Source organism: Mauremys mutica, chromosome 1, assembly GCF_020497125.1.
Source record: "Mauremys mutica isolate MM-2020 ecotype Southern chromosome 1, ASM2049712v1, whole genome shotgun sequence".
Taxonomy (NCBI): Eukaryota; Metazoa; Chordata; order Testudines; family Geoemydidae; genus Mauremys; species Mauremys mutica.
The window spans coordinates 48,297,183-48,369,271 of record NC_059072.1 but is presented as its reverse complement, the minus strand read 5'-3'; the positions used below and the strand labels follow the sequence as shown (position 1 = coordinate 48,369,271).

General features: G+C 42.0%; 1 protein-coding gene across 3 annotated transcripts; it reads left to right on the top strand.

Moving 5' to 3' along the window:
• Nucleotides 1-21,281: 21,281 nt before the first annotated feature.
• On the top strand, nucleotides 21,282-69,483 carry TES (testin LIM domain protein). Of its 3 annotated transcripts, none has more exons than XM_044996914.1 (7): nucleotides 21,282-21,396; nucleotides 45,605-45,690; nucleotides 57,925-58,177; nucleotides 59,497-59,832; nucleotides 62,982-63,197; nucleotides 63,735-63,893; nucleotides 68,016-69,483. In XM_044996914.1, the coding sequence occupies exons 1-7, from the start codon at nucleotides 21,388-21,390 to the stop codon at nucleotides 68,205-68,207; spliced, it is 1,251 nt and encodes a 416-aa protein (XP_044852849.1). In that variant the 5' UTR covers nucleotides 21,282-21,387; the 3' UTR covers nucleotides 68,208-69,483. The 3 variants fall into 3 exon arrangements, with proteins under 3 accessions (XP_044852849.1, XP_044852858.1, XP_044852840.1); XM_044996923.1 differs by lacking the exon at nucleotides 21,282-21,396 and adding an exon at nucleotides 21,900-21,924; XM_044996905.1 differs by lacking the exon at nucleotides 21,282-21,396 and adding an exon at nucleotides 27,627-27,918.
• Nucleotides 69,484-72,089: the final 2,606 nt, after the last annotated feature.

The window sequence follows — 72,089 nt, the reverse complement described above, 5'->3', positions numbered from 1 at the left end:
GTATCAACAACACATTCAAATCACAAGACGCTGGCAACATTTTTAACTTTCCTTTATCACAGATCCCAATTTGGACATAACTATTACAAAAACATGGTGATGCTGCTGGAGAATTGCGGCAAGCTGTTCAGTAGAGTGGAGTTTATGAGTTTAGTGTCCATCACTCAGTTTAAAAAAACATTCTGGAAACTCTTGACACTTTGCAAAAAAATTCAGAACATGCTAGACACCCAAAGCAGATGTAATGAAATAACATACAGAACTCTCTTATGATGACATTCAAGATTTATGTATGGAGGGGTTAGTGTACAAAAGTTAAAATAAATGTGTGACAGGGACAGCACATAATAGGAGAAAAAGAAAAGAATTACTAGAATAGGGACTCTCCACACCCCAAAAATATATTTGCAAGAGAATCCAAAACAGAATTCTGCGCGTTAGACTCTGATGCCTTTGCTCATGCTGAGTAATATCTTTATTCATGAGTGCTCCCTCTGATTTCAGAGAGACTACTCAAGGAGTAAGGTACTATTAAACATGAGTAAGGGTGTCAGACCCTGGCCCTGAGTTCATCTACAGTTTAGATGTCTTGTGTGTACATATCTATCATTTACAGGTCGCCTTTTCAAAAGTACTCAGCATTTCCACTGGCTTCAACAAGAGCCTAGTTACATCAATGCAGAGCACTTCAGTTTTAAAACTGTAAGGTAAAATATATTTCAATCATTTTATAAGTAGGATAAATACAATCACAGAAATAGAGCTAGATAAAGAAGCCCAGTCTTAGAAAAAACAGTTTTAATACTTTTTAAGCATCTAGTACAGAGTGACTAACCAATGAAGCAAATATAAATTCAGGGTACATCTACAGTTCTACCCAGTTCAAGAGGATGTAGTCACGCTAGCTCTCCTGGAGTTAGTGTGCTAAAAACAGAATGCAGCTGCAGCAGTGAGAGTGGAAGAAGGTTAGCCATCCTGAGTACATACCTGTCACAGATCCTAAGTACATACTCAGGACAGTTAGCACCTCCTGCCAGTCGCACTGCTGCGGCTCCACTATTTTTAGCACACTAGCTCAGTCAGAATTAGGATGGATACATCATCTTGAACTGGGAATCACAGCTCCAGCTCAAAGTGTAAACATATCCTCAGAGGTATTTAAGCAATGATCATCAATATTCTGAAACTGCCAACATTTCTTCTGGACATGGACCTCATGATGGTGCTCATTGCCCTTATGACCTGTTAGCTAGATTAATATGTGTTTTATATGGGCATTGTCCCTCAAAAGTATGAGTGTATGCATACAGAACGGCGCAAACAAACACACCTGAGGATGGCTCCTCCCCACCATGGTCTCTTCTGGCTGCCTGATATCCAGTCGCAAAACAGATACTGACCCATATTGGGCTGGGGAGGGATGGATGGGATGGGATACAATGGAGGGGAAGGGCGGGCATCAACAAGCCAGTTGTGGCTCTTCTCTCACGGCAGTTTTGTGCCAGCCTCACTGGAGTTTAGATAAGCCTAAAAGTAGAACTGATCAAATGGCATTCAATCACCTCTATATCCGGTCACACATAAATAAGTAGTGTATTACTTGACAGATACTAGTAAACTATGTCAAATAAACTCAATATTGTTCTTCTGTGTTGAATGACAATATGTTACCAAACAACATAACTAAGGTCCAAATGTTTTATTCTTTTACATTAAGAGGGCACACGAGTTAGGGGATGAGGACTGCAAGATAGTACATGTATTTTTCTACTCTGGCTAGTAAGCTTAGTCTTCAGCCTAGCACATGCTAGGTAAATTTTTCAAGCTCTAAACCATTGGGTGCTATTGTACAATGTATCCATTGCTAAAAAACCCACAAAACCTAATTACAGAACTAGATAAACCACACACCTCAAACTCTGTTTCTTTTTCTGTGTGAGAGGAGTGTGAGGAAAATATTGAGGGAGTGCTGAGCTGAAGTTTGGTTCTGAAAGGAGTTAGAGACCCATGGTCATTTGATCACTTGTGGAGTGCGTTCCATAGGCCAGGACCAGCTGCTGTGAAAGTCTGGCACCTCCACTCCTGAGCCTTGAGAACAGTATTGATCAGTGTCATTGTTTCAGTAGAATGTAGTTATTGTGGGAGGTCAGAGTCATGGAGAAAGAATCTGTAATTAAAGGCCAATCCCCTGGAGGGCTTTGAATAACAGGAGAGCCACCTTGATCGGGACTCTGCATTCAACAGGGATCCAGTGCACATAGGCGGCGAGTTATATGGGCCCGTGAGGCCCAGGCTCCAGCAATATTCCCGAAGGTGGGCTCAGCTCCACCAATGTTTGGGCCCCAGGCCCTGTGCTTTGGGGGTCCCCGCGCCAGGGGTTGGCAATGTGGGGCGCTCTCACCTCAGGGGCAGCTCTCCCGCTCCCCACAAGCAGGTCCCCCCAGCCCCGGAGAGGCTCCAGCGCTGACTCGGCTCACAGCCCATTGGCCGGGAACCCCAGCCAATGGGAGCTGCAGGGGGCGGTGCCAGAGCTGCCTGGCCACATCTCCACAGCAGGGAGTGGGAGGGAGCCACAGGCAGCGGCTCTCAGCCCTGGGCAGAGCGAGCAGCAGGGTCTGTTCCTGTCGGACTGACACAGCCGGTGAGCTGTCCTGTCAGACAGACACACGGACACAGCGGGGGCGGGGGGGGAGACAGACAGACAGACACACGGACACAACCGGGGGGGGGGGTTGTGGGAGACAGACAGACACACGGACACAGCCGGGGGGTTGTGGGGGCAGACAGACGCAGCCGGGGGTTGTGGGGACAGACAGATGGAGCCGGGGGCGGGGGAAAGGAGCAGCAATGGGCACCCCGGGGCTGGCATAAAATACACAGGATGGGGGGTGGGGCTTCCTGAGGGGACTATAGCAACACTCCCCGCAGAGCAGACCCAGGTTGCAGCTGGCTCCATCCATCACAGCCCCCTACCCCACAGAGACCCACACAACCCTCTGCCCCCTCGAGAGACTCCCAATGACCCCTGTGCCCCTGTCACTCCTCTCCAGAGAGCCCTCCCCTTTGTGCCAGACCACTCCCCTCCCCCACTGCCTCCCCTCCTCCAAAGCTCCCTACAATCTCCCGCTTTGCCTTCTGCCCCCCAGCTCAGCCCATTCCATTGGCCGGGAGGCTCCCAGTCTAGTGGCTAGCAGGGCCCATGGGAGCTGCACCTGAGGCAGGGTGCCTGCTTGCAGATGCAGACCTGCCTGGCTGTGCCTCCACAGCACAGGGAGGGGGAGCCACAGGTGAGCAAGCCCTGGTCATCATCATCACAGGCCCAGTAATTCTCTGGATATTTAATTTCACTGAGGTGAGTAATTCAGTCTACTCTTCCTTTCCAGACAGTTTGTGACTTTTCCGGTAAGAAAAAAACTTACAATTTCTTTGCCAAGAAGTCCATTTATATTTTTTTCACTTGAGAAGTACAGTATATTTCTGGTTGTTCATAAGCTCATTTATTTTGTTAACTCAGTTTCATAGGCAATTTTAAAAGTCACATGAATTGTACCTGTTTTTCTCCATTGGTCCAAAAACACATGGAAGATGTGCAGATTTTTATTTCTGTGGGCCAAACCGCCCTGTATAGAAATGTAAGTGTTGGAGCCAGAAAAGCTCTGCAAGGGTAAGGGTCCCTTCAGTAAACTGTCCTCAAATCATTCATTCTTCTGGGCATTCCCCTCTATTGTTTCCTCCTATAGTGATCGGTGTTTCCACCCACTGGGGAGAGGCAGAAGACTGGATCAACCCTGCAGTGACTCTGCCTCTACCCTTGTTCTCTGTCTGCTCCCTCTACCAGCCCCTTTGGTCTCCCTAGGATTGCCCCTCCCATTACTCCCTCTGGGTCTTCTTTCTCTGGAGCTTCTCATGAAGTAAAGTCTGTCATGACAGGTTCTTATCTCTGTAATGTATTTAATTTTGATGTATTTATTAAGTGTTAATTAATGCATTATGGGAGTCTACTTCAGCCCTCTGTATAAGTTGATCCTGTTCTTTCCATATGTTTTGCCCATATGGTTTTCTGCAGCCCTAGGGCAGCCAGCAATAACCCCTGTGCTTTTGCAATGGGTTGAGGGAAGGGGACCATGGGTTCCCTATTTATGTGATTTGCAAGAAATGTTATCATTATTCAAGGTACCAAATGTGTTTAAATGATATAAGTGCCTTGTAAAATCCCAAAGCAAGCTCATTTTCATTTCTCATATAATCTCATATACAGTATACACACATTTTTCATTAATTATATGAGTTGAATTTATTATTATTATTATTTATTAGCTAGGTTACTGTTTTTTTGGGTTTCTTTCACTGTGGCAAAATGTGTGCAATTTTATGGGTTGAATGATTGAATGACATAATACCCACCTGTCCGCATTGTCCGTCACTAAGTCCAGTATTTTTGTCAAGTGTTTGTCGCACAACATGGTGGTGCCTACCCCTACCTTGTGCTTCAGGGAGTGATGGGGTCCAGGGCAGCCTGGGGCATTAGCGGGGGGCCTGGCACTGGCAGCAGCGAGTGACCTGGCCCCAGCCCACTCTGCTCAACCTCGCCAGCTCCCGGCATTGCTCCGGGGCAGGGGCTTCGGGGAAGAGGTGGAGTGGGGGCGGTGTGGGAAGAGGCTGGGCGGAGCAGGGTTGCTCATTGCTGTCGGTGCCAGGCACTCCACTAACCCCTGAGGCCACCCTGGACCCCATGTCCCCCTGAAGCATAAGGTAGGGGTAGGCATCCTATGGATGGGACAGATCCACTTGGGCACCACCAAAAATTATACAAGCCTGCCGCCCATGCCAGTGCATAGAAAGTGGAGGACCAGCACCAGGATGATGTGTTTACAGGCACCAGTACTGCTATGCAGACATTCTGCTTTAGTTTCTACCAGCTGGAGCTTTTTAGAGTTAATGGCTTCACTAGTTATCTCCAAGTTGGAACTAGTCACTAGAGGGAACACTGATCATACATGCACTAGAACTATTAAAGTAGATACAATAATTGTTAACAACTTTGTTTATTTGTCAACTGTTTTCTTCAAATATAGCTGATGCATGATTTTAAGCAGAGTCAGCTATGTGGAAAATTAGAAGGGGTAGCAATGAAGTGTTTTCATCTAGAAAAACAAGGGTTAAATTAAAATGTCATGTTCAGGGTAATAACAATCAGTACGAACAATTTTCTGTGAACTTTTTCTTTAAAGCTATCCATGAATTATGTTGGTCCTCCAAAACAACAGAGTGAGATTTTTTTTGGTGCGGGGGGGGGGGGGGAGGTTGTGTGGTGAATGATACATCTGTACCATTAGACAATGTAAAATATTACTGACACTTGTAATTTAACCAGCCGCTAGTACATTATAAGTTTTTTTGGGTATGAAAATGTACCTAATACTTAAGATGACTATCTTCTAAAATGAAAGGCTTTAAATCCCCTTGAAAAGGGCTTAATTCTAGTTCTCCTGACTGGGTCTTTCCCATGCTTCTCTAATAGAAATAAAGAATAAAAATTAAAAGAAAAGAAAAAGAATCATCATAACCATTAACAATAGCAATGAATTATTACAAGGAACACCAAAAATACTTTACAGACCCATAAGGTGGCAGCAAACTTCTTCTGTAGCAGGAGTTTGGAATTAGTAACATCTTTCTGCTGTCTCTTGCAAAGAGATTCTGCAGTTTGATGTATTTCATTCTACATTCGAGAAAAAACAACAAGAGTTACTGATACACTGAAGTTATTTTTAAGCACATAATTTTCCACAATAAAGAATCACAAAAGTCTTGACTAGAAACATTAGAGGTTTCAGTACACTGAGACTGAATGTGAGTTAGCCTGCTGGAAAAGTTTTGTACGACAAAAATACCATGTTCCAGATTCCAGACAAGTGTTTCAATCCAATGGTCCCATGTCTACAGTAATATCAAAATGCTTTGGCTACTGAAGAGAGAAAAACTAATAGCATTGATTATGCAACAGTTCCTGCTTTAAAAATAAAAAAAGCCAGCCTTGTGATTTTTTGGGGCCTGCATCTTGATTTTTGAACACTGGGGGTTGTTAATACTGAGGCTGTTCTTTGCATATGTTCTTGAAGACTGAATGCAGCTGTCCTGCTGCCTTTCTTCAAGTTCCTGAGGGCACTCCTCTGGGACCTAGCTTACCCCTTTCCAGGCAAATGTTGCTTCCCTTTGTTAGGAAAACCAGGACATGGAAGAGCTGACTAGAAAGGCCACCTTTCAAGCTCTGAAGGGTCTGTACCACCTGTCACATGCAGATATCATGGCCTCTGGCTGGTAAGCTGGAAGTTTTTTCTGTTAGATGCACTTGTGTACTGCTTTCTGGAATCTGGTGCTTCATGTGACATAGCATGAACAGAAATCCCTTAATACCCAGCAGAGGAAATGCGGTTCCACAATAAAGGTGTGATTCTACTCTGAAAAGCTACTCTCTAAGACAAGTGCTGTAGGGTTCCCTGTTTAATATCTCTCAATGTCTCCTCAATCAATTTTCTTCAGCTTACAAATGAAAGATTTTTCCACCTCAGCTGCCAGCCCTGCACACTCAGCCTAGGATTTCAAAGCCAAGTTGTGTTCTTTTTGGCTTGTGCACCATCACCAGGAATAAAGACTGTTAATCTGAGACAGCATTATCTTCCATGAATTCTCCAGCAAGCTAGGTAACTTCAGCTGAATGCTAAAGCCTCTTGTGAGAAGAGGGATGCTTAGCGCTAACAACAGGGATGCTTAGCGCTAGGACTAAGGAAGAGGGAAGAGGCAATGAGCCTTCATCTGAATGTCTCTGCTTTCCATGAGCGTCTCAAGATCCACAGGATTTCCAACAGTAGCTTTAGCCGATCTCACACCTTGCCTATTCTGTGAAGGGACACCTTTATGGTTCCCTGGCCTTTACATAGGTTTTTCCCGTATTTAGACCTTGATTAATTTCTTACTATTACTTGAGGTATGAGTAACACTGCTGTCCTAACTCCTGTGCTGCAATAAAGAATGATTGGATGATGCATGCAACATACTCTTAATAGCTAAGATAAAAATAAATTAACATGGGATGTGTTGATATGGAAACATACGTTGCCCCTGACCTTAGAGAAATGTCATTCTTCCCTGTCTATTTTATGTATTACTGTAAACCATCTGTTTTTATACTACCCTCACTTAATGCAGATATAGTGACCATATTTTACCTTGTCACATACAAAGTACCAACATTAATCATTATACATTTTTTAAATTAAGAAGAGGGAAATGAGTTTTTTTAAGAAAACAAACTTCACATCTGCTCAATGACCTAATGTGATATTAGCTGGCCTAAACTTGTTGAAAAATAGAGCTGAAAATAGAGCAGCATTAGCTGAGAAAATTTATGAGTTGAACTTTTACTTTGAAGAATTGTAACTCTTCACCAGTACTGTACTTTCTTTTTTGGACTTTGTTCAAAAGCTAAGTTAACTTTGACTCTTGGGAAAAAGCAGGATAAGAAATAAAACTTCTCCTCTGTGTAACAAAAAATAAATCTTTCAAGGCCTGGAAGAAGCTCCTGCCTCTAGCAAATATATATTTGAGATGGTTCTAAAGAAACAATAAAAAACACGGTGATTCAATTCTGAAGTGTTGTGTCACTAGTAGACTAAAATAACAGAAGCAAATGACCTTTACAAAGAAACCTTCCTCATCCAACACTTTGTTCAAGATCTTTGATGATTTCCTGTCAAACAGAAAGGGGCAGATTCTCTGATGTGGTGTAACTGTCAGTATAAACTGTTCCTAAAACCAGTATAATCAGCCAGGAAAAATCACTTGAATATGATGCAAAGAATCCTGTGGCACCTTATAGACTAACAGACGTTTTGCAGCATGAGCTTTCGTGGGTGAATACCCACTTCTTCAGATGCAAGAGGGCTATCCCTCTGATACTTGAATATGATGATCATCTCAATTGTGTAGAGCCAATACAGGGGTTCTTACTCCATTCCCCTTCCCTGCTGTCTGTGTAGCAGGAGAAAAGGGTTGTGCCCAAATGAAAGGAGATACTAATCCCCAGCTGTACCTTGGTACTGTTTACAAGTAAGTTAGAGCAGCCTTCAGGTTGCATTAGCTTGGCATTCAGGGGGACTGCCAGGTAGTGCTCTAACGACTGAACTAGAAGTTTAAGGTAGGCAGTAGCGCCACTTCCTCCTGCTCCAGTCATTTTGTGTAAGGCAAGGCAGGCGTCTAACTCATTCCTGCAAGAAACATGTTAGCCAACTTAGCTACCTGACAACACAAGACAAGTTCCTGTGTGTGGATCAGTAAGCAGAGTTAGGCTTACTAGTCCAAACTGTAAACCTGCCCAGAGTACCTATCTCTGGGCAGGGCTTAAGACACACTCCTCTTGTTGGCATGGGCTAGTTTGGCCAGCTCTCCACCCAGCATGCTGACTTTTGTGGATTGCATTCTAAGTGTCTCTCTCTCCCTATTCATTGTACAGGGAGGCTAGGCACCTACCTCGAAATGTGTGGATTGCACTGTTGTTTCTGTGATTTTCTTGGCACCATGACACTCAACATTGCAATGCCTAAATCCCTTTGTAAAATCAAGGCCATAGTTCCTGCTAATTTCTTGAAATAATTCCCCCTTTCTACCAACATTATTTCTTATCTGAATTAAACTTGACCAGCTGCCTTTCATTCATGTACCTATCTCATTCAGGTACTTGATCATCTGAGTGACATCACTGTCTTCAAAGAGAGAAAGATGTTTGTCATCGGATGGGGTGCCCTAGAAGTGGCATCTCATGGCCTCAGGGTAGCCCCTGCCTTAGTCTCCCCCTTCAAGGGACTTCAGTAAATCACAAACCATTTTGTCCATTCCTGCCCCTTCTCAGCTTCTGCTTTATTAAAATAACAAACGTTCAAAAACAAAGTTCTCAATGGAGGCATTTACCTTTTTATTAAGTCATTCCCAGGCCTTTCCTACCTGTAGTTTCACTCCCCAACTCCAAGGTTTCTCTGACGGAGCCTGCTTACTCCTAGCAGCCTCTCTGCTTCATTCTGCTCTGCCTGAGAATCCCCCCCCCCCGCCCCCGCAACTTCCCACTGCTTGTTATAGGGGCATTGGGTAATCCCTGCTCAACCCTCCTTAATAACATGGGTTGGTGGGCCCAGGCAGTGGCCTTAATGGGCAAGCCACCCTGTTACAATGTGGATGTAGACAGTATCTCAGAATCTGCCTTAGTGATCTAACAATTATATTGATTAAAGACAGGATTGAACCTGACACTGTACAGGTAGACTCTCAGGGAGGAGCAGCAGTACATCAAAAATACTACCATCACTAGCATACTTGTTGGAGGTCACTGACATCTCTGGCCTGGGATCCTGAAGAGGCCTGTAGAGGCTGAAGCCAAGATCAAGCCAATATTGTACACAATGCATCTGGAATTGGGGTATACAAGATATGGTCAGTTCAAAGTCTGGACCAAGATTTCAATGAGATTTATGCTCAATCATCTATTTCCAAATGAAAACAAAGTTCAAACATTCAAAATCAGACACTGTGCCTCACACTGCATGTACTTGGCCAAATTCATCCCCAGTATAACTCAGCTGGAGACTGTGGAGTTACATCAGAGATGAATTTGGCCCACTGTACAGTAAAGTATACATTTAACAACCTAACTAGTAACAAATATTGTTATCATAGGGCCAATTCAGCCCTTGCGTAAATGAGAGCATCTCCCATCAAAGTCAATATGAATTAGTTACACTTACATCTCAGCTGAACTTGGCCTGTACATGTAATGTGGACAGAAGTGCAAGTAGGGCGGAACGGTCCGGTATGCCTTACCAGCAAGATATTTATAGCTGGTACGGCGTACCGGAAAGTCACAGGAGGAGCAGAACGTGGGGCCGCTGGGTAGCCTCTCCGGCACAGGCAGCCCCTCCGGCACAGCTGTACTGCCCCCGGACCTTCCACGCAGGGTCTCCTCCATCTATACAGCAGCCCCCATCGGAGGACAGGGCTGGAGCTAGGGCGGGTACAGCCACCGGAGGCTGCCGGCATTCTGTTCCTTTCCCCACTGTGGTTCCCAGGAGAGCCCTGGGACAGTGGAGAAAAGAGCAGAACGCGGGCAGCCTTCAGCATGGCTGTACCCGCCCCAGCCCCTCCCCAGGTAAGGGGGGTGGATCATGGGGAGGGGATGGGGAGCGTGTGGGGGCCCTGGGTGCAGGGTGGAGAGGGGTCACGTGGAGGGTATGTGAGGAAGTCATGTGTCCCCCATGCCCTCCGTACTGGTAAGAAATGGATTCCACTTGCAGTACTGAATGTGGATGAGTTAATCTTATTGTGACATTCTTGTTTTCCCGGTCCCTGTTTTCTAATTTTTGGCATTTTTATTTCTAACTTTAACCTTACATTGACATTTACAATCTGCCCTATGTAAGGGGTGGTGCAGGAGCTGTGCAAGAAAGGAACCCCAAGTTCTGGAGAACCACAGAGGTTGTATGTTTTACTTCCTTAAACAGCTGGGCCACAATCCGATCCATATATATTTTATATTGTAATTAGGACCATCATTTTCCCATGGATATTTTTTATTTTAATTTTATTTTATGGAGAGAATCAGAGGGGTTTTATGAGAAGAAGGGCAGAAGTCAAGGAAATATAGTTTTTAAAATGTCAAAAGTCCTTGGCATTATTTTGCACTCACCCCAACCTTTATTTTTTCCAATTATTTTTATTGCGAATCACAAAATGTGCTAAGTGGACAGTTCTGTGGGTAACAGTGGACAATTCTGAACAGACGTGTTGCCATACTGGAGCTACATGGGGGGGGGGCTTTAAGACTCCATGGAGGATTTAATTTCTTGAAGATAGTTGTTGGTAAGCTCCTTTTCTCCAATAACCCCTTAGGCAGCCCCAGACTTAAATTTGCAGCTTTAAAGGCTCTCATTGAAGTCTCTTCCCCTAGTTATCATTCACCCTCCTCCCGCCCACTCATATACAGGCAGAAAATACAAATTACAAAAACAAACAAACAAAAAACCCCACTAACCATGGGCTGGTTTTTTTGTTAGTTTGTTTAGTTTTTTGTAAAAATTGTTAGTTCCAAAACTCTTATGGCAGCCATGCCAGAAGTCCAGCCTTAATTATAATATGAAAGTAGCAAATATAATCAGCCTAGACTATTACTGGCTTTACAAATTTAAATCAGAATTATACCAGGAGGTTAATACAAAGTCACTAATATATTATGAAGTTCTCCTAAACGATGTGAAAGTCTCTAAAGTAAACAGAATAATCACAGATGTCTCAAGAGCAAGAATGTTTTTAATGTAAATGACATTTAAGACCTTGATATTAATAACGTCTGTCAGATTAACAAGCCACTAATGCAGTATAAAGAGGCTTCTAATTATAGTGACAACACTGATTTGTGAAAAATGTTTAATAATGTACAATGAATGACTGCTAACTTGCATTCAGATTTACTAAGAGCTTTGCTTATATTTCATGTTTGATAATCTTGTTTTGAAAACAGGGTTTGAAATTGCAACTCAAATTCAAAAGGAAAAATATAGGTTTTCCAAATGTACAGCCGCAGCTTTGTATAGAGCCAGGAGCAGACCTCTGTAACTGGGGCAGGGGATAAATCATGTCCCATTTTCACTTGTAGTAATTTGACCTGGCCAAAGATCTGATCCAAAGCTTGTAGATATCAATGGGAATTTTTCTGTTAAGCTGAATAGGTTTTGCATCAAACCTCAAATGATTTCTCCTCGTTAAAATGTTATCCTCTCAAAAGAGGAGAATAGGCTGTCCCAGCAGAATTAAATAAACATCTGATCAGCTGTTTCTAATATTAGGTCATTGTCAAATTCTGGGATTCATTACTGCCATATAACCTATTTGAGATACTTATATTGACCCTGTTTACCACATTATCTGAGCAACTTTTAGTCTAATGTATTTATTCCCATGATACCCTGTGAAGCACTCAAGTTCCTTTTGGAAATTTTTTCCATATGTGACTTTTCCAAGGCCACATAAGAAGCCTGGGATGGACCACAGAACTGAACTTGGGTCTCCTTTGTCTAAAGCTAGTTTCCCAACCACTAGACAATCCTGCCTCTCCATTAACCAGAATGGCTTTATACAACTATAAAACTGGAGTAATGCAGTGGTGAATCAGGAACATTGTGTATCAAGATTTTTACCCTTATTCCCAAGCCACAAGTGTTCGGGAGACATATATTCACTGTATTATTTTAAATTGTAAATTTTCATTTTAGATTCACTAGCAGATCATTTAGACTAACATACTTGACCATTGTCTCACTTCAAAGCAAACATATAACTCACAATGTCATCTCTCTTTAAAGACAAGTAGGATAAGATAGCATGCACTATTACTCAAACTATTTTGAAACTAGGTGAGAGAAGTGACCATTTCAATACTGAAAGAGATGGCTCCTATGCCCTAGGGAAGCAGGAATGCAGATAACTTGAAATTACATGTGATTTCAACTGACCATTGTTTTCCAACATAAATCACTTCAAAAATAAACCTTCATAGGCATGTCATAATTCTCCAGAAAGAGCTGTTTGTTGGAGTTTAATGTACCCACCCTACACACACCCACATCACATATCATTTGAAAGTTTATTTTATGGATGTTTAGAGGAGGTCTTATGTGAAGATCTCAGGTGGTGCTGTAAGCCTGTAGACAAGGTGAAACAATGGTATCCAAAATGAGAAAGTGTAATTGTTCTGCATAGCCCCCAAAACACTGCAACATAACTATGACTATTGTTTTTACTGTTAATTAGTTAATTTCAGCATCTTAATTTGATGTTTATTGGTCAAAGCTACCAAACAACAATGTATTAAAAGATTTGTATTGGTTTTGTATGGGCAAATATTTTTTCAGTCAGCATGGATTTGTCAAATTGTGTCAAACCAACCTAATACAGTAGTTTTCTTTGACGGGGTAACAAGCTTTGTGGATGGGGGGGGGAAGCAGTAGATGTGGTATATCTTGACTTTAGTAAAGCTTTTGATACTGTCTTGCATGACCTTCTCATAAACAAACTAGGGAAATTCAACCTATATAGAACTACTATAAGGTGGTGCATATCTATTTGGAAAACCATTCCCAGACAGCAGTTATCAGTGGTTCACAGTCATGCTGGAAGGGCATATCAAGCGAGGTCCCACAGGGATCAGTTCTGGGTCTGGTTCTGTTCAATATCTCCATCAGTGATTTAGATTATGGCATAGATAGTACACTTAAAGTTTGCGGATGATACCAAGTGGGGAGGGGTTGCAAGTGCTTTAGAGGATAGGATTAAAATTCAAAATGATATGGACAAACTGGAGAAATCGTGTGAAGTAAACAGGATGAAATTCAATAAGGACAAATGCGAAGTACTCCACTTGGGAAGGAACAATCAATTGTGCTCCTACAAAATGGGAATGACTGCCTAGGAAGGAGTATTGCAGAAAGATATCTGGGGGTCATAGTGGATCAAAAGCTAAATATGAGTGAACAGTGTAACACTGTTGCAAAAAAAAGAAAATTCTTGGATGTATTAGCAGGTGTGTTGTAAGCAAGACATGAGAAGTAATTCTTCCACTTTCCTCTGCGCTGATTAGGCCTCAACTGGAATATTGTTCTGGGCACCACATTTCAGGAAAGATGTGGACAAATTGGAGAAAGTCCAGAGAAGAGCAACAAAAATGATTAAAGGTCTAGCAAACATGACCTATGAGGGAAGATTGAAAAATCTGGGTTTGTTTAGTCTGGAGAAGAGAAGACTGAGAGGCGACACGATAACAGTTTTCAAGTACATAAAAGGTTGTTACAAGGAAGAGGGAGAATAACCTCTGAGGCAATGGCATTCAGCCTTTTCAGACTATTGTATCCCTTTCAGGAGTCTCTTGTGTACCCCTCCCCCCCCAAGTTTTACCTCACTTTAAAACTTCTTGCTTACAAAAATCAGACATAAAAATACAAAAGTGTCACAACATACTATTACTGAAAAATTGCTTACTTTCTCATTTTTACCATATAATTATAGAATAAATCAATGAAATATAAATATTTTACTTACATTTCAGTGTATAGTATATAAAGCAGTATAAACAAGTCATTGTCTGTATGAAATTTTAGTTTGTACTGACTTCTCTAGTGCTTTTTATGTAGCCTTTTGTAAAACTAGACAAATATCTAGAAGAGTTGATGTACCCCATGGAAGACCTCTGCATACCCCCCCCAAGAGTACATGTGCCCCTCATTGAGAACCAGTGCTCTGAGGATAGGACAGGAAGCAATGGACTTAAATTGCAGTAAGGGTGGTTTGGGTTGGACATTAGGAAAAACTTCCAAACTGTCAAGGTAGTTAAACACTGGAATAAATTGCCTAAGGAGATTGTGGAATCTCCATCAATGGAGATGTTTAAGAGCAGGTTAGACAAACACCTGTCAGGGATGGCTTAGATAACATTTAGTCCTGCCACAAGTGCAGGAGACTAGACTAGATGACCTCTTGAGATCTCTTCCAGTCTTATGATTAAGCTGTTTAGCATGTGGCAAAAGTGGCGAATATCAACATTGTGCAATATACTAACATGATATGTTTTCACAAGACATAGTCCTAATGGTCAAAGTATTTCACAAGTGATTATAATAGTTGTCTATATTTTCAAGTGAAATTTGCTGACCAGATCAGGTTGTGCACCCCTAGCAGTAGACTGTGTGCCCATAGTTTGTACTTCTTAGTGGGTAGACATGAATGTACATGAACTCCTAATGTAATGCTTCTCTGTGTGTAAGCTTTTGTACATACAATGTAGCATCTACTCTGCCTGGTAAAAGATTTAAGTTGAAATTGCCTAGCCATACAGTACTAGCCTCTGGAATAATCTAGAAACTAGCTGTCAGTGACACTTATGCATAGGTCAGTATTAGTGTTAGAGATGACAGTACTCAGCTTCATATTATAAATATGCAAAAGCTATGAGAGAAAGAAATGAACTAACAAGAAATAGTGAAGACCAAAATCCACAAACCCTCTGCACTGAAGAGGGATGAACACCATGTTATAGCTATTATATATAGCCAACCATGTCATCAACAATATAACAAACCCATTTGACTGTGAATCACATCCAGAGGTGACTTATCAACATACATGGAGTATAACAGACATACAAGAATCCCTTCTGAAAATGGCAGATATTGGTGAAGAACAAATGGAGAGATTTGTGAGAGATGCACTTTGATTCTGATGGGACATATGTCTTGATAGCTTCTTTAGCCCTATCTGGCATCAAAACATTTGCTTACATGGACAAGATGACCAAATTTAAGTCTGGCAAGGGACAGACAATCACAGCAACTATCAGTTTATAAATTGTTTTCCCATAGAGCTGTGTCCGTAGCAAGATGCAAAGATGATGTTTCAATGGCAACTGTTCTTTGTTACCCAATAGAACCTGTGCCTATGTCCCTCTTCCATGCTGATGGAACAATGAGGACAAAGTTGAATTAGGGCATCAGCTGGAAGTTCAAGCTGAAAGAATCCATGAGCTAAGAGCATGCAACAAAGAAACCACTGTGTGCATCAGAGATGCCATAGCTGTCACACAAATGATAGCTGAAGACAAATTCCACACATTCAGTGAATTGGCTGCTGCATAGCTGAGGCAGGTCCTAGAAGGATTTGACAAAGCTAATTCTGTAATCTGTGAAAGACTAAGATCTGACAACAGTAACTCTATGAAAACTACAAAAGATAGCACTGGACAGGATCTAGGGTTGTATGCAAGACATACCAGGTGATTGATGGATATCCCGAGCCTCCATAGAAAAAGTTTCTAACATGGCATCCAACAAGCAGTCACTTGTAAAATTCCTCTGTGAATATATGGTTCAAAATGCACTTGAGAGTGTATTAGCACACCGAACAAAAGCACTCCTCATTACTGGATGGTTTTCCAATAGTGAAGTAGCAAAGTCCATCACCAGTAAAGGAGCTGCAGAAGCCCAAGACCTGTGCAGTACTCAAGAGGAAGTGGACAGAAAGATGCTTCTGCATGCTATATGTGCCAATATGGCTTTTGGGTCACTTGCTGTCAAAGGAATCAGTAATTAGATCACCTAATACAGATGCTTTCGCCCTTACTGTTCACCGCTTCCAAGAATGGAATACTTAGATAACATATAGATTGACACAGGCACTGTTAATAGCACAACTGACAAGCGAAAAATTTGTGATACACTCACTTCTGACTTCTGCAACATACTTCCTGCGGTATGCGCATTAAGGATGTGACTGTCATCCCTATTTGTTAGTGGGAAAAGAAATCTGTTTAATGTTGTCAAAACAAAGGGAATTTACCACTTCAGATATCTTGCCAAATTGGGAGAGTGATGGATAAGCTGTGATTTCTACAGCAAGGAAGTTGGTAGCAGTGCTGTATGACCAGAGTGAGAAAGAAAAGGAGACCCATGAAGACCTGTGTTGCTTGTGCCTCAATCTAGCCATCAAAAAGGACAAGTCACTGGCCAAACTCCCACCATGTAAGGACAGTTTTGAAGAGCATGTCAAAAAGCATGGATGTCTTCACGCATAGATAAACCAGTTACTGGGGCACCATTGCAACATGGGTGGAAAAATATGGATGATTAGCCATTTCCTGTATTCTTCAAGGGCCCAATGGCTTCTGAGCTTCTACAAGACCTTATCTGTGCATGTACCAGTAGGGGTTGCTGCACAATCAACTCTGTCTGTAGTCAGAACAATCTTCCCTGCACAGAACTGTACACATGCCAAGGCAATGAAGATTATGGTAGCACACGCACTCTCAACAGAGATGATAACAATGAACAAAATGATGATGATGTGAACTAAGAGTGTCAACAGTGCTATTAAATTTCAATGCACAAAATTACTAGATTTTGTTTTACCCTTTAGATTGTTATGTTGCTTTGAGGTCACAAATAAATTTAATTTTATGTCTTGAAATAATAGAAAAGTAATTAAACTACCTGAAACTAATGCAAATATTCCAAAGTGCTCATTTTATCATGTTGATTATGTCATTATTTATCTGCATTTCTATGGTAAGAGCACCACTTGACAGTTCCACATCATACCTCATCTTAAAATAGACATAAGCAGCTTTCAAATAATGTTTAATGTGAAAATGTGCAGAGAGGGTACATTAAGTTGACCAAATTGGTGGTGTATGCCGCTCACCTATCAAGACAAAAAAAATCCTGCTTGTCCTATATGAAAGAATGATGGGTTAATTCTCTTAAAAATTCATCAATTTATGGGATCTTGTCCACATATCTTTGTCTTTAGTACTGATTAAGTTATTTTTTTCATTGGTACAACTAGGCAAAATTGGATAGGAAATATACCCAAATAGGGTAGCTGACTGTGAAAAACCATTTTTAGTGGATTATAGTTTTATATTATAGAACTAGGTCTGACATTTATGTTGTATTCTTTAATTTTTGGCTAAGCATTTTACACCTAGAGAATGTATCAATTTAAATAAATAAATGACAAATCATTCATAGATTACAAGGTCAGAAGGGACCACTGTGATCATCTAGTCTGACCTCCTGTATAACACAGGCCATAGACATTTCTCAAATTATTCCTAGAGCACATCTCTTACAAAAAGAAAATCCAATCTTCATTTTAAAAATGGTCAGTAACGGAGAATCCACCACAACTCTGGGTAAATTGTTCCAATGGTTAATTAACTAATTTCCCAGCTCAATCACAACTATTTCTGCTATATGATTGTTCTTCAAGAAATGGGACTACAAAGGCATTTCAGAATACATCACATTTGCCCTTGGTTCTGCATTCATCATTGGAGGGTTGGAACATGCTACTCTTTCAATTTGGGAACTCAGAAAACGAGGAACACTTTAGTGGCCACCTATGAAGAGTTTGGTGTAAGTGACACACCTCATTTCACATAAAAATTCTATGGCAGAGGCAAAGATAGAATACAGTTCACCAGAGTGGCATTCATCTGCCTAAGCCATAAGACTATCCCTTTTTTTACCCTGCAATCCACTGCCTCAATCCGGGGATCCAACACACAACCCAGATTCATTATCTAAGCACCATTTATTCTGTATACTGAATGAGGCCATGACCCTGTAGAAAGAATAGTATGTGATCATGTAATCACTGTACTGTAAAACTTATGCACAAAGGGGCCAAATTAAGATCACATCAGCAGCCTTATTTCTGGCATTTCCTAACTTTTGAGTGATTGGCTTTGCAACCTGAATGTTCTTTTAATGTAGTAGTTTGTATGTAATGTCCTAGGTCTTTAAAAAAAGCAGACTGAAGGGGGGAAAAGAAAAGACCTGAAATTCCATTAGCAGAGTTCATCAGCAGGGTTTAGAGCACTCCTCATCAGTCCTCAACTCCTCAGTTCACCAGTTCTTCATCCCAATCCTCCATCTCAGTCTTTACCACCACCATCCACAACCCAGGTTTCTCCCTCACCAGCTCTCCAGGCACGGCTTTTTGACCTCTGCATTCCAGTCAAGATACATTTGCCTTCTCATCCTGGCATGCTTCTTGGTTGCCAGGAGGGGTGCCTTGATCACAGGAGATACAGCCTTCGAGCTTTCAGTTCCAGCCGCAGCAACTGGACCAGCAATTGCAGGGAAAGTCCTGCTCATCCCCTGGGCTGGAGCATGCTCAGCACAGACGCTTAGGAGAATTTAGCAGTAACATGAGTTACATACCTCTGAGCATGAGTATATAGGCAAAAGAAAGTATTTTCCCCTATTCTCATTCTGAGAAACAGCTGAGATTTTTTGCTGAAAACAACAAATAAAAAAATAGGCAGATATGAGGCAGATACCTGGCATGGAAAATTTCATCCCAAAGGGATTCTGTATGGCAAAGTTAAAAGCAACTTGAAAACAAGGGCTTATAATGAAAAGTGTTTAGCAACTTTAACTGCCGTTTTCATTTATACGATTAAGGGCGAGGGGAAGGGGAGGAGGAAAGAAACAATGAGGTTGGCCTGTCCTTGGGAACACGGCTTCAGCTAAATATTTCCTTTCCTCATGCTTTTTGTGGTCTGTATCAGCTGTTTTGGTGATAAAGAACTAATACTACAAAATTATATTTAAAATATGTTGGTTATGAAGCAATCAAAAGGTGGATGGGATAGGTGAGCTCAGATCTTAGTGATTCCTTTAGAGAGAGACAAGGGAATGTAGATGCAGTTAATAGAGCAGCACATGGACAAGGAGGACAGAGAAGATGTGTGGGAAGTACAAAGCAAAGTATAAGCAAAGGTTGAGAAAACCCTTATTTTGACTTTTTTATTGTCTTATCTTACTAACGTATTACAGTCAGTATTAATAGAGGTACGTAGGCACCTACACCCCAGATTTAGGCACCTAAATCCCAGTTTTGGCTCCACTGTTATCCACAAAACTCCTGCCATACTCCATGGGTGCCTAAATTCACTTGGTGCCTAAGTTTTAAGGGTAAAGGTTCCCTCCACACTTAAGTATCTGCCTCTGAGCATGTGCACTGCTGCCTCCCTCTAGGCATCCAGATGCCTATCTCCCAACTAAACCACAGAGCAAATCACAAACCAAGGGAAGATGGGCATTTGGCTGCCTAGCTCATATGTGGGGACAGATTCAGTAGATAGCCTCTAAGCACACCTATCCAGCCAGGTCCCACGTAAAGTCTGGCTGGAGGAGAAGGAGTTGCTCACTATATACCTTTTAGCCTAGTGGTTAGAACACTTACTGGGGATGTGGGAGACCCAGGTTCAATTCACCCCTCTCTGCCAGAGGAGGAAAAATGATTTGAATAGGAGTCTCCCATCTCTTAGGAAGCTGCTCTAACCACTGAACTATGGGATTTTCTGTTCTGGGGGGCTCCTTCTTTTTCCTTTTCCTCCAGCTATTGTGTCTGAAGCAAAGCAGGTACCTAACTCATCCCCTCAAGAAGTGGCATAGGTGCCTCCAGGCAGCAGGTTCCTGGATCGCTAAGAAGAAATAGGTATCTCCCTGCAGCCCAAATTTAGGTGCCTCTCTCTGAGCCAAGGCTTAGCCAACACCCCTCTTGTTGGCATTACCCATTGGTATCTTAAGTGGCTCCCCGCCTAGCATGCTGACTTTTGTGGATCACATTCATTGTATAGGGAGACTTGGTATCTAACTTGGCTTTGTGTACTGCAGTGATGTTCCTGTGATTTTCTAGGCATCTAAAAATTAGGTGTTGTGATCCTCAGCATTGATGTGTTGTGATCCTTAGCCCTAGCCCCTTGCTGCACTGCTGACCAGACTTTTAATGGCCCAGTCAGCAGTGCTGACCAGAGCCACCAGGGTCCCTTTTCGACCGGGCATTCCAGTCGAAAACCAGATGCCTGGCAACCCTAATACTGAGTTTGTTTTTTGAATTCATCATTGACCTAGAGGTCTCTCCAGCAAAAGGCTTAAGAACAAGGGGCTGTCCAAGTTGCCTTTAGAAACACTTCACCATATGAGCGATGTGATGAATTACACAAAAGAAGCTAAAAAGCAACTACTGCTACCTACAGCAACTACTGATGTAATTCCAGTTTTAAATTTTAATTGAGACCCAAATATGGCAAAAAGTTTTCCATGGATGGGTCCCGGTGCCCACAGGAAAGGGTTCTGCAGGTACAGGATTCTGTCCACCCAGAGCAATCTGCAGGACTGTGGCCTAAATTTGTACTTCAAAGAGGATACCTATAGCTACATTAGGGTAACTATGCCTTACTATTCTGTCATGTAGAAAGATTTGAGTGTGACAGTAAACATCAAAGTACTGAAATAACAGGTTGAAGGACATGAAAGGAGGGAAATATTTTAGAGTTTACCCTAGACAACTACTTTCATTTTATTTGCAGATGTTCGGAGGGAACTACTCATCATTCTGATCAAAGCTTTTTCTAGGACTGCTCTATGATTTTACAACTTCTCTCTGATTTATTGGGCAGAGCAGGGGGCCACTTCTCAGTTGGGAACCTCTTTTTCCAACCTAGTGTTAGTTTTTCTGGGAATGAAATAAATAGAGGGAGAGACTTTGAGCTATTCAGTATTTCAAGTACTAGCTTGGCGATGCATGACCCTGACGGCATTATTAATCCACTTCAAGAAAATGCTCTAATTGTGCAGCCAAGCCTGGAGTTTTTCCTAAGGCTAAAAAAGGAATCAGTATTTAGGAGGACTGATGCATAGAGGCTGTTTCCTAAGACCTAGCTGGCTGGGTCTGCTAGGGTGTGGCTGGCAAAGCTCACAATAGCCTGTAATACCGAATGGACAGAATATGTGCCAGGTAAGTCAATTACTGTTTGTTTTAGCATTTGTAGCCATAAAGTATGATCTCATGTGAGGTGACGACTTCTTAAATAGTGTTAGAGACCTTCTGGCAGTCCAGATAGAGGTTACTAAATACTTTATGGCATGAGTGTAACTATTTTTCTGACTAGCTGGGTGTTACACTATCCCCTTATGAAAAAATAAATGAAGTTAATCTCTAAATTACTACTAGTGAAAAAATAAGGGAGCTATGATGAGTGCTGGAGTCACCTTGCAAGGGAAGGAGTCCAAATGTAAGCTCTCGTGATTTCATATTACTGTTTTTTGCTATTGGATATTCTTTCAGTGACTTTTGGTCCAGATTATAACAAGGAAAAATCCTACTTTACTGACTTGATTAAAAATCAGTGCATTTCTGAAAGCCAGTTTCTTTTTATTTCATTGTCTTTGTGCTTTTTAGGGCAAAAGATGCAGAAAACTAGATAAGTGTTCTTAATAAAGACGAGATAGATGTATGTATACAAAGTAAATACATGGAAACAAGGTAAGCAACAACACAACAAAAAGCACAGGTAAAACTAACCTAGCTGCCTCTTGGTTATTTTCTCACATCTTTATGCACTGTCAAAAACCAAATGAAATATTATGGAAACTATTATTGTGCAATCAGCTTTTCACAGAGCCAAGGAGTATCTCTGGCCTTATTTGGTACTTTTCTGACATTATATTTTGGCTAACTTTGTTTAAATTATAGACCGATTTAACGTATTAAATCATGTTCTGTAGGAGCAGCGCACTTCAGAATGTACATAACTACTGTTTTTTCCATTAGGAATAAAAGCTAGAGCACTAATAAGTGGACTAAAGAAGCAGCTCCATTTTCTCAGTAATTGATCTCTCCTCAAGCCATTACACCAGTAGTTATATTTAAATAGATACAAAAAGACAAATGTCATCCCTTTTTAGGGCTGAATTGTTTTCTGAAAACTAAATTAGTGCATTAATCCACGTTGAGGCAAAACAGACATCTGTATTTATGCTACACTTCAGATTATACTTAAGAAAAAAATTTTAAAAGCACAACACCATCATTTTCTATAACATATAAAGCTTTGAGTAAACAGCACAACCAGAGGAATTCAGCTGCAAGTTAAAGTGACACAGCCACTTTAAATGTTTAAATAAAAGAACTGTTTATTAAATATCAGCTTCACAAGAAGAGAATTTTAAACTTTATGAATAACCATTATGACATCATCCTACGTCAGACTTAGGGTTGTATTTATAAATGCATCTGTCTAATCTACCTAATGCATCTGGATTGTTACTTATAATGCACTCATTACTTTGGTATCTAGCCATCCTGCCCTCCTCAAAAAACACACACCACCATCAGCCTCACTGTGGAACATGATACAAATGCAGGTTATATCAGCATCACAACTGCCAGCTGGTGCCTTCCACATTGCCTTTTCTCTCATTTCTCATCATGACATGACCTAAAAAGCCACCATAGACCAAGGTTGCATCTACTCTATAGATCCCCTACTAGGAGCAGCTGGCATAATTAGCATTGTGCCATGCTGCTTGCTACTAGAATTCCAGAATAGAAGTCAATTGGAATTTTGTCATTACTTCAATAGAAGCAGGACTGAGCCTTCAACAGCTGCTGTGATGTGGCCAAGATCCAAAGGATCCTATATTAATCTTCCTTTCCCTGTAATAATGTCTCAGCAAACAATAGCAGTAGTAAAATTTAAAAAAAACCCAACACATTAGAAGTAAGACATATGTGGCTTCTCTAGGAGAAAACAGAACACTTTGCATCTGACAATTATTTAAGAATAGTTTGTGTGTGAGAGAATATGAGATGCTTAAATCAGTGAAATAAAAAAATAATCTGCCAAATTACTGGTAAATGCCATATAGGGCAGTTTAACTGTGTATATGTAGTCATGTCCCATCCCACTCCCAAGATTACAGGAAAATATGAGAAGCAAAAATATATATGGGACTTACTCGTTTGAGTACTTTAGGATGAAAGGCAAAAGCCTGACTCTTAAATGTTTATGTCTGTACCTAACTTAGTTTGGGACCACAATCTACATTTTCAAAGACTGCTAAGAAGAAGAATACTAATATTTTGAATCACACCATTTTTGTTGGTAGCAACTACACAAAAATCACTGAGACACAAAGAAGCACAACAAGACACCATGACTCCAAGTTCTGTTTTCAGTTGTACTGGTGTAAATATGGAGATAAATCCATTGGTTCGATCCATTAACTTCATTTGCTCCAGATTTGCACGGATATAACAAAGTAGAATTTGGCAGTATAACATATATAGTACACCGTTTCTTTTCACAGGTTCTACTCTAATAGTGATTGGCCTAGCTAGTGTTTGGAAAAGTTGGTACAATGTTTAAAATATGCAGAGCAACTAAATTTAAACTAACTTTAAAGAGTGCAAGATGAAGCCCTTAGGCTGATTTGCAACACTGCCTCTTAGAAGTTGAAATATTAATTTCTTGACAAGTCAGTCTGATTCCCTCCACCCTCTTTGTAAACAGGAACAATTGACACACCTTCCTAGTTTATATCCACTTTCTTTACAAATTTCAAGAGTTCAGAGAGTAACTATGACACACAAAAATGTTTTACTTTAAACAATCAGGAAAGGTGGAATATATTGCTTCAGATCTAAATAAATAGAACAGCTGCTTCCACGCCAAGAGCCTTATCCAAAACCCGTTTTATTAAATGGAAAGGTTCTCAGGGCCCAATCCAATAAGCATGCTCAGAGCTTGCCTACTGAATCGAGCCCCTGTGGACAAGCTTACACAAAACAGCTGGAGGAGGAGAACTTCTCTCAGAACTTTTAGCCCAGTGATTAGGGAAACCCCCAGTTCAAATCACCTCTGCTTGAGGGGGGGAAAAAGGAGTTTGAACAGGGATTTGTCACCTCTCAGGTGAGTGCCCTCACCATTGGGCTATTCTGATGGGGATGGCTCCCTCAATCTCTCCTGTTGAAGCTTTAAAAAGTCATTGGAGCAGGGGAACTCAAACCTGGATCATCCACTTCCCAACCGAGTGCACAAACCACCAGGCTACAGAGGCATGCATACTTGATTTTTCTTCTTTCATTAATTATCCATAGAGGTACCATAGAGCTGATAACCCAAAGAAAAAGGAGTCACCTCCCTGCAGCCCACACTTAGGCACTGAACTCTTTGAGAGATGTGTAATCTGTAATTTAGGACACACCCTCACTGGAATCCCCCATAGGCACCCATAGGATTGTGTAAACTACTGCCCAGGTGCCAGACTCAGGCTTTGTGAATCTGGCTGATTTTATAGGCACCTAAAAGTTAGGTGCCTACGTCTGGGATTTAGGCAGCTAGGGTGGAATCCACAAAGCTATGTAGGCACCTGCGTTCCCCACTACAACACACAAAACTCCCACCAAACCCTGTAGGCACCAAAACTTACTTAGTGCCCAAGTTTTTGCCCCTGGGCATGCGCATTGCTACCTCACTCTAGGCATCCAGCCTCCTATCTCCAGCCTAAGTCCCAATGAGGGACCCGGGAACATAGGCATTTGGCCACCTAACTTGCCCATGGGGCTTCATCTGGCAGGCATGCTCAGAGGGCACCTACAGGTGTCAGGCCCCATTTAAAAGCTACCCAAAGGAGATGGAACCCACCCTAAAACTTTTAGCCCAGTGGTTAGACTAGTCACCAGGGGTGTGGGCAACTGTGATGATTCTCAGGGTACCTAGGAGCAGTACCAGGTTTACAAGGGCACCAATGGCACCATGGCACAGGGCCCGCCCTCAGAAGGGGCCCTGCTCCACCCACGCTCAGCCTCTTCCCCCTGAGACCCCACCTGCTGCTCACTCCTCTCCCCTCCCCACTGTGCGAGCGATTGAGGAGGCCTCGGAGGGAAGAGGCTGAGTAGGGGACAGGGTCATGGTCCGGACACCGGGGCCCACCAAAGTTTAATCCGGCCCTGCCTGGGACTGTGAATCACCTTGTTACCCCCTGGCTTGTGGTAATTGGCTCTTAGCTCCCTAACACCACCAGCCTCTGTCACCCATGCACCGCCTCCCTCCCCCCCATGCTATGTAAGCCCTGGTTTTGCCTTGCAGGTTAACAAGAGGTGACGCTCAGTCCCCGAGTCCGCTGAAGCATTCCCCTGTAATATCTAGCTCCTGACAATAGCTACTCACAGAAATCCCAGATCTTCTTCCACTAAAGGAGCCGTGTACCCCCGTTTTACCTTAAATCACCACTCCTGTATAACACACAACACTTGTAATGAAACAAAAGAAGGTTTATCTAAGAAAGAATAGAGACTCCACTAGAAACAAGTGACAGTGATGGAAACAAATGGTTACATTACAAAACAAACTAATAAAACGTGAACTAGGCCCTACACTTATTAACAGTTATCTTTCCCATCTAATAAAGTAGGATTTCCCCCCAAAGTTCCATCTGTTGCAGTGCTGGCTGTCATCACAGGAACCAGGATCTAATCTTCCATGAAAACACTCCCATTCAACAATATATCACCTCAGTGAATGGATATAGAGTGCTTCTTTCCACTCTCAGGAGAGTGCTCTAACAACTGAGCTCTGGGATAGTCTGATGCAGGGCTCTCTCAATAGATCGAGTTGAAGCTGTTCCACTGTGGATAAATCCTTAAATGGTCAGTGGACCACAGAGAGAAAGAGTGGGAACGACTCTGTACTCCAGTGGTCCCAGGTACTAGGAGACCATGTGTTGAGTCTCCCCTGTGCCAATCACTTTTTATTTCTCTCTTCACCAGGAGAGACTGAGGGAGCATCTATCAAAGAGCTCAGTGGTTAGAGAAGTCTCCTGAGACGTGGGACACCCCTGTCCAAATCCTTTCTTCTCTGGCAGGGTTGGGGGAATTGAACCTGGGTTTTCCACCTCCCAGATGAGTGCTCTAGCCACTGGGATAAAAAAAGCTATAAGGTGGGCACCACCTCTACCTTTGTGTGGTGCAAGGCAGGCACATAACTCTTTCCCACAAGAAACTACATAGGCACCTATGCACAGAGACAGGTCCCAGATGTGGATCACTAGCAGAGCTAGGCACCTCCCTGCAGCCAGGATTTAAGTGCCTATTTCTGAGAAAGTGGCAAGGCTTAACACATCAGCATCTCCCATTAGTCAGTTCAGGCATGCTCTTTTGTAGATCACATTTTATCTCTCCCCATTCTATAGAGAGTCTAGGTGTCTAACTCTTCTTTGTGGATCACAGGGCTCTTCTTGTGATTTTGTAGGTGCCTACAAATTAGGCAAGTGTTTCAATGCCTAATTCCTTTTGTGGACTCCACCCCTAAGTACTTTCGTAAATCCCATTGTTAATGGAATTTTTAGAAGTGCCCGGGTATGTGGGTGCCGAATGCCAATGGAGTTTTATGCACCTACATACCTTGAAAAATCTGGCTCTAAATCCCCCAGTGCCTAACTCCCCAATTTTCTAATTGCCTCTAGGCACTACTAGAATACAAATTATAACAAATAATACAATAAACAAACCACAAAAGAGCAAAAAGTGATGCCCCAGCCAAGCCGCCTGCAATTAGCCAGATGACCCAAACTGTAGCATAGACAGAGCCAAAAATCTAACCCGCTGACATTTTCTTTAAACATAGCTTGTGTCATCTTGACATTTGGTTGAGCTGATTTGTCATCCTTGGACCGCAGTGATTAATTGGTGAAATTCCTTAGAGTGGGGCAAGCTGCCCGAAGGCAGTAGAGCTGAAGGGAGAGGAAATACATTTATCAAAGGACAAGACAAATCCCAGAAAACAGAGCCTGGGAAGTTATCGAACATGTGAGGTCAGTTTTAGAGAGGCGGGCACTGATCCTGTCTCCTGCCAAAATACATCACTAGATGTCAGGCCATTTCCCCTTCTTTGGGAGGAACCAAACTTCCAGGGGGATTTGCCCAAAGCTGGAGACTTGTGCCAGCAAATACCTACTCCATGACCTTATCAGCTGACAGTCTGTGAATGATTCAAAAGCCCAACTCACAAACCCCTCTGCCCCCATCCAACTTCGCAGCTCCTCCCAGACCAGCACCAGGCTCCGAGCACGCAGAGAGCTGCCTGGTTCTGCCGCTGCGGCTGCACAGCGCTGAACCGGGGAGGCGCCACACCCTCCGAGTCGGGCCTTTTGCAAGCCCCAGGCTGCTGCTCAGCCGGCAAGCGAGCAGGAGCCCGGTGTGAGACTCTGATTGGCTCGCAGGCCAGCGGCCCGCTACACCGGGATTGGCTGGGGAGCGGCCTTTGTTCCCTTGCCACGCCCTCGGCGGCAGCGGCAGCCGCAGGGCAGCGGAAGTTTGAGTGCGAGAGCTGCTCTGGCTGGGTGCAAGCGGGCGTGGGGCTAGCGCAGCCCTACCCACATCCGCGTGCCCCGGTGAGCGGCTGCCGCTGCACCCTCGCTCGCGCAGCCTTGTTCCTAGCGGAGGGAGACAATGGACTTGGAGAGCAAAGTGAAAAAGGTAAGGGCGGGGTGTGCTGCCCCGGGCGGGCTGCTGGCTTACCTGCCCCGGGCGCTCCTGGGGCGGACAACGCCCCAGCTCCTCATTGTTCTTTTCCTGTATAGCAGCAGCCCCGGCTGCTCTGCTCTCCTCTCCCTCCCTCCTATCCATTGCAGCCGCTGTCCTGGCTGCAGTGTCTGATCGGGAGGGGATAGATAAGCTCACTACACAGGCGTATCCATCTCCTATTTCAGCCATAGCTAACGGAGTGGGACCCCCACCCACTACCACCAAAATCTTATGTTGGGCAGGATCTGCTTGAATGATGTTGAAGCAGCAAAGAATCCTGTGGCACCTTATATATAGACTAACAGACGTTTTGCAAAACGTCTGTTAGTCTATAAGGTGCCACAGGATTCTTTGCTGCTTCTACAGAACCAGACTAACACGGCTACCCCTCTGATACTTGAATGATGTTGACTTTTCCCTCAAGCTGCTGCTGTCTTCTCAAGGGAGAGAGAGTTGTGCCAGTTAATCGGGGTTCTTTGAGTTGGCTCCGATTAGAATACGAGGTGAAGATCTCCAAACCCACAGAGCATGATGCCTGCCCCCTCCCTTGTTCTCGCTCACATTTGCTAGCTTTGCTGTTAGCCTTCAAAGATTCTTAAATGTGGGTAGTGGCCGGGATGTGTGAAAGTGGTGGCTTGGAGGAAGTTGGTAACTTGTTTCCGTTTCTTAAAGTAGAAGATTATAGGAAGGGTTGTTTAATGTGACCAGATTAAACTCGTACAAAATGAGAGGCACTGAATGACTAGTTTACTAACTTACTTACTGCCATCACCCACTGTCCTTCCCCAGCCCCCAAACCAAAGAAGGTTTTTCTCCACCTGCAGTGGCAATTGTTTAAATACAGAAAATTGCTCTCCAGACTGCAGGCCTATGATCCTGCAGCCCATAAATTTTTTTTATCTGATAGGAAAAACCAAGAGTGTTAGTGCCATATTACAACAATTGAACCCTGAAAAAATAAAAATACCTGACATGCTAATCTGTGTTCATGTAAATGCCATGTATGAAGGGCATCTTCAATTAAATCTTTAGCTCAGTCAGTCAGTATAATTTAAGGATACTCTAAAGACCAATTGACTCATTTTGGGGAGAATATTCCATTTTGAGTCAGTTATGGATTTCATTTTCTGTATGTCTTGTCCATTGATGACCTTGTTTTATTAACATGGAAAACAGGTTCTTTGCTATGTGATATCAAACTTTTCTTTGGGACATCACAATTATTTGATTTGGAGATAAGTAAGAGAAGCAGATGGAGAGTCAAAGTTTTAGTTTAATGCAAATTTCTTAAGTAATGAATTTTGGAAAGGCAGATGGAATATCATATACACCTCTACTCTGCTATAACACGAATTCTGATATAACTCAGTGAAGCAGCGGTCCGGGGGGGCGGGGCTGCACACTCCAGCAGATCAAAGCAAGTTTGATATAACGTGGTTTCACCTATAACGCAGTAAGATTTTTTGGCTCCCGAGGACAGCGTTCTATCAGGGTTGAGGTGTATGTGGAATTCTGTAACAAGGATGCCTTATATAGATTTTTGAGGAGTCATTGATTTTTTTCTAGTGTGCTCTCAATTTAAAACTGTCCTATTTAAAAAGGAACCTTGCCATTTCATTATATCTACTTCAGTGGTTCTCAAACTGTAGGTTGGGACCCCAGAGTGGGTCAGGACCCCATTTTAATGGGGTTGCCAGGGCTGGCTTAGACGTACTGGGGCCCAAAGCTGAAGCCCGAACCCCACTGCCTGAGGTTGAAGCCTCAGGGCTTCAACCCTGGGTGGTGGGGCTCAGGTTACAGGCCACCTGCCTGGGGCTGAAGCCTTTGGCCTTCTGCTTTGGCCCCCCAGCTCACGGTGCTGCAGCTCAGGCTTTGGCCCCTCCTCCTGGGGTCATGTAATAATTTTTGTTGTCTAAAGGGGGTTGTGGTGCAATGAAGTTTGAGAACCCCGCTCTAGTGACAAATGCATGTGTGATAAACCTGGAAGCATCTTAAATAGTTGTGTCAAAACTTGTCTTGAGGAACAAAGGTTGTGTTCAAGTGTGACTGTTTGACATTTTTGCTGTACTGTATTTGGCTAGGTACAGGGATTTATAAATGATTTTATTGTTTTTTATCCAAACCTGCAGACATCCAAAATGTTCCTTTATTTAGAAATAAGTGGAAATGTTTATAAGAGATTTAAGAAATATTGGTCTATTAGAGAGAAACTTACCAAAATGACAGGGGTGTCATGAGACTGTGGGTTAACAACTCATTTCTGACTCCTAGTCAAATATAACCAATTTGCCTAACTCTTCACCACACATTAACTCAGTGTAAGGTTGAGATGTAATCTATAAAAATCGGGCTTTTCATAGAGAATCTGCATACAACATTACTTAGGTTCCCATCCTGCAGTTGACTGTGGGTGGGTGCAGCCACAGAGATTCATTGATTTTAATGGAGCTATACAGCGTGGCAGAGATGTGCCTTCACAGTCTCTTGTATGATGGAACCTTAATTAGTAAAAAAAAAATCCCAAACTTTTTGAATGCAGTTATGAAATGCACTCTAAGCCCCTGTACAATATTTAGATGTTTGACAACTTCAGGGTCCCCATTCTTTCTGAAATATTACTTCACCTTTGTGTAAGATGAGCTGGGGGAAGAGTAAATCTAAAAATTTCATACCTATGTTTTCATACTTTAGATCAGTTATGAAAACCGATGGAACCTGATAACACCTACTTTTGCTTAATAGTTTGGTATTGGTTTGAGCAAAATTGTCATGGGTGAGCACCGGCTCTAAATCATACAATAAGTAATGGAAATAGTGAAAGACAATATTACATGCAGGGCTTTTCTGTTTGTTCTGTCTTGTTTTTACCCAACTTTCACTTTTCTCTCTGACTCCCAAGCTAGTCTTTCACCAAAGACTCTTCTGCAGATATCTGAGATCTACAAACTTTGAAGTTGACACAATAAAAAAAAAAGCAGCATAGCTGCATTTTCATAAATTAACCGTATGAAGTCAGGGATATGGAAGACTCCTCACAACCCTCCCAAATGTATACATTAATAAACTCTCCATCGTTCTGTTTATCACCTCACCTCAATTTTTAAAAACAGATGAATAAATTTACATTTCTCAAAAGAAAGTGGCCCCCTGACAGATCAACAAGATGAACTGAAAGCTTCATTGCGTGATCCTGTGTTTAGTAGTAAATCACCAGCCCTCGTTGTGCAACTGCTTGTCTTTCCCTAATGGGGGAGGGGGGAGAATAGTGTTTTGATTAAAATTGTTTTATATTGCCATGAATTTACAAAAGGCCACAGCCCTGAATTTCCACATTACACAACAAATGAATCCCTGCTGTCTCCTTTCTTCCTAAGGCCTTCTCTACTCTGTATTGAACCCTGTTTTATTTTCTCCAATTTCTCGCCAAGCCCCTTTTCACTCTATTTTCTTAGCATTGTTCTCCAACTGTCTGTCAAAAACAATCAAAACTAACAATGCCAGTCAGGTTTTCCACCCCAGAGTTAAGGTAATTGAGTAATCACTATCTTCAGACTGAAGAACATATTCTTATTTTCTCAGGGAGAAACTTGGCCTGGTGTTTAGTCAGAAGTCAGATATGGATGTGGTTGTATCTGGTGCCCTAAATCTACTGTGTAGTTGTGCACAACAGTAGTTCATGGTCCTGAAAGAGTTTGGTTCTAAAAAGAACAAGGGACAATGGACTGAGCAGAGTGTGGCATGAAAACTCCAAAAAAAAAAAAAAAAAAAAAAAAAAAAAAAAAAGATAGTGTTGATAGATGCTAGAAATGGAAAAGAGACATCCCTTGACAATTCAGTATTGGTTTTTCTACAATATATTGAGTATCTTGTTTACTCTGCTACTAAATACATCAAGTGATGAAGCTTCTAGGGCTCGTCTCAAGCTCTAAAGAACAAAATCAGCGCTTATTCTTCCTCCCTACTCTCACACACTGTTTTTCCTGTCCGTCAATGGTTATTAGGCAAGATGGACAGGGATGCAAAATCATGCTCTGAAGTGTCCATAGCCTCTGTTTGCCGGAAGCTGGGAATGGGCAATAGGGGATGGATCACTTGATTATCTGTTCTGTTCATTTCCTGTGAAGCACCTGGCATTGGCCACTGTCGGCAGACAAGATAGTGGGCTAGATGGACCATTGGTCTGACGCCGCATGGCCATTTTTATGAAATTTCATTGCTTTTAATTTAAACTAAAATAATAAAGCAAATGCTCACTGAATTGCCAAATTGGTTCAAGTGTGGGTTTTATTTTTTTAAACTGGTTCCAATACACTATTTTAGGGATTTGCTTTGATGTAACTAGATCCATTTTAACAATAGGTACACTGGCACAGCTTTAAGAGAATATCTATGCTGGACAATTAACCAGGGCTCTTACCCAGGTTTTAGCCTTAACCCCTGTATCATCTATCCAGGTTTGGAGGTGCTTTAAGTCCAAGCTAGCTGGCTGAGTGGGGGCCATGGGTTAGAGCCTCGGCTCCACTTTAAGTTGGGCTGGTACCTGCTCACTTTCCAGAGAGAGGATACAGGCCAAAAAAAAAAAAACTGAATGCTATGCACATCCCACAGTTTCTCTCTTCCCATCTCCCCCGCCCTCAAGGATAGGCAAGTGTTCTCACAATTGACTGGGAAAGTTCCTAGTGCATCTCAGAACAAAGAACCATGGGATGTTCCCCAGACACACTCAGGCAAGTGCACAAATGGTGAGGATGCAGTAATGTGGGTAGATCTTTGAAGTGGGGAAGATCACACCCAGGCATAGCCTAATATACACAAGCCCAGAGGCTCTACTTCCCCTCCAAACCAAGAGCTGTGAGATGGAGGATACAAAGTAGCAGGAAGCTGTGCTCTCGATCCACACCCTTCTCTTAAAACAGTTCTGTAGTTCAGTTATTTTAAAATCCTCTTTGAGAACTGCAGTGGAGAATCTAGGGGCACAAGCAATTTGGGATTGGGCTCTGGCTTTTTCATCTTAACTGTCTTCATCTGCCTGCTCTGTAGTACTCATTTCAGCTCCCTCTGAGCACTGTAAAATTATTCAGCTGTCTTTAACTCATTTGGCAATCACTAACTGAATCTTCTTTGTGTGTGATTGTGATATTACCAAGCCATGAGCTCAAAGATTGAATCAGCATCCCAGAATTCAAGAGATTTGCCCTAAAAACCATGAAATAATTTTAAAAAGAATAAACATGGTAGGGGTTTTTTAGTCTGTATCCTAGTTTCTGAACTGCTTCCATTGTGTGTTTTGTGACAATTGCAAGCTGAATTTTCAACCTGTAAACCACAGGCTGAATGTGAACATACAAAAATGCAGGTCTCTGCTCTCTCTCCTCCCCAGTCCCTTGTCTTCTCCAGCAGCTGCTCTCCAGGCTACAGGGGAAGGGACTTCCCTTGGGCTGTTACCTCCATTAACAACTCCTCCCTGCACTGTATTGGGGGAGGGAAGCCTTTGCTTCCCAGCTAAGAGGAGTTCCTGAGCTAGCTACCTGTGTACTCATGAGATTGAGTCCCCCAAAACTGCCTTGAAATTGCAACACTGACAATATTCCAACTACTGTTATAATTAAAAATGGTTCTCTTCTTTTTAACTTCTTAATTTCACTGTTTATAAATATATAAAAATTTCATCTTTCCACTCTACTCCCCACAACATTACTTTAATAAAGTTTTTTAAAAAAAAATTGAATTAAACTAGGGATAATGAAAATGCCTTGTATCTAGAGAGGGGACTGGAAGATTATACAATAGAAGTAACCTAAAAGAAATACAGTACGCTGAATATTTGAGGACATTAGGCATATGTATTTGATAGAAATAGTAGTTTTAGTCTTGTTCTAAACTTACACTTATGTTCCCATAGTAAAGTTAAACTGTTCAGTTTTCTTCCTTTAACTCCCTGTTAAGAGCTTTGTTCTAAGGCTGTCGTCTACACTGGCACTTTCTCTGCCAACAAAGTTGCTGCTGCTCGAGGGAGGAGGAGGAGGAGGTAGTTTGTCGCACGGCAGGAAAGAGTTCTTCTGCGGACAAACAGCAGCTACACTGCACGCCTTTTAGTGGCACGGCTGTAGCGGCACAGCTGTGTCGCTAAAAGCCTCAGTGTAGCCATAGCCAAAGGGCTTGGCTACACTTACAAATTTGCAGCGCTGCAGCAGGGTGTGAAAACACACCCTCTGCAGCGCTGCAAATTGCGGCGCTACAAAGCGCCAGTGTAGTCAAAGCCCCAGCGCTGGGAGCCGCGCTCCCAGCGCTGTCCGTTATTCCCCACAGGGAAGTGGAGTACGGACAGCGCTGGGAGAGTTTTCTCCCAGCGCTGGTGCTTTGATTACACTTAGCGCTTCAAAGCGCTGCCGCGGCAGCGCTTTGAAATGCAAGTGTAGCCATAGCCTAAGTCTGAATTGGCTTTGCCCTGTCTGTTACATTGGTGAACTTTGTAAAATGAGTCAGTAGGTCATAGTCCATCCTGCATTACAAACCATGTGATAATGCTGTAAGCATGGCTTTCCAGAGGAAAGGAAAAGCTGTCAGAGTACTATTATTCTGTACATCTTCCGTGTACTTGCTTTGTAAAAATGTCTACATAGTTATGTTAGAAAAAGATCAAAGCACTGCTCTTAAATGTGGAATGTCTGCTTTCTCCCTCCTCCCCCCCCAAAAAAAGTTGTAAAACTGAATGCAAATGGAGAAACAACTTTGGAAGTCATTAGTAAAGGTATTTGAGAAAAAGCTCAACACTAACTTGACACTTAAAGTACACATGGGAGCAGTTTACTTTCTGTGTTTTTTAGGACATGGTTCAGTAATTGCTCTTGAAATACACTTCCTGTTTGTGACAGTTCTGTTTGGTTACTACTGCCATAGAAACCAGTTACAACAGAAAGCTCATCACTGTCAATGTAGTGTAGTGTTCCTTCCCCCTTCCCCCCCCCTTGCAAAAAAATCCATTTATCTTTTCAGTGCAAATTAACAATTTTGCCTGCAAGGAAAAAAAACTAAACTGAAAGGAGGTGGAAGGGGACAATGACTCTAATTCCATTTTTTGGAAATTGATCTTAGAGCAATTTCTTTTCTTCATTTGAAGAAAATAAAAATAAGGAAATGCTCACATGGTGCATCCTGACTGGCTGTCTGGAATGTGTGTTCTGCCAATCAGCAAATCACTTCTGAAGTGAAAAAGTTGTCCTATGCTTAGGCTAAGATGCTAAAAGACGATTACCTCCAAGTGTGTTTGGAAAAGATAATGTGCAATTCTTTCCTTACAAGCAAAAGTAATGAGGCCCAAACAACAAAATCACTAATAATGTTTGGTGCTGAGATTTGTTAAGAGAATAATGGTTAACATCCTCCTTTGTAATAAAGAACAGATCTGTCAGATTCATAATGGTTTTTTTTTATACTGAAACTGAACAAAGCATGAGAGGAACTTGAAGGAAAAATATTTATTTTCTTTACTAAATACACTAAATCAAGCACCCCTCCTTTAGGATTGTATTTAAAAAGTCTCTCCTGACACAATTGTCCATTTTAAATTGATTGCATAGATGATTGTTGTTCAGGATGCAAGCTACCAAACTCACTAAAGTGGAAATAAACAAACGGTTGGCTGTGCTGCTTTGTGTGTATGTGGCTAGTTAGTTTTTTCCTATGCCCCCTCCCCACCCTCTCAAAGATAAGTACTCAGAGAGAAAAATCACTAGAATCTAATTGAAAGATGGACGATGGCTTTGTATTGTGTTATGACCATGGTTATAATTCCCACATCTGACAGCTGGAGGTGTATGTAGCCAGCAAATACTTGTACAAGTTGAATAAACACAACTAGCATTCTTTGACAATTTTAAGAAGTAAGTCTCCTTAATAGCCTTAAGCTTTATCGCCAGGCAGTGTACCAATGCCTTAATGTTTACATTCTGACTCTTACATAGAATTTTTAGCTAGAGAATGTTGTAACAAGTGAGTTATTTCACTACTTGTGTACTAATCTTTTTTTCTGCTGCAGCCAGCTCCATGATTTATACTGTTGTCTGTGCTGGTATGATCATCCTCACTAATGTTCTTATTAGATACAAACATTTTTGGGCATCTCTTAATATTGTTAAATGGATTTTTTCCACAAATGCTCTTAAATCATAAATGTGTGACTGGAAAGGGACCTCAGTAGGTCCCTTGCACTCAAGGCAGGACTACATAATAACTAGACCATTCCTGACAGGTGTTTGTCTAACCTGTTCTTAAAAACCTCCAATGATGGAGATTCCACAATTTCTCTAGGCAATATGTTCCAACACTTAACCATCCTGACAAAGTTTTTCCTAATATCTGACCTAAACCTCCCTTGCTGCATTTTAAACCCCTTGCTTATTGTCCTATCCTCGGAGGTTAAGGAGAATAACTTCTCTCTCTTCTTTGCACTTAAACTGTTATGTCTACCCCTCAGTCTTCTCTTCTCCAGAAGAAACACAACCCAGTTTTTTCAGTATTTCCTCATATGTCATGTTTTCTAGACCTTTGATCAATTTTGTTGCTCCCTTCTGGACTTTTTCTAGTTTTTCCACTTTTTTCCTGAAATGTGGTACCAAGAACTGGACACAATACTCCAGCTAAGGAGTTATCAGTGTAGAGTTGATTAGGTCCAGTTCTGCTCAATATCCTCATCTAAATCCTAGGCAAATTTTTGGTATTTTTTAATATACCTCTGTAAAATGATCATCCTATTTTAAGACAGATTACAATCATAAAACTGTGGCATGTACAGGGGGAGGGAGGGAAGGGTGAAATAAGATGCTCCTCGTTACACATTGTGACAAAGTCCCAAGCCTGTGTTGGTGAGTCCTATGCTTCTGGGTGGCTTCAGTAGTCTTAGAAATTCAAAAAGGCCCCAGCATGACCTCCCTTTCTCAGTGTAGCAGCAAGAGTCACTACTGAGTTACTTTCATCACTAGCCAGTATGGGAGATGGGAAGGGGGAATACCCCACAGTCTCTGTTGCTCCATAGAGCTCAGTAGGCACAGTTCAGCCTCCTGCCTGGACCAAGTCATGCTTCCCTTCTCCAGGAGATCTCTGTAGAGTATGGAGGGGGGGGATGACCCAGGCCCACCCTTTACTCCAGGTTCTAGCCCAGGGACCCTAATGGTAGCAGCTGTTGGTGGCTTTCCCTTCACCACTGACACCACTTTGATTCCCTGGGCCACTTCCCCCATGGTCCCCTTTTCCTAGCTTCACCCTTACCTCAGGATTCAGCAATGCTACCTCAGCCTCCTGGAGAGCACTGGAAGGAGAGCTTTTAAATGTATAAGAGACCTTGGGTATGGCTACACTGGCGATTTGCAGCGCTGGAAAGCCTCCACCAGCGCTGCAATTAGTAAGTGGCCACACCTGCAGGGCACTTCCAGTGCTGCAACTCCCTGGCTGCAGCGCTGGCCGTACACCTCACTCGGCATGGGGAATAAGGATTCCAGCGCTGGTGCTGCAGCGCTGGTCATCAAGTGTGGCCACACACCAGCGCTGTGATTGGCCTCCAGGGTATAAGGTGTATCCCAGAATGCTTTTATAAATTACTCTCTTTGTTTTGTTATGCAGCCTCTCTTTGTTTTGTTGTGAACGAGCTCCGATCGGAGCTCCGAACAAACAGAGCTCCTGTTTGCTGTGATCATCTGTACCTGGCTGTAAACAATCAAATGAGAGGCAGGCAGGGAGAGTGAATGAAACAGAACGGAGGAGCTCCGTTGAACTGCTTATCTAAAAAAACAAACACTGATCACAGCAAACAGGAGCTATCTGTACCTGGCTGTGAACGATCAAATGAGAGGCAGGGGAAACAGCGTTGGATGCAGGGTTCGCAAACATTTTGTGATTTTTTCCAATCTCTTCCCCGCTCCCTGTCACAGTACACCGCGGGGAGTCCGTGTTGGAGGCAGGCTGTTTGCAATTAAGAGTTAAGACTAAGGGGTCAGAAACATGTTCTGATTTTTCAATGCAGGAAGCTAAACACACAGTGTTGGCTCCAAAAATCCCCTCTCTTTCCCCCCGCTCCCTGTCACACTAGACCCCACTCCACCCCCCTCTTTTGAAAAGCACGTTGTGACCACTTGAACGCTGGGATAGCTGCCCATAATGCATCACTCCCAACAGCGCTGCAAATACTGCAAATGTGGCCACACACCAGCGCTGGTAGCTGTGAGTGTGGCCACACACCAGCGCTGGCCCTGCACAGCTGGATGACCAGCGCTGCAAACTACCAGCGCTGCAAACCGTAAGTGTAGCCATACCCCTTGATTGGTTCCAGCTGTCTCCATTAGCCTAACAGCCTTAACTGGTTAATTGGCATCAGGTGTCTTAATTGACCTGGAGTAGCCTTTGTTTGGCTATCCAGGGAATAAGGGCCTGCTCATTCTGAAGGCTGATATACCTGTCTTCCAGCACTCTTATATTCTTCTGGTCTGAATCTGTCACAGACCATATACCTGCCACTAAATTTCTGGGCTTGGCTACACTGTCTTCATACAGCTGTGTAGGGAAAGCGCTGGTGTGTGGCCACACTCACAGCTACCAGCGCTGCAGTGTGGCCACATTTGCAGCATTTGCAGCGCTGTTGGGAGTGATGCATTATGGGCAGCTATCCCAGCGTTCAAGTGGCAGCAACGTGCTTTTCAAAAGGGGGGGGGGTGGAGTGTGACAGGGAGCGGTGGAGAGAGAGAGAGTGGATTTTTGGAGCCGACACTGTGTATCAGTTCCCTGCCACCTCATTTACTCTTAACTGCAAACAGCCTGCAGACCAGATAAGCAGCTGCTCCAACAGACTCCCTTTCTCCCCCCCACCCCGCAGTTTCTCTCCTCAAGCAAACATTCATCCCCCTACCTGCCTCATTCACAGCAAGGTAGTGGGTTATCTCAATTGATTGTTCACAGTCAGTTACAGATTGATCACAGCAAACAGGAGCTGTGTTTGTTTTTTAGATAAGCAGCTCCTGGAGCCCCGAGTTCACAACAAAACAAAGAGAGGCATCATAACAAAACAAGAGAGTAATTTTAGTTAAAAGCATTCTGGGATATCTCCTAATACCCTGGAGGCCAATAACAGCGCTGGTGTGTGGCCACACTTGACAAGCAGCGCTGTAGCACCAGCACTGCAATTGTTATACCCCAAGCAGACCAGGTGCACAGCCAGTGCTTCAGCCAGGGAGTTGCAGCGCTGGATGTGCCTTGCAGGTGTGGACAGTTATTAAGTTGCAGCGCTGGAAAGCCTCCACCAGTGCTGCAACTCTCAAGTGTAGCCAAGCCCATTGGCATTGTCTCAGAAGCCTACACCTACATAGGAAAGGTCTACATCAAGACATTAACTCTTTCTATTGGTGGGTTGCCCATAAATTGTAGTTATAACTTGCAATCTTAAGAAATGAAATGGGAAATCTAACACAACTCTTATCTGTTGCTTGATTTTATTTCAAATTCCATTTCATTAAGTTTATCTACTGTAAAAGCCAATCCAACAATGAGGGTAAATGTAATCACCCGATCAAAATAGCATCAATATGGTACTCCCAGCAGCTGAATCTCTTGTGTGGATTTGTCCTCTTGTCCATGTCTTTACACTTATTTTAGACATTCCCTAAACTAAATTAGGGTCTGTTGGTGATTTGTTTTGTGTGACTTTTTCTAAAGTGTGGTGGGGCACTGTGGAAAGTTTTGTTTGGTTTATTTGTTTGTTTTTTTCTTTTTCTCCTGACTCTTCCACATCCATATGGATGAAAAGTTGATGCTTGAAGCAGAAGAACTTGTAGTTTTCTAGAAAGCTCCCAGGGACGCCTGTATAAAAGAATGAACTTAAAGTATGTTCCCTCGTGTTTGCTTTGAAGACTTGAATAATGTGGATGATTCTTCTTTCTCAAGAGCAAAATAATATATCCAAGAATACAGCATATTGAAGATTCTTCCAACATGAACTATTGTGTACCCTAATGTGACACTTCCCCTTGTGTGGATGCTTTAACAGTTGAGGAAAAACCTCTGTTTTCATTGGGTTGAGAACTTTGGACAACTTGTGAAATTCTGAAGAGATCTGAAAACAATGGAAGTATTTAGGTACCCTTTGTTTCTGGAAATTCTGGAGGTTGAAATTTTCATGGAGCTAGTTTAGTTTAGTTTCTGTGATTCATGATGGCAGCCAAATCAAATAGGCCTCAGTGGCTCCAGTATAAGAGGAGGCTTTTAAAGGAAGAGAGGCACTTAAGAGTGAGAAAGGAAGCCTTGCAGTAGAAATTCTCTAGAAATGACATTTTAAGGTAAGTCTCTTCTGTCCTTTACCTCCTTCCCCTAGCTCTTTCTCTTCAGTTAAGCATAAAGGAAAACAAAGGAAAGGTCAGAATTCTGAGCGCTAACCCCTAGGTGTGGCACTATGTTGGGAAGAGGGTGTGACTCTGACTATGCTCATCTTTAAAAAGACTTCCAAATAGCTTGTGCTACCATTCTGGTGGAATATCTCTTCTCAACTTTTTATTTGTAATAGAAATTTTCAGTTAAATTTCAGGTATCTTGACTACATCTCCTCAGATGAGGTACCACTGGACGATCTGTTTTCTTCTAAGGTGACTTCTATCTCTTTTGTACCTAACTTTAGAAGTAATAACTCTTCGGGCTTGTATTTCATAAACATAAAAAACAAAAACAAAACTAATATAGTGGTTACAAATGACTTCTTTGTTTCTAGCACTAGCACTATGCTGCATTGGTCGTCCATATTGTGCTGGGTAGGAATAATCACAAACAGCAATGGCAACTGAAAGTGATACTTGATGGTAACATGCTAAGACCTGAAATAGATTATCACCAAGGCAGGTGCGTTGCAATGTATCTGAATCCGGAAATGTCAGCATGTTCTGCACTCTAACTTGTTCCTTTCATTAGTGACTTTGGTTTATAGGCTACAGATTGAATGGTCACAGAGACTAAACTGCTCTTTTACCTTTTACGGTGAGACTACCTACTTAAACACTGAGGCACTGGGGAAACAATGTGGGGAAGTATGGACAGTGGACGCTCTTAACTTTGTTTTTAAAAACAAAAGTTCTTGATTTCCAGTGTAGTGGCCCTTTTGCAAGTGCTAAAATCTCTTAAAAATGCTGTTAGCCTGATTTAAAATCATATCTGATAAAAAGGCGGTCCGGAACTCTGAAGTCTTTCATGCCAAATTTCAGCCTCAGTCAAATATTTGCGGTCTAGTTATAAATCCCTGATAATCCAGGTTAATAGTAGACATATATTATAGCAGCCCTGAATCTCACATATGAACAAACTATTAAATGCTTACATACAGCCACTGGGGTTATAGAGTAGCAGCAAGCTTTTGCTAAAAGTTCTGAAATATATAAATGGTCAGCTGTGACAGTTGGTTCAGCTTGGAATGGAGTAGAGTAGTCTTTTAAGAACATTGCGTTGTGTGAAGAAATACTTCCTTTTATTTGTTTTAAACCTGCTGCTTATTAATTTCATTTGGTGACCCCTAGTTCTTGTGCTTATGAGAAGTAGTAAACAACACTTCCTTATCTACTTTATCTACTTTCTCAACACTTCCTTATCTACTTCTCTACTTTTGGTAGCACTTGCTTAGCTGTAACCATTTAAAACACTGTGCCCATGAGTCATGAAAGGAGCATGAAGCAGATGTTCATTATATTTATACTATCTTCCATACTCAACCTGTCCCTAAATCAGCAATCTTGTTTGAAATATCAGATTTTTTGGATAGCTTTCTTAAAAAAACATTTTCTTTAACAGCAGTTGACGTGAAGAAACCTTCCTCTGGCAGCATTTCATTTGACCTATCTATCCAGTTTCTTCCATAATTCCATTTATGGAGAAATTGATTCCATCCTCTTTTCAAACTCTCATTCTCTACTTGTGCGTATATTCAGTCCACTTCGTTATATTTTTGGATATGCTGACAGGCTAGTCTGGCATAGAGTAACGGCGCCACAGGTCCAACATAAAGTGCTGTTCAGAAGCATGCCATTTTGAGAAGAGGAATGGAGAAAATGCAATGCATTTCATTAGCTTCACTTTCCAATTTGGGGAGTGTTTGAATGCACCAAATGTGGTCTGTTGTAGTCAGCTAATGAATATTGACTGCAGTTCTGTGTATATAGTCACTCCTTACTGCTGAAGCGAAAGACGCATCTACTAAATATTCTTTGACTATATTACTTGACACATGCTGGCAAGTGCAGAGTACACATGAAGAACAAAACTCTGCAACAATTTTGTTTATGGATGCTAAATAACTATTTTGGGAGGTGGAAGGAGTAGTTCTACTGTCAACAAAGACACTGCGTATGACCATATAGTGGGGCAGAGACTAGTGCATTTCTGAACATGAATGGCAGTTGTAGCTAGACCAATTCAGACTGGAAATAAGGCACACGTTTTTAACATTGAGAGCGATTAACCATTGGAACAACTTGCTACTCACTGACAATTTTTAAATCAAGATTGGATGTTTTCTAAAGGATCTGCTCTAGGAATTATTTTGAGAAAATTTTATGGCCGGTGTTATACAGGAGGTAAGAGTAGGTGATCATAATAGTTCCTTCTGGCCTTGGAACCTGTGAATCTATATGAATTTATAGGCTTAACCTCTTTACAGAAATGTCGGAATTCTTTTTTTTTTTTTTGGCCGGGGGGTGGAAATGGAGATGGGGTTAAGTATCAAACAACTCAAATTCTCTAAAGTAACTAGTTCATGAGGACCCTAGGCTGTCCCTATCTAACTCTTTCCATATTTTTATCCATTTATCCATAAAATTTCCTCTCTACTCCCCAGGTTATATATCCAAAGATCTTATTAGCCTTTGTTGCCACAGCCATGCACTGGGAGTTCCTATTGTGTTGCGTGTTCACTATAACCCCTAAATCCTTTTCAGAGTCACTGCTTTCCAGAATGCAGTCCCCCATTGTGTAGGTATGACCTTCATTCCTTTTTCCTAAATGTTTAACTTTCATATAACTGTGTTTTTAAAAAACATATTCTGTTTCAATGGGCCAATCTGGCCAAGCGATCCAGGTCGCTTTGTATGACTACCCTGTTCTAATAATTATTTACCATTCCACCAATCTGTGTCATCTGCAGATTGTATCCCCAGTGATTGTGTTACCCTACTAGAAACACCCTGATTAGATGGATCTCAAAAAGTAGACATCAATTGGGAACCATTAGCCACTTTGTTATCCATTTAACATATGCTCTATTAATAATGCATAGTGCTAATTTTTATTCAGAATGTTATGCAGTACTAAATCAAATGCCTTACAAAAGTCTGGCATATTAAATCCACACAGTTTCCTTTATCAACCATTCTTCTGATTCTATTCTTTGATAGGTTTTGTCAAACATAATCTTATTTTGCATAAAACAAGTGCAGAATGCAGCAGAGGTTTTGTGAAATATTGTAGGCACCCAGCAATGAGGTGGACTTTGGGTGTTTAAGTTAAATGGCTCTCTTGATCAGTGGTGGGCAACCTGCTGCCTACGCCATCAGGGTAATCTGCTGGTGGGTCGCCAGACAGTTTGTTTACATTTGCACAGGCACCCGCAGCTCCCAGTGGCCACGGTTCGCAGTTCCTGGCCAATGGGAGCTGTGGGAAGCAGCGCGGGACGCAGGGATGTGCTGGCTGCCACTTCCCGCAGCTCCCATTGGCCAGGAACGGTGAACTGAGGCCACTGGGAGCTGCAGGCAGCCGTGCACATGTAAACAACTGTCTGGCCCGCCAGCAGATTACTCTGGCCGGCCACAGGTTGCCCACCACTGCTCTTGATCCTTGTTTAAAACTGGGTTTTTCCTTCATTGACTTTGTGTCTTTCATCTATGATGGCTGATAGTCGATGTGGTGTTTTGTGCAATCATGCTTGTTGGGTTCTGTTTAGTTGGACATGTTAAACTAGCACTAAAATAAATTAATCACAGATAATCATGATTAGCTGGTCAAGATAAAATGGAGATAATCATGGCTCTATAAAGAAAGGTTTGTTCATTTATCGGGTCATTGAGCTGTGCAGGAAACAGGGATGATGTAAGTGACCTTTTCTTAAATCCTAAATTCTTTTCCTCCCAGACCGGGCAATCTTCAATAAGAAAATCTTTCTCACATATTTTTTCAGATACATCTGTTGCTCTTGCCTGCAATATTAAGGCTTTTTTTCAGTGTACTATGTAAAGAAAAATGACATGCAAGTAAGTAATACTAGATATCCTCTAAAAGCTTCTAATACGAAGGTAAATAAGGTTTATTGGCATTCTGTTTTAAAGCAAGAATAAATTTTGCCTATTGTAGCATACAGGGAAAGTGATCTTGCTTAGCATTAGATTGCATTCTCTGCAGGCAATTTGAGTTAGGACTGAGAAGAATTGGGAGGGAGATTATCAAGTATTCATGAAACTCTTCACAGTTTATTTTAAGTGGCTTTTAAATCCTCTTGCTTTTGGAGAACTTCAGTAGTCCAAAGCCATGTATTTCCAAACCTCTCCCTGCCCTCAGGTTGGCTTGTGAAATCCATTTAAACTTACGCAAGTCACCTTACCTCCCCATCAGATGGGCTAGGATTTGCCAATTAAATGATCAGTGAGTTTCCCATCAGCATGTCTTATCCCTGAACCCCAGTTGGAAGGCCCCCTGCTGGGACCTGTTTTAGCCAAGTGAGCTTGATGTTAATTGTCACACTTCTATTTAATAGAGTAGAATACGGTTGAGAGAAGCCTTGTCTCTAAATCCATCATCTTCTAAACATTTGCTGAGCTCGGTTCAGGTTAGCACATCCAGTGAGAGGTAACTGACAGTGCAAACTAGGATCCATCACCTTGAATCTTCAAGGTGATGAAGGTGCAGTTAAAATTATTCAACCTTCTAATTTCACTGCTATTTTGCTGTATTATGTGAATAGCAAATATCACTCAATTGTTGGCCTTTATCATACCGCTTATTATACTCTCTTCTGTTCTTCTGCATTCCAAATTAAATACGAGCCACTTCTATTCTCTCCATATATGAAAGCATTCTCCTACCGTTTACTCTCATTGCTCTTCTCTAGATATATATTCTGTTTCTGTTGTGTCAGAGAGAGGTGGGCCAATGGTAATGACTGAGAACAGAATATGCTACACTGATTACAACACTATTGAGGATGGGATATGCCACACTTTCAGCTATTCAGTGGCTAATAACATCTAAGCAATATCCTGCATTATCCTCATGATGTTTGTATTCTTTTATTCCTGACCTCTGACTGAAGTTAACGCATATAAATGTCTTGAGGGAGTTCTTGACTGTAGTTTATATCCTTCATTTGAACATATGTACAGTTTAAATGTTTTCTGTATTTACCTTTCAAAACTAGATGGAATAGCCTTTATGGCTCTGTTCTTGGTTCAATGACTAAAATGTCATCCTCCATAAGTTGTCATTTGACTATTCAAACTTCTTTTCTTTGACACTTAAGATTTTGATCATAAAATATAAGGGAAAAATAATGGAAACTGAGATACAAAATATAATCTCTCTTTTAAAAAACAATTTTAAGTTTCATAAAAGCTTTCACTTTATTTTTAAACAGATGGGCTTAGGTCATGAACAAGGATTTGGTGCCCCATGCTTAAAATGCAAGGATAAATGTGAAGGATTTGAACTACACTTCTGGAGGTGAGTACAAGTGTGACTTGGATAAAATATAAGGCTTAATCCTACAAACGCTCATGCACATACTTAACTTCTGGGGTATAAGTACAGTAATGCTGTTGTCTTCAATGCAACTGCTCAAATGCTTTATTGTTAAAGCATATGCTCAAATGTTTACTGGATGAGGGCCACAATTTGGCAGGTACCTGAGCTGCGCCTTGTAGAGCTGTACAAATAATAGCTTTTTATTTTTATTTTTCTTGCTGGCTATTCTTTAAAACCAAATAATTGTGGGCTGTTTTTTTTTAAGCTTTATAAAAAAATTTGAAGTAAATTTTGAAATGAAAGCCTTTTTGAATGGAAAAATCAAAACTTTTTTTAAAAAATGTCTAAAATGTTTCAGGAGGCAGTTGGAACAATTTTTGGTAAATTCAGCACAAACTCATGAAATGTTTTGCTTGACCTGAATTTTTGAACTACGGAAGAAAGGAATTTTGTCTGAAAGAATTCACTCCGCTCTAGTGCCTAGCTTCAGGCATGTGAGTGGTCTTCAACGGGGACTATGGGATTACTTTTGTGTTTAAAAGTTAGGTTCATGCTTAAGAATCCTGCTGAATCAAAGCCATAAATAGGAACTCCATTCCTCTATCTTATACAATGAGAGAAATGGAAAAACAAACAAACTTTGTTTTGATAACAAAATGTGGTGTTCCCCTGCTTCCAGCAAAATACATAAGCATTTGTCTGAGATCAGCTGTAGTTAAAATGATTTTAATTTACGTTGAAATTGAGTTAATGTTTGTGGAGTATTATACAATTGCTAACTTAACTTTTGCCATGTTCAAGTAATTTATTTGAAATATTGCTTGAACTTTGATGGTATGCTGTTCCTGAATCCAAGATTTGGCTATTGCCTTTATCTTCTGTGTAATAAACAGATAGTGGCTCGTTGGTGCTTTACGAGGCTTTGTATAGCATTAGTATTCTGTAGTTCTCCTGCTCAGCAAAAAAACTTCCACTTCTCCCATATTGTCATTTCCACCACCTGCGCCCAGAAACCAGAGTCTGGGTTCTACTAAAGCCTGACAACACTTAAATTTTACTAGTATAACATTGTCAGTTAGGAATGTGGATTTTTCTTAACTGAAATAGTTACACTGGTTAAAGCCCTAGTTTGGATGCAGAATACCGGTCTTGCATCAATATAGTTTAGTCTACTTCTTGAACTGAAATAAGTGCTTATGCTAGCATAGCTTTTATACTATATAACTATATCACTAGGTGGGTCTCCAGGGTAGACAAGGTCTAGGACACATTCACTCTCTGTTTAGACATTCTGCTGCAGCAGAGATTAAACTCAGTCTGCTGGTTTCTGGATCCAAACTAGGGCTTTTACCTGCATAAGCAGCAAAGAATCCTGTGGCACCTTATAGACTAACAGACGTTTTGCAGCATGAGCTTTTGTGGGTGAATACCCACTTCTTCAGATGCAAGTATTCACCCACGAAAGCTCATGCTGCAAAACGTCTGTTAGTCTATAAGGTGCCACAGGATTCTTTGCTGCTTCTACAGAACCAGACTAACACGGCTACCCCTCTGATACTTGATACCTGCATAACTATTTCAATGTATTGCCCCTAACTACTAACCCATCCTTCCTCTCTTGAATGGCCTTAAAAGTGAAGCAAGTAGTCTGTAAAGTGAATCATGTTGTATAAATGGGTACTGAAGGGGAAAAAAAAAGTCCGAGTTTTGCTGCTAAAGGAAATGCAGAAGTCTGAGTAAGTGTTGCAGCAGCTCATCAGTCAGGAGGAGGAAACGCACTCCATTCAGTTGATCATACTAGTTTGAAATAAAAATGCTCATATTTTAAACAGGATGTAATCACAAATGGACAAAACCTTAACCCGGTCAGCTTTTCATTTATGTTAACCTTGAATCTACTAGTTATCTTTTCACTGAGACAAGAAACTGTGGGCAACAGGAGTGGTGAGGATTGCAGTCTGAGTTGCTGTTAAGGTTGGGAGGCTTAAACGAGATCTCTAAACCCAACCACTCTGTTTTATTCTGCTTGGATGTTTTTAACCTCTGTCTGCTCTACTGTCTGAATACATTCGGCATGATACCAGTGTAGCACTACCCTCTACTGGATGGAATTGAATCTGCTCTGCAGTGTTTCAGTTTTAATTGGCTTCCCTTGGTTTCTTGTGCAAGGGTTCCCAAACTTTTTGCTGTGAGACCCCATTTTAATGAATTCTTCCCAGGACCCCAGACAGCGTGGAGGATGCCATTTTTGAAGAGCATAATGGCATCCTCCACATAGCATGACCTTGGATGCCCAATACTGTGAGGTCATGCCACATGGAGGATGCCATATTGCTCTACAAAATGGCATCTTCTGCACAACGTGACCTTGTATGTGTGGTACTTGCAAGGTCACGCTGTGTGGAGGATGCCATTTTGTAGAGCAAAATGGTATCCTCCATTATCATGATCTTGCGTGCACCATACATAAGAGATCACGTTGTGACGAGCAAAATGGTATCATCCACGTACTAGGGATTGCAGCCACCCCAACTGCTGATGGTACGACCATAGTTTGGAAACCCCTGCTGTAGTGTCAGGCCTAAAAACAATATAACACGCTTCAAAGAGCTGCTGGGGATTCTCCTTATGTTTGTGTGAAAAACCCCATAGGCTTTCTGGAGAACAAGACTGAGAGTTGTATGGCTAGCTGGTGGCAGGCCATTTCCCTTGTGTGGAACAGACCAGGTTTGGAAACTATAAGCCTCTTTCTATCCAGAGCACAGGATGGCTTGGGAGACAGAGGTGAAAGGATCTGTGTCATAAATAGGGCCTCCTGTATGGTATGATTGTGAAGCCATGTAACTACAGGTTATTTTTGAATTGCTACAGAACTATTTAAAAGTCTAAGCTTTTTTAAAAAACATCTGTCTAGGCTTCAAGGTTATAATAACTAAGTATAAGTCAATGTAGTGGTGCCTGCAAATAGTCTACAACAATACTCTTTGTGGCAGGGATGCACCCACTTCTCAGTGGGGTATTAATACTGTAGTCGTAAGACTTCAAAATTGTCCACAACACTTATTTTTCTCTGAACAGTTTAGCGTTACCAGGCTAATTGTGTTGGTTTTTTGTTTTTGTTTTGGCATTTCTGAACCACTATCACCATCAGGGTTTTTCTTTTTAAGAGATAACTATTAAAAACCCTAGTTAAAATAAAGACTTAAAAACTGTTAAAGTAAGGCAGCATGGAATCTACTGTTCAAATTAAAGTACGGTGTGAATTGATGCTAGACTCATTCCTGCAGGGTTTTGCCACTCCTGGAAGACAAGGAAATTGTGTTGAAATGCAGACTTCTATAAACTTGGAAAAAGTCCCTGCAAGGGGGGAAAAAACTTTATACACTGACGGGCATTCTCTTCTACAGCACTGCTTCTCAACCACAGGGATGTGGGGCATGAGGTCTGCCAGGACTCGGGCTCCAGCCTCGGGTGGTGGGACTTGGGGAGGAAGCGCCATCTCCACCCCCAACTCACCCTAGCAGGCCACCAAGCCTGTCTGGGTTGGGGAGGGGTGCAACCAAAATTTTCAAAATGACTGCAGTAGAAAGATCTTTCCCTGCTGTCAGAAGGGGTTGCCTCACAGCCATTGACTCCACAAGCAGGCAGCAACTAGCCAAGGAGACACAGCACTGCTCTGTCCTGCTACATCAGCACTTCAGGGAGCAGGGCCAAATGGAAGGCAGAAATCGGGGGGAGGAGGGCATGTGGCCCCACGTGCCCCACCCCCACGTGTTGCTCTGGTTGGGGGTCTGCAGGTTTGTCTATTTTATGTTTTAGGGATCCCGCTCTCCCAGTGCTCTGCCACGACCACACAAGCCACGTTAAGGCGTTGCTGCGGCTTGCCAGTGTAGACTAGCCCTTACAGTATGATTACATACTTTCCCACTAGATGGGAGTGTTAGACTGGAGTCATGCAACATAACCTATTACAAGCAGCGGGGAATGTTCTGACTTGCCTTTTGAAATGCAGTCTGAGAATTCACAATGCCCTGTGAATACCAAAAGATGCTAATAGCCTGTCAAGTTCGCAAAAAGGCTATTTGGGACTAGTAGTTTCCTCCAGGTCATCTAACCCTTCAGCACCTGGTACAGCCTAGGGTGGGAAATATGAAATGTGGCTTAAACCACCATATCTTCTCTCATTCTGGGGCCAAAAGGCAGATCCTTAGGCACATCTTGCAGCTGCCCTGAGGATGTTTTAAATTGCACTGACTCCAACGGGCTATACCAGTAGAAGGGGAACTTTAGGATTTCCTTCGAGACCTTTTCCACTCGGCTTACCCAGAACACCTCATCCAGTTCTAGGAGAACATTTCATCTTGTTTTCTGGGATCCAAAAACTCTGTTAGTCACTCAGGTTACTTTAATTAGGCATGTAACAGCTCTGTGCTCACATTGGCCGGGCCCAGACATGGGGTTTGCATACAAGGTGATACCATAATACCAAATCACCTGTCACACTGCACCATTTAGATAGATTTTTCCTAGCTCAGAACATCTATTCTTGAATCTAACTGGTTTGGACACTGGGCAGATTGTGTGATAATTGCTTATGTCCTCGCCTTATCTACAATTCAAGCTTATCTGTTCAGGGTGTTCACATTTATCTCAACTAGCCTGAAAACACTATCTCTAGCACACAGCCTGTCACACCCTTGTTTACAGTCTAACCTTGCACTCAAGTTTACTCATGGGTTGCTGGACTCAAGAGACTTTTGGGGTGTTGGACTTTTGGGACTTTGGGTGATTTTTTTGTGTTGCTGGATTTAAGACCCTAAGGGGAAAAGGATACTGCCAAACTTACTTGGGGATGGGTCTTTTTCTCATGGTTTGTGTTATGAATCCTGTTTGTGGTGTTTCCCCAACATAATGCCATATTGTTTCCCTCCTTTATGAAAAGGATTTTGCTACCCCCCCCCCCCCCAAAAATTCTATGCCTATAGGGGGAAGAGGTTTGGAGTACCTGTATTCCCTTTATACTGAGGGCCAGGACCCTGAGATTTAGGGTTGTTAAACCAACCCTATGCTAGTGAGGGGAAGGAGAGGGCATGCTATGGTACTCTTCTTGGGCAGCTGAATCTGCCAGCTTCATGTTTGCTCTGTGCCAGGAGCCAGCACAAAGTGGATGTGGTAAAGACCAGGATGTGGCCCAGAGTTGTATTAAAAGGTTGGCTGTTTCAACTTCTTCAATCCCCCCCTTCCCCTCCACCTTATCCTAACACACACATCCAGGCAGGGGGAAGGTGCTGGCAGAGGCACTGAACCTGTCCTTCATGAACTTTTAACTTTGTTTTGAGCTAATAAACCCATCCTCTATCCCCTGAGAATAGAAGGGAGGGGAAAACACTTTCCGCAACATGTAGATCTGGTGGGAAGTACAAGAAAGAAGCTGATTTCCATTCCTCATGCCTCCACTCCCAAACATACACACTGTAAGTGCTACTGCCAGCTCAAGGATTAGAATCATAGGGTTGGAAGAGATCTCAGGAGGTCATTTAGTCTAACCCCCTGCTCAAAGCAGGACCAACCCCAACTAAATCATCCCAGCCAGGGCTTTGTCAAGCACCACCTCCCTAGGTAACCCACTCCAGTGCTTCACCACCCTCCTACTGAAATAATTTTTCCTAATATCCAACCTAGGCCTCCCCCACTGCAACTTGAGACCATTGTGCCTTGTTCTGTCATCTGCCACCACTGAGAACAGCCTAGCTCCATCCTCTTTGCAACTCCCCTTCAGGTAGTTGAAGGCGGCTATCAAATCCCCCCTCATTCTTCTCTTCTGCGGACTAAATAAGCCCAGTTCCCTCAGCCTCTCCTCATAAGTCATGTGTCTCACCCCCCATTTTTGTTGCCCTCCGCTGGACTCTTTCCAGTTTGTCCACACCCTTTCTGTAGTGGGGGGCCCAAAACTGAACACAGTGCTCCAAGTGTGGCCTCACCAGTGTCGAATAGAGGGGAATAATCACTTCCCTTGATCTCCTGGCAGTGCTCCCACTAATGCAGCCCAATATGCCATTAGCCTTCTTGGCAACGAGGGCAGACTGTTGACTCATATCCAGCTTCTTGTCCACTGTAATCCCCAGGTTTTCTTCTGCAGAACTGACACTTAGTCGGGCCCCAGCTTGTAGCGGTGCATGGGATTCTTTTGTCCTAAGTGCAGGACTCTGCACTTGTCCTTCTTGAACCTCATGAGATTTTTTTTTTGGCCCAATCCTCCAATTTGTCTAGGTCACTCTGGACCCTATCCCTGCCCTCCAGCATATCTACCTCTCCCCCAAGCTTAGCGTCATCCACGAACTTGCTAAGGGTGCAATCCATCCTATCATCCAGATCATTAATGAAGATGTTGAACAAAACCGGCCCCTGGACCAACCCCTGGGACACTCTGCTTGATACCAGCTGCCAACAAAAAATCGAGCCATTGTCACTACCCGTTGAGCCTGACGATCTAGCCAGCTTTCTATCCACCTTATAGTCTTTTCATCTAATCCATACTTCTTTAACTCGCTGGCAAGAATACTGTGGGAGACCATGTGAAAAGCTTTCCTAAAGCCAAGGTATATCACATCCACTGCTTTCCCCATATACACAGAGCCAGTTATCTCATCATAGAAGGCAATCAGGTTAGTCAGGCATGACTCGCTCTTGGTGAACCCATTGTCACTGTTCCTGATCACCTTCCTCTCCTCCAAATGCTTGAAAATGGATTCCTTGAGGACCTGCGCCGTGATTTTTCCAGGGACTGAAGTGAGGCTGACTGGTCTATAGTTCCCCGGATTCTCCTTCTTCCCTTTTTTTTAAAAGATGGGCACTGTATTTGCCTTTTTCCAGTCATCCAGGACCTCCCCCACTCACCACGAGTTTTCAGAAATAATGGCCAATGGCTCTGCAATAGGGTGGATTTGATTTTAATCATATTGATTTTTAAATCATGATTTAAATCACTGGTAAGGAAGACTCTATTTTAATTATGGATTTCTACCTAAATGTGCATTCTTGTTGGTTGTTATAACCTTAATACATATTCTTCGCAACTCAGAGATAGATGTAGGTTTCATTTTTAGAAGGTACACACTATACATTTTACATGATTTATTTTGAAATCTTTTCAGATTCATTTTACAGCTATATCAGAAAATGAATTAATGTTTGCTTATTTCACTTACCAAAGGTAATTTGAGCAGATAGTTCACCTCCCAATGACTTCATAAATATTTCCACTTCAACAGGTTAATGATTAATATTTGGAGGATTTTCTTGCCATACTGTATTAGGGGGAGAATATCACCAGACAGACATTTAAATTGTTTTGTTTATCTAAAACAACAATATTGTGTATTCTGGATTTCTTTCTTCAACAGCAAACTTATAATATTTTAACAAAACAAGCATATGAATTTTTGAATTTAGTTAAACATTAAAGTTTTTAATATCAGGTTTGTTTTTGTTTTTAACTAAAATAGTTGAATTTTTTTTCTTTAATATTTCAAAGTGACTATGTCAACCAAGTCAACATGAGAAACTTAAGATATTGGCTTCTGCAGCTAACTCAGTCATCTTCAACTTCATTTTCCTGTTTGTATTTAGAAAAGAAAAACAAGCTTCCCTGCTTTTTCAGGTCCCAAACAATTTCTCAATTTGGAATGAATTAGTCCAGAGAAAGAAAATTATTCTTTCTGCAATAGCAGAAGACGCTACTGCTGTTAAAAGTGAGATTATCACTTCAACAGTCTCTGAATCCAAGTCCTTAAGTGACTTCCGCCAGTTCAGTGGTGTGACTTTTTTTCTTTAAAACATAATCAGCAAACATTATATTTCTTGAATGCTTCACTCTTAGCTCTGAAGTGTATTATAGTTGGCATTATGGAGGGATGATTGCTGGATGTCCATGTCATAGCCAACTCCTCTTCAGTAGTTAAGGTTTGACCCTGGTACCAAGTATTGAGAATATTTGCAAGAAAATGAGCTGGAGATAGTGCTTGTCCCATTCGTTTTTTAATGCTTGTAATTTAATTCTGTGCCTATTTCTTTATAAGATCTCATTCAGTTCTTTCCAAATGTCAGCAGCATCAGCAATAAAATCGCTATTTCCCTGCATTTTGTTCAAAGCTACAGAAATAAGCTCCAGGGTACTCAGCATGTGTTCAGTATTTCTCTTAAGCCCAATGTTGAGAACTTTGGCTGTGACAGTGCCATCTATTTTTTTTCATGATTTTGTTCACAAACTGTCATCAGACTAGGCCTGTTCTTGATATATGGCTCAAAACAGTCCACTACTGAGTTCCATCGCATGTCTTGTGGGAGAGTTAGCTTGATTCCTCCCACTTTTTTCAGAGTAGCTGTTGCAAAGTGGTTGTTACGGAAGTATTTTGCAATTTCAACAATATTAGCCTTTACAGCAACTCCTCACTTAGTCGTCCCAGTTGACGTTATTTTGTTGTTACATTGCTGATCAATTAGAGAACATGCTCGTTTAAAGTTGTGCAGTGCTCCTTTATAACATTGTTTGGCAGCTTCCTGCTCTGTCCACTGCTTCCAGAAAGAGCAGCCCATTGGAGCTAGCTAGTGGGGGCTTGGAACCAGGGTGAACAAGCAGCCCCCCATCAGCTCCCCATTCCCCTAAGTTCCCTGTGCAGCAGCCGCCCAGCAAGCTATCAATTGCCGGGCAGTTCAGCTGTCCCTCCCCCACGCTGCCATGTACTGCTCCTTGGAGCTGCTCTTGGGAGCTTCCTGCTTGCTGTGCAAGAGGCGGGGGAAGAGGGGTGCTAATGTCAGGGTGTCCTGCTCCCCCCACTCTTGCACACCACTCCTGTACCCTCATCTCCAAAGAGCAGGGGGTGGGACATGACAGGGCTCCGGATGGAGGGAGCCCTGCTGGCAGCAGCTGCTATCTCAACCTTCTGGTCTACTCAAAAAGGCAATGTACTTAGAGTGGGGTCAGCGTACTTAAAGGGGCAGTGCGAGTCTCCCTCCCTCCCTCTCTCTCTCTCTCTCTCTCACACGGTGTGTGTCTCTGTCTCTCTCTGCCATGCTGTCTCCCCTCCCTCCATTCATGCTGCCTTGTTAATGTAGCCTCACACTCTACAACAATGTGTTAACCCTTGAGGGCTCAGGGAATGAATATATATATTTTTCAGGAACATAGCTACAATGTTAAGCAAGGAGTTACTGTATTTCTGGAGCACTGAAGTCTTTGGCTAGGTGCAAACGTATGTTATTAGCTTGGGACTCTCTTCACTCTCTTCTAAATTTCTTCTCATCTTGGATACATTTGCAGCTTTGTCTGTGACCAAGCTGCGCACTAAACATTTGAGTTTTTTTCGCAGTTTGCTATAGCTTTTACTGCTACTTCTTGTAAGTATTCTGCTGTGTGTGCATTTCCTGATGTATCAATTGTTTCTGTAAGGAAGATATTCCCTTCTGTTGTCACACAAGCACATACAACAGGATCATTGTAGACATTGCTCCACCCTCAAGACTCAGGTTAGCAATTTCACCCTCTAGACCTTTTGCACACTGCTCAATTTCTCTTTCATACACACTATCCAGGAATTTGCCTGCAACATCTGCTCTGTTGGGTGGACTGTATCCTGGTCTTAATGACTGAACCATGTTAATGAAGTGTGGGTTCTCAATCATACAGAAAGGAGAGTTTGTTGCATAAACAAAGCGGGCAAGTTTTTCATCAATTACCTCTTTTTGTAATCTGCTGGTTCTTATCACAAACTTATCTATGGTTTGTGGATGATTGAGATTTTGTTTTTCTTTTTGCTACAGGTGATATACTGTGGCTATGTGACATACATGTGACTGAAATACCATCATTGGCAGATAACTCTGAAACTATAGAAAATGATGGTGATCTTGAAGGTGGATAGTCTTCAGAATCCTGCATGTTGAGGATGGATTCTCCTAAACAAAATAAGTCAATGCAGTTACTTAGTTATTATTACCATACTGCTAATTTAGTATTACTCATTGCATTCACTGACACTCAGTACTACTTTAAAGGTGAAATTGTAAAAGGAAGATCTGCCTATTTCAGCTATTTATATTTTATCACAACTGCATCTAGAATGATATAGTTGTTACTCTATGGTACTATGTTTTGCTCAAACATGAGAATTCAGGAATAGTCCAGAAGGAAGACAGGCAGTCCTTACGAAGTATGAAATAAAAAAGTTTACCAACCTGAAGATCCTGCATGCTCAGACATGTTCCTTTCATCATCTTCAACGCAGCTTCCTCCTGAGAAGGAACACTTCCTCTTTGAGTGATTGTTCATGTCCATTCTAGCCAGGTGTGTGCGTGCCCCGTACACGCCATCCAGAAGATTTTCCCTTAGCAGAGTCCATAGGATCAGCCTGAGTGCCCCCTGGGCACCTCGGCACCAGCCACAGTGCCGAATCCCCCATCAGCACTGGCACCGCAGCTCAAGTACTGTCAGCCCCAAACTTTGCTTGCCTCCAGCATTTATAATGGTGTTAAATATATAAAAGTGTTTTAATTTATAAGGGGGGGGGTCACACTCAGAGGCTTGCAATGTGAAAGGGGTCACCAGTAAAAAAAAGTTTGAGACCCACTGCCTTAGAAGGAGCTTATTTCCCACCTGGGGGTCTTCCTGAGGATGCTACAAATGCCTCCGAGCAATGGCTGCTGTGGCACTACAGGGACATGTAACCAGGTCACCTGGTACTGGATTCCATCTTGGAATACCAGTGTTTTTCCACTGACTGGCATGGGAACCAAGCTTTGAGGCAGAGTTCTTGCCATATGCAAAAGCTATTTAAGGCAGGGGAGTGACATCAGCGTGGTTCTTTACTGACTCCCTGCCCAAAGAGACTCCTGGAAACACCTGAGGAACAAAGACTGAACTGGGGGGAGGAGAGGTCCTAAAGGGATTTTTAGCCTGTGAAAGGAACACCTGGGGTTTTTAAACTGTAAGCAAGTGCAGCTGGCCCCTTAAGAATCTCTGTAGCTTGCTTGAATCACCATTTAGAGTGAGAATTTGCTATTCATATCCAATCTGGAAGAGAAGCTGGATATGAGTCAACAGTGTGCCATTGTTGCCAAGAAGGCCAATGGAGTATTGGGCCTCATTAGTAGCACTGCCAGCAGATCGAGGGAAGAGGATTATTCCTCTTTGACACTGGTGAGGCCACATCTGGAGTATTGCATCCAGTTTTGGGCTCTCCACTACAGAAAGGATGTGCACAAATTGGAGAGAGTCCAGTGGAGGGCAACAAAAATGATTAGGGGACTGAGGCACATGATTTATGAGGAGAGGCTGAGGGAACTGGTCTATAAAATCATGAATGGTATGGAGAATGAATAAGGAAGTGTTATGTACCCTTTCACATAACATAAGAACCAGGGATCATCCAATGAAATTAATAGAAGCAGGTTTAAAACAAATATAATGAAGTACTTCACACAGCACACAGCTAGGGGATGTTGTAAAGGCCACAGTTCTTTGAACAGGGTACAAAAAGAGATCTAGATAAGTTCATGGAGGATAGGTCTATCAATGGCTATTAGCCAAGATGGTCAGGGACAAGACCCCATGCTGTGGGCGTCCCTAAATCTCTGACTGCCAGAAGCTACGACTGGATGATGGGAGGGATCACTCGATAAATTTCCCCGTTTCGTTCGTTCCCTCTGAAGCATCTGGCACTGGCCACTGTCAGAAGACAGGATGCTGGGCTAGATGGACCACTGGTCTAATCTAGTATGGCGATTCTTATGTTCTGTTCTTGTGGTAGCTACTTCAGATATAGATTTGCATTTGTCCTCTTGAGCGAATATTGCAATATCTGACCTTGTTTTTAAGCACTTATTAGTAACTCTATAATAACAAACCACTGTGGGCATGTGCAATAAAAGGGAAGTGTGGAAACTGGTAAAGAAATTACCACTTGAGGTTTATAAAGATTGAGTCTTTTAAGGGCAAAGAAGATTACTACAGGAATGATGAAAAACCTCTTTAATTTCAGAAGGGTCACCCAGTTTTTGCTCTATTCCTATTTTAAAAACACTAAATTATAGGTATAGATGTACACTTTTGGAAGGCAGCAGATATGCTTTTTAGTGGTTCATTTTGATGCATGTAACTAATGTGAGATGCGGCCTGCAGTTAGGGTGCTAACTGCCTATATTCCTCCAAATTTATAGAAAAATATGTCGAAACTGCAAATGTGGCCAGGAAGAACACGATGTCCTCACAAGCAACGAGGAAGATCGAAAAGTGGGGAAGCTCTTTGAAGATACAAAATACACGACCCTTATTGCAAAGCTGAAAACTGATGGAATTCCCATGTATAAACGCAATGTAATGATACTAACTAATCCGGTGTCTGCCAAGAAGAATATATCCATCAATACTGTGACATATGAATGGGCTCCTCCTGTTCAGAATCAGACACTGGTAAGAAATGCAGAACTTACTTTCTGCTTAGTGATAACATTTTCCCTGGGTGTGGGTTTGTAGTATTTTTGTTTTTCTATTTTGGTGGTTGAGGGGAAGGCAGTGGGAATCCACACTAAGGGTCAACATTTATGGATCTTGTATAGGATCAAGTCCTTGTTTTTGATTTGATTGTATCTCTGATCCTTGTTTTATAGCTCTTAAAATTCTCAGTTGCTTCAAAACCTGATTCTCTCTTCCTCTTTCCCCCTCCACCTCTCAAATAAGTGTGCTGGTATTCAGCCTGCCCCACCTATGTCTTCATACAGATCTCAGTATGTTATAGTTTACTGCACACTGTCCATCTGTGAGGTTTTTACTTTGGAAGTGGTGGGGAAGAGGCCATGTTCTTGTCTAATAGTTAGGATTGAACGTTGAATTAGGCATATGCCTTTAGTAATGGCACTTAAGAGAATTAACAAATCTCCAAATCTGTCCTTGCTAGAAGGACTGAAAGAAATGGGATGTACTGTTTTAAAAAAAAAATACAATTTATGTCATTGTTTAAAGTAAAGGGAAACACTCAATGCTGCACGTTTCTGTTACTGTATATGGTAAGAACGAGCTCAGTGTTGACATCTAAAAGAAAAGCTCCCTTCAGTTTGTTAGCAGCTCAACCAGATGAGACACTTGGATAGCCTTTTGAGGATTTTTATTTTACTTTTTAACGTGAATTGTTGACTTTATGTACTGGAGTGCAATCTGATCCGTAGCTGGAGATTCTCTCTTTATGGCCTGCTTCTAACTATGATAGGATGCAGTATCTTTTTTCAGTGACTTGCTTAAAATTACATATGCTAAACCCTTCAGTACTTAACATTCATTTACAGATTGTATTTTTAGTTTTGTACTTGCTTTCCTGAAACTATCTTCCTCTTTTGCTACAGTTATTTGTAACCAGTCTGTGCCCTGAGCAAGCTGCCTAATGCTTTTTGGTTCAGTTTCTCCATCTGTAAAATACTTAGCTACTTTACATACATGTTGACAATGTTTTCAGAGTGCTATATAAATATTAAGCATTGTTGGAGACCACTTAAAGGAGTAAATACTATTTTTTTTTTAATGTAGTAATAGGCTTGGAATCAAGCATGTCTTTCATGTTGGGCAGAAATCAGGTAATCTATTGCATTCATCTTGATCTACTAAAATTTGGGAGCTTAATGTTTATATAGAAGATTTTGCTAATGGTTAATTTGACTGTTGCTGGTTTTAGCCACGTGTTTAAAAAGCTAGATTCCATAACTGAAGTGGTATCTGATATCTAATTCTTCCTGGTTTAGGCTAGACAGTATATGCAGATGCTTCCAAAGGAGAAACAGCCTGTGGCTGGCTCAGAAGGTGCTCAGTACAGGAAGAAACAGTTGGCTAAGCAGCTGCCTGCTCATGATCAGGATCCTTCAAAATGCCATGAGTTATCTCCTAATGAGGTGAAGCAGATGGAACAGTTTGTGAAGAAATACAAGAATGAGGCACTTGGTGTGGGAGATGTCAAGTTCCCTAGTGAGGTGGAAGCTAAAGCCACTGACAAGAATACTGCAAATAATGGTGACAGAAGCACCTCAGCAGCTGTAGGAGCAATGGAGGACAAGTCATCAGGTCAAAAAGGATCCCAGTATGTAAGTATAAAGATAGCAGCAGGTAATAGCAAAGGCTACAGGTAGACTGCTGTCAGATACCATTCAAACTACTATTTTAGCCTACTGAGCTTGTACGGTGGAGGTATTTGAAATATCCTTTAATTGAAATGCATGACTCTTGGCAGTATTAAATAAAGTATACCGCAAATACCTCTAAGCTTCCTAACTACGTAGACTATTATACCTTATTCTCATAAATAATATAACAGTGTGGTTCATAATGAGGTGATCATGGATGAGAATTGTATTCTTTCTTTATGCTATAAACTAATCTCCTAAGGGAAAGGAATGTTCTTAGTAGTCTGTGTTCTCTCTCTCTCTCTCTTCTTCCCCCCCACCCCCCTCTTGCTGGGAAGTGAAGATTTTCTGAGGTAACTTAACTTGCTGATTTTTACCTAGAACTAAAAGACCAAAATATTATATATCCCTAATAAAGTAAGTTTCCTCACCAGTCAGACTGTATAATTAATTGATATTTTGACTAGTCAGATTTTCATGTTGAGAACTACATTTTCTTTCTCTAGTATGGTCTTCAGTTCTATGCAGTGTTGAAGGGAAGACATTAATTCCCAGTATTGGTAGTAAATTTTTATTGTCTCAGCAAGGATCTGAATAAAATATCTTAGTTGACAGTTCCACAAAAATGAAGCAAATAAATATACTCTTGTGTTTTTATATTCTTATACAAGTATGTTTTAACCATACTTGCTTTGTTAGGATTAGAGATTGCAAACTCCTGCTGTGTATATCTCTGATACCTGTGTATAAAGAAGTGCAGTTTAACTGAGGGTTAGACTGAACCACAGGTGACTTGTTACCAGAATTTAGGACTTTACCATTTACTTTTTACTTATTGCCCCTCCTACCATTGCTATTGGAGTTCAAAGAGCAGATAGTGAAATTACAGGAACTCATATTATTCACCTGCTTTAGAGTTCATTCTCTGTAAGTGTATCATAAGAGTTATTCCTACATAGGACTAGATTCTGTAGCATTTTGTCTAGTGTATTCAAAGCTTTTAAACTAAATGTGAACTGATGCAGTTAAGGAACTCTATCTGACCATCTCTGCAATCCTTATTCAACTGCTGCAGCAAACTAGATATTGGTAACTACTTTTTGAAATAAATAACAAGACTGCCATTGCAATAATGGTTGCTATTACTGCATGTTAAAAATAACGTGCCCATGTGTAGCAACTCACCTCTTGACAGGCCCTGGTGAAATTAAGCTATAATACAACAAGATACGTCATGCAGTCAGAACCACATTCTTGTGATACTGCAGCAGCAATATCTTTCGTGTTACAAAATAAACTCTCTAATATTTTCTTAGAAGCACCCCCTTGTGCAAAGTGTGATACCTTGCAACACACCCTAATGATAAACTGCTCTGGATTACATTGGCTCGAGGGAAACATAGCTCAAAACCCCCTGTGGAGGAGCATTTACAGAAAATGGCCTGCTGGCAGTTCTCTCCCATTTAAATCTCCTAGGAGTGTGTAAGCTAAAGCACCTCAGTGTAGCATGGTCTGCCCTGGTAAGAAGGGGTCAGATAGTGACATTGTGACCCATATATATTTGTGTTTCCAAACTGAATTTAAGGGGGGGTGGTTGGGACTCTCCCAATACCTTGATAAAACCTAATCTTTACCTGTATCAGGGCACACTCAAATACCTATTTTCATTAAAATGAACTTTTTGTTTTGCTATAAATAAGAAGTCTGATAGAGCAGGGAGATTAGATAGTCAGGATTCAGTGAATCAAACTTTATCTGTTTGGTGCAGGAAAAAATCTTGTGTGAACAATGCCCCTCTTTGTCCCACAAGGGCTAGTGGGTTGTTGGGGAGGTGGAGTACATGGAGATCCTACTCTGGCTCAAATTGAAACTAATTGGAGCCAGTGGGAAGTTTTCCTATGGGAGCAGAAGCAGGCCTGAAGTAAGGATATGAGCCAAAAGAATATTTATTACTTCTAGTGCTTTCCTCTTCAGCAGTTTCACTGCCCCATTTTGTTATTTGGACTCTCCCTTTCATGTACGCTTCCTGGAGATTTTATTTGAAAGGAGTGAAAAGCAGAGTAGAATATTTTATTGACTTCAGTTTTGGGGGAAAAATGAAAGGAGCCAATCAGACTAGAGGGATTGCAGCAGCTAGTCAGTGGAGAGTTTCATATTCACAGTATAGCTATTGGAGGGAGGAAAAGAGGCACACCGTGAAACAAAACCAATCAGAACAGACAAGCGCGTAAGTGATAAATAAACGGTATAGCGTACACCATCTCTAATGTCCAACTGGCGGACAAAACCACTTCAGTAGAGAATATAAATATTAGTAAAACAATATGCCTAGACTTCTTGGCACCTATTTGTAGTATGATTGTGTTTATACTTTTCTCTTCCTTCCCCCTGCCCAAAGATAGATAATTGGAGAACAGCCATGAGTGGCTCAGCAGCACAGGAGTGTAGGCTTAACACACAGATTTCTGAAATCAGAACAATATGTGCCTTCTATGTTTGGCAGATACAGCCACTATTTTATAATCTCTTCTCAATACTTAAAAGTACATGGCCTTATTCTTATTTCATGTGATCCAATTTTACTCCAGCAACTGTTGGTTTCACTAGTTATTCCTCATTCTCACAAAGAGTTGGTCCATAGAATACTAGATTAGCTAATGGGATAATGGTCACTCGCTTTTTGGGTGCTGTTCTTAATTCTGCATAGATTCCAAGGCCAGAAGGGACCACTGTTACCATTTAGTCTAACCTCCTGTATGACACAGCTCTCTGAACTCCTGTAGTAATATGTACTAATTTACTTTCATACTGTTCCATGAGCCATGTGAAATTTTCTGGTGGTCTCAGTCCAGTTCTAGTGGATAAATATACACATTGCAAAAACCACCACCCAGTGAATTAGCTTTTCTTCTTGTATTATTGCTTAATTAAACCTATTGTTTGACCTGGGATCAAACTTTCTAACCTTGACCTTGGGAGTAACTCCACCTCTTTAATTTTAGGCTGGGAAGTTAGGATTTACTGAAATACAAATTTGTGGGATTTTTTTATAGATATATTTTATATATCCTCATTTTATATCTAACTTAATTTGGATGGCTTCATTGTAGTCCTGCTACCGCTGCAAATTAAACATGAAAGAAGGCGATCCAGCCGTTTATGCTGAGCGTGCTGGATATGACAAACTGTGGCACCCCGCTTGCTTTGTCTGCTGCACCTGTAGTGAACTTCTGGTGGACATGATCTACTTCTGGAAGAATGGAAACCTATATTGTGGAAGACACTACTGTGACAGTGAGAAACCCCGATGTGCTGGATGTGATGAGGTAGGGAAAGCCCTCAGTCCCCTTCCCGTGTTCATATTTATAATATAGGTTGTTGGTTTTTTTACTGCAAACCAGTCTTTCCTTCTGAAAATAATTGAATATTAACAAAACAGTCCTATACAAAGGGACGAATGATACATTTTAATCACAAGTTAAATGAGAGATGACATATATGTGGAATACAATGCAGTTAGCTTGGTCTTGCTTAAGTCTTTCTTGCTAAGGACGCTAGGTGGAGTGCCTTGCTAAATTATACAAATATCTTAGTGCAAAATGCAGAGAGCAGACTGATTAATGCCATTGGAATCTACTGCATTAACAGAGTCAATAGAGGGTCTCTGAAACAAAGCCAAGCAAATATAATTTTAAATGTGCATGGAACAGACACTTAAATGTGCAGGAACAATCTGGATTCAGAAACAGTGGATTCAAATGACCAATTTTTGGAAAACTGGCAACATGCCTTGTTAGTGGTATAAAGTTTCCTAGACAGAAATACTGTTCAGATCATACATTTGTGGTGTTTTTCCCCCATAGCTGATATTCAGCAATGAATATACCCAGGCAGAGGGTCAAAACTGGCACCTGAAACACTTTTGCTGCTTTGATTGTGACTGCGTCTTGGCTGGGGAAATCTATGTCATGGTAAATGACAAGCCTGTCTGCAAACCATGCTACGTGAAGAACCATGCTGTGGTAAGATACTTGAAGTTATCTTGATTTGTAAGAAATGAGAATGACTACAATAACTTCTGATGGTACAGTGTACAATCACATTCTCATCCATACGATCTAAGGTATGAATTGTTTCAGGTTGGGTCAAAGTCCATCAGTTGTCTTCTATTTTCACTTGATACTGAAATAATTTTCTAATTTGTATATATAGAAGCAGTTTAAAAGAATGCAATCTGTTAACCTACTAGACAACTTACAGAGCATTTAGTATGTAAACTTGAGCCAAGACTTCCTAGACACTGAAAGATTTGAAAATGGGCTAGTGATGATTTTGTGCGTGAGGTAATATATCTTTTAATGGACCAGCTTCTTTTGGTGAGGGACAAAAGCTTTCAAGCTTACAAAGAGCTCTTCTTCAGATCTGGGAAATGTATTTAGCTTTGACACTCTGAGTACATTTCCCAGATCTGAAGAAGAGCTCTTTGTAAGCTCAGAAGCTTGTCTCTTTCACCAACAGAAGTTGGTTCAGTAAAAGATATTACCTCCACCACCTTGTCTCTCTAATATCCTGGGACCAACACCACTACAACAACTCTGTATATAATGACGACTTGTGAAACTTAGTAGGCTAGCAGGATGGTTTTAAGATATAGGAGACATTAAGTCATTTTGCTAACATAAACCATGGCTACTACCATTTTCACACTTTCACACTGTCAGTTTCATCACCACACCATCAGTGGTTTTTTCAATCTCAGATGTCATCATTACCTTTCAAGTATTACTGATTACACATAAAGTAATAGTGCAGATCATCATGAAGTAGGAAGTGAGTTCCCCAGCAGGTCAGATTGCCTAGGCAGCCCTGCTTTGCCTTCTCTTCTGAGGCTATAAACAGCATAATTGCCCACAGTTAAGTTACTGCACCGCCCTTTCTAAGCAAGCACATTTATTCTTAAGGTGAAAGAACCTACACACATGCTAATAAGCTTACCAGCATTCACTCCAATTCCAACAAGGAGTCTAGCAGATGAACCGTCCTTAAATCCCATACAAGGGATGTTCTGTGGTCACAAGTTCATAACACCTTTTTGCTCTGACCAAGAATGTTCATGAATCTAAAGCCTGGTCTACACTAGGCGTTTAAACCGGTTTTAGGAGCGTAAAACCGATTTAACGCCACACCCGTCCACACTGAGAGGCCCTTTATATCGGTATAAAGGGCTCTTTAAACCGGTTTCTGTACTCCTCCCTAACGAGAGGAGTAGCGCTAATATCGGTATTACCATATCGGATTAGGGTTAGTGTGGCCGCAGATCGACGGTATTGGCCTCCGGGCGGTATCCCACAGTGCACCACTGACCGCTCTGGACAGCAATCTGAACTCGGATGCAGTGGCCAGGTAGACAGGAAAAGCCCCGCGAACTTTTGAATATTTCCTGTTTGCCCAGCGTGCAGCTCCGATCACCACGGGTGGTGATGCAGCTCCGATCACCACGGGTGGTGATGCAGTTAAAAATCAAAATAAAGAAAGAGCTCCCGCATGGACCATGCGGATGTGATTGCTGTAAGGGCAGGCAAATCTGTTCTGTCAGCGCTCCGTTACAGAAGACGAAATTCAAAATCATTTTTTAAAAATCTCCAGACAGACTCCATAGCAGGGACTCAGCGCACTGCTGCGTGACAAGCGTAACGGAAAGCCAAAGAATCAAATGGACGCTCATGGACTGGAGGACTCAAGCTATCCCACAGTTCCTGCAGTCTCCGAAAAGTATTTGCATTCTTGGCTGAGCTCCAAATGCTTCTAGGGTCAAACACAGTGTCGGCGGTGGGTCAGGGCATAGCTCGGCAATCTACGCACACACCCCCCCCACCCCCAGAAGTGAAAGGGAAAACAATCCTCTCTTGACTCTTTTACATGTCACCCTATCTTTACTGAATGCTGCAGATAGATGCGATGCTGCAGCACTCAATGCCAATATCCTTGCTCCCCCCCCCCCGCCATGGGTGGCTGATGGTACAAAATGACTGGTCCCCGTCCTCATCATCAGCCTATTGGCACATGGGGCAGTGCAAAAGGACTGGTAACCATGACGACTAGCATCGGTAAGGTCAATCAAGGGCTCCTGGTCCTAATTTTTCCTGGTAGATGGTACAGTATGGCTGGTAACCATCGTCATCATAGCAACAGGGGGTTGAGCTCCATCAGCCCCCACCCTTCATGTGTAAAGAAAAGATTCAATTGCCCCTGGACTAACAGAGGGATGCTGGGCTCCTCTCCTCCACACTCCTTACTGTCCTGTCTGGACTATCATAGCAGCTGGAGGCTGCCTTCCACTCATTTCTCACTAACAAGTCACCGTGTCTTATTCCTGCATTCTTTATTACTGCATCACACAAGTGGGGGTACAATGCTGTGGTAGCCCCGAAAGGCTGGGGGAAGAACGGAATCAACAGGTGGGGTTGTTGCAGGAGCACCCCCTGTGAATAGCATACAGCTCATAATTTCTGTGGGATCTGACACAGAGGAGCTGTGCTCTCTGGTTCTATGATACAGTGGTTCTCTAGTACACTTGCCCATATTGTAGGCAGGACTGATTCTATTTTTAGATACCAAAAAGGAGGGATTGACTCAGGGAGTCATTCCCAATTTTGGCTTAAGGGGCACTTATGACAGCGGCAAATGGTACAGTGCAAAAGGACTGGTAACCATGATCATCTTATTACCAATTTATGGTATGGTAGATGGTACAGTATGGCTAGTAACCATCTCTGCTGTCATGCAAAAGCATGCTTCTGTATAGCGCTGCTGAATCGCCTCTGTGAGCAGCATCTAGTACACATACGGCGATAGTCACAAAAGGCAAAACAGGCTCCATGATTGCCATGCTATGGCATCTGCCAGGGCAATCCAGGGGAAAAAAGGCACGAAATGCTTGTCTGCCGTTGCTTTCCCAGAGGAAGGAGTGACTGACGACATTTACCCAGAACCACCCGTGACAATGATTTTTGCCCCATCAGGCACTGGGATCTCAACCCGGAAATTCCAAGGGGTGGGGGAGGCTGCGGGAACTATGGGATAGCTACGGAATAGCTACCCACAGTGCAACGCTCCAGAAATCGACGCTAGCCTCGGACCGTGGACGCACACTACCGATTTAATGTGTTTAGTGTGGCCGCGCGCACTCGATTTTATTCAATCTGTTTTGCAAAACTGGTTTATGAAAATTCGGAATAATCCCGTAGTGTAGATGTACCCTAAGTCACTTCTTTATACAGTTTGGGACTCTGATTTGTCCTCGTGTAACAGGTGATCAGCTGACAAAGGCCCCCTCAGGGCAGGGTTGCCAAAGGTTGAGCTTTTGTATAACTGGAGAGGGTACATTGTTTCAAACAGTCCTCTGATGTTCCTAACACTTTCCAGGGTTTACATTAGTCAGGTCTACCCCCACGGACCTTACATACAATCCCACAATAATACAAACACATTTGCATTTGTAATACAATGAACTCCTAAGATACTTATTGAATTAAGTTTAAGGTTTGTCCAGAAAACTGCAGGATGTTGCCATATCTGTCACAACAGGAGCTACTGACCGTACTGGATTGTGTTACAGAAATCAGTGGGTAAAAAATGCAAGTAATTGCAGATGTCAGTGATGGTGCGAGGTAACTTCCCCTACACTGGCTATGCAATTCATCAGGTCTCTGTGCTGTGTTGTCAGTGGCAAGCTGTTCCAATAATGACAATGACCCTGGAGGTGGCATTTAATATGGTGCTGTGTACAACATATAGCACAATGAGGACTTGTCCTGGTTGGCCCCTCAAGTCACCATCGCTATATAAATGTTTAAGTTTAGGCTCTGTTGCAATGGGTTCTTCGAATTTTTTTTTTTTTAATTTTTAAACACTAATGCTTGCTCGTTCGCTTATTTTTAAACATGTACGCTGACTACTTGAAACCATCTGATAGCCGAGTTAGGCTTTAAAGCTTCCTTTTGGCCTAGAAGAGTTCTTATAGTATTTATTCCCTTTTATGTCATTCCCAGCCAGTAATTCCTATTGCCTTCCATGAGTTCTATCTTTTCCTCAAATTGGAGAGAGACTGTGTTTATGATTTGATTGCTGTTTTCACTCATCAGGTCTGCCAAGGCTGCCATAATGCTATCGATCCAGAAGTTCAGCGTGTAACCTACAACAACTTCAACTGGCATGCCACAACAGAGTGCTTCCTGTGTTCCTGTTGTAGCAAGAGTCTAATTGGCCAGAAATTCATGCCGATAGAAGGAATGGTCTTCTGCTCAGTAGAATGTAAGAAAAAAATGATGTCTTAAGAGGGGGAATATGTACATGAAACTAAGTATCCCCATGTTTCAAAGTCATTGCATTTCTACTGTAAAATGCAATAGCTGAGCATTTAAAAATTGGCATATTCCCAAAGACTCTGAATGAATAACCAAGAAACTTGCTCTGTAACTTACTTTCTTTAACTATGAGTAATACTTTGTGAAAGTTTCATATTTCTCTATTCTTTATGGTATTGCTTTTGAGCACTTAATACTAACTTTTTCATATCCCAGATATGTAAAATATGATGTGAGCTACATACCTTAAGAGCTGTCTTCACCAAGAAGACTTTCCTTTATCCTTCCTTCTCTTGTAAAATGTAGGATAGAAAACAAGCTTAGAACTAACAGAGCATATTTCCTGGGTGTGGTGCTTTATGTGAGTGATTCATACAGGTTCCTCACTCCAGTTAGGGCAGTACATTAATTTTAACGGTTTTAAAAGCATTCCTGCTTTCATCAAGCACTTTGCTAAAGCCACACATTTTGTCTAAAACAAAAATGCACCCAGATTTATAGAACAACTCAATAAAAGCGGAATGCAATGTATCACCTAATCTTCTTAATTTACTCTCCCTGAAAACAACTTAACTTTTTAGTAGGTGTACATGAAAACTAAAGAAAACTGTTGTCAAGCTGAAATATATGAGTGAGGATTCATTCTTCTAGTTGAACAAGATTAGGCCAGTCTGATTTTTGAGCATATCCTTTCTCCTCTTCTATAAAAAATTTTAAACTGGCTTTTCCAGTATTTGTGAATGCCCTTTTCCTAACTTGTACAGTTTATCAAGGGGCATGGCACAGAATAACACCTATTTTATTCTGAGAATCTGACATTCTACGAAAGGTGAAGGACTTTACATTTTGAGTGATCTGAATTTTTATCCAGAGGTTAGTGGCATATGTTGTAAATTCTTAGCAGCAGCAGAAACAAATGGATAGTTTTCTCACAAGACCCTTTCAGGATTTGAACAAAAACTTTACAGCTGCATACTAACTTTACTTACTCTAGAACTCAAAATGGATTAAATATTGTGATTATTTTGGGGAGAGATCTGATGGGGGGGGCTGAAATTTACATTTGTTTACTTTCTAAGAATAAGTTCTATGCTGAAATGTCTTAATCTGTGTAATACAGGTGTCAAACATGAATGAAAGAGATGTTGGTCTTGTAAAGAACTATGCAAATTTTCAAATTCATCTCTTTAAGAATTACATGTCATGTATGTACCTTAATGCTCACAAATAAAAAAGCTTTGCTCAACTTAAGTTGCATAATTTTTATTCCACTCTTTTAATTGCTGTAATTATGCCTTTACTGCAGCAGGGGGAGTTAATGTCAAGAACAAAAAATAGTCTTTGGGTAACAATTCTAAGCTTCACACTGTTCTGAAGACAATACTTGTTCCTGTTGTCTTTTTATGCACTTTAGAATACGGAAGGGAAAGGTCTGTTCAAACCATGTATTGATCATGATCTTGATATGAATGTATACAACTTTGTTCAAATACCACTAGTTCCAATTTTGTATCAAAGGTCTTGTGTTTAAGGCACAGGACTGGGAGCCCTGAGAACTGTGATTTCTCTCAGCTTGTCTGCTGAGTGAGAATGATATGCTAGAACAGCACAAAAGAATTGAGGCCTTTGTAAAGTGCTTTGAGAGCCTGTGAGTGTGCTTCAAAATACCACAGTTGGAATTACATGAACAATAACCAATTTAGTATTACAGTCTAGCACAGGGGTTCTCAAACTGGGGGTTGGAACCCCGCAGGGGGTCGCGAGGTTATTACATGGGGGGTCGTGAGCTGCCACCCCAAACCCTGATTTGCCTCCAGCATTTATAATGGTGTTAAATATATAAACGTGTTTTTAATTTATAAGGGAGGGTTGCACTCAGAGACTTGCTCTGTGAAAGTGGTCACCAGCACAAAAGTTTGAGAAACACTGGTCTAGCAGGACCACAAACATAGGTTCCCTGGACCCTTTATTTTGGAAAATTGTACAACCTTCTCCTTGGGCTTGAGACATCCTAACAGCCCAAGAGGACATACCTAAAGTGCATGTCTCTGAACCTGTACCACCATGGACTGTGATCTTGCAAGCTAAACAGGTTCAGGCTGTGTCACTAGCTAGATGAGAGACATCCAAGGAAAACAAATGTGCCATAGGAAGTGGTGAGGGTGATTCCCATGAACAACTCTTGGAATTAGTACTGAACCAAAGACCTGTCATGCTGGTGGAGGCGCCATCTGTTGGATGAGAATAAAACAAGGTCCCAATCGCTTTTAAAGATGTAACTGCTGCTTTTTTGCAAGTGTTGGGTGAATCTGCCATGATGTCTGACCAAATTCCATTCTAGTAATAGTATGTGATCTCCCTAAATGATTCTTTAATTGGCCAAGATGTTCACTTTCTGTCCTTCAACTGTCATGTGATTTTGCTGTTCCCAGGGCAATGACAACATTCAGATATCCCAGAGGAGCTGGTTGTAGTGATGATTAAGTGATAGTTTCACACCTTGAGGTTTATAGATGACACTGGGGGGGGAGGGTTAGACAAAACTGCCAAACTGAGGCAATGCACGTTCATTTTCTCAATGAGTGACTGATTGACAGTTGTTAATGAAACTTGTCAAGCTGAAGCCCAGTGTTTTGTTGTAACGAGCTCACTTTCTCAAGCACACCAGCCTGGCTGTCTTCTCTAGCTAGACCTGGCCTAGATGTTTGTGCCTTCGTTGCCTCTCAGCTGGACTACAGCAATTCGATATACCTGGGCATGAAACTTCCAGCACTTAGGAAACTCCAACTAGTAGAAAATATTGCAGTTCATCCTCTCAGCAGCACAGGCTACCATGAGCACATCACACCTGTCCCCCCCACACTTTGCACTGGCTTCCGATAGACTTTTCAAATCAAGTTCAAGGTCTTGGTTCTTATCTTCAAGGCACTCCGTCTAGACTCCTGGGTCTAGGATACCGAAAACACTGTCTAAAGCTCTGGGACGAAGACCATGGTCAACAGCTTCACTCAGCCACAGTGGAACTCTCAACCATAAGAGCCAAGTTTGTCTGTGCAGGAGCTAGAACCTTCTTGGGAGTGGTCTGAGACTGGAACGAACTCCCCCAGAACTTAAGGGCATCTCAAATCTTGCCACTTTCTGCTCCAAATGCAAGGCGCAGTTTTTTGACCTTACCTTCTCTGTTATACCTGGTGCTATGTGTTTATATCTATCTAATGCATTTTAAAAAACAAACCACTGCCAAAACAAGACTTCGTTGCACATGCTTCTCCCTTGGGTGGGAAGGATGAGAGAGAACAAACGTGACAGATGTGTAGTCACAGTGTTTAATGCAGTAATGAAGGCGCTCAGACTACAGCCATGAGTGTGGTGCAAAAACCTATATAAGAATCCAAGGCAGTGGCAGGAGTCACCTGTAGAGAGCCATCTCCTGGGTTGGTGGGGACAGGGTGGGCCTCTTTCTTTCTCGAGCCAACGTTTTCAGGCAACCTAGGATCTGTCCTGGAAGACCTATGAATGTCCTTGCTGACACTACCCCAGCTGAGTCATGCTGGTGTGGCACCAATGAGGACTCCATACAGACTTCTCCACTGTGATGATAGTGGTGGGGCCCTCAGAGCAGTGGGTTTGAGATAGCAACCCAATAAAATACATCCAAGGCTAGGTTAAGCCACATGCTATCAAATAACTATTTTAAGTAATGAAGCCATCTGGTTTACTGGTTAACAATGCCACATTACTCTGGCCTTGATTTTGCCATCCTCACCCCACAGTCATTAGTAGCCCCAGTGGCTTCAACAGGAATACTCATGTGAATGGGTGCTTACTGATGGCACAAGGGTTGCACAGCTG

Bases quoted from the DNA above. Each gene is read 5' to 3' on its own strand.
- TES (XM_044996905.1), top strand. From the start codon at position 27,892: ATGGACTTGGAGAGCAAAGTGAAAAAG. The intron at 59,833-62,981 runs GTAAGTATAAAG...GCTTCATTGTAG, and splicing joins GTCAAAAAGGATCCCAGTAT to TCCTGCTACCGCTGCAAATT. The intron at 63,198-63,734 runs GTAGGGAAAGCC...TTTCCCCCATAG, and splicing joins GATGTGCTGGATGTGATGAG to CTGATATTCAGCAATGAATA.